Raw genomic sequence first — 72,089 nt, forward strand, 5'->3', positions numbered from 1 at the left:
ACATATAAATGAATAAATACAATAATATGTAACAAGTCTGAGCGTATAATAAAGGAGCACAAAGAAGGGGTGGTAATTATACCTTGGCAGCAACTAAGGAAGTAGTGATACTTGAATTATATTCTTTCGACTTGAAACTTCAACTGTCCCGTAGCATAGTAAAAGCTTTCATTTTATAGGTCAAAAAACAGGACCGGATGAAGTATATGGTGCTGAGAGCACTGAGACAAAAGCTATATAGTGTATTCCATGGCAGATTCCTCAGCCTTATGAATGTCACAGTGATCATTAATGGTATTACACAAAGAGAACACTCCTGTGAGCTGGTATAAAATTTCTTTTCAATGTTAGATCAATGAGAATAATCACTACCATTAACTTGCTGAACCTTATAATATTGAATAGTTTGTGGAATATATCATATATTTCAATATTTAGCATTTCTCAATTCTTTTTTCCTTTTCTGAATATTATTTCTCTTTACCTTAATCAGAAAGCAGCAAGTGAACCCACATGCTGAACCTGAAATGATCATCCCTCTTCTGTAATCCCTTAATCCTTTATCCAATTCTTCTGTCTGAATTCTATTCCTATTGTGAAATACCTCAGTATCTAGCACATAGTATACAATAAATATTCATTGAATAGTTTTGGGTTTAGTAAAAACTGAGTTGGTAATAAAAAGGAACAATTTGAGGAAGATTAAACAGATGTGTACAGATTTGAAATAAAAAGTAATAAGGGACCATGATGACAGGAACAATGAAATGAACAGAACATTTGAGAAAGAGGAGCCAGTAACCACCACCATAAAGGACGGGGTGTAGTAAAGCAGGAGAGAGAGGGGAGATGAGTAGCTTTGGCTGTATACCAGCATGGAAGTAATAAAAGCCAAGTAGAAATAGAAAAACTGAAAGAAAAATGAAATAAGTAATAAGAGACTGGATTTTAAAAGTAATGTGAAAATATTTTCTTAAGAGCTGGTGCCAGACTTCTTTCTCTGGGTTTTGTTGTTTTTGTTTGTTTTCAGAAAAGCAACTTCAAATGTGGGAATGTGAGAATCTGAAAGAAAGGCTTGGCAGGAGCAAAACAAAGATCACTCAAGTTCTTCCTAAAAAGTAAATGAGAAGACCTCCTCCAACATGGTTGACTGAACTTCCCTTTATATACTCAAAGACATACTGGATAAAATACAATTATTGTTATGTAAACCATATACCAAGCTCAATAGCAAAAATAAACAAACAACAAACTTGAAAATCTCAGTGCCAGAAACAAATTGAATGTTCAAAGAGCAGAAATTGATGCCATGTCAGCCCTCCAACACTTTATACATGGTTCTTAGGCTCAAGAGCCAGTAGCTGGGTTTTAATGCTCAAGCACAAGGTCTTGAGCTTCAGTGAGGCAGAGGAGCTGGAAGGAGGCCCTTTGGTAAAACATGGAGCCTTAAAGAATTGCCTGGGAAAGAGGCAAAGAAGTTTGTTCTTTCCCTGGGGCTTTGGATAGAAGGGAAAAAAAAAAAGGTACTTGTGAGAAATCAAAATCTGAGGCTTCCAACTGATATACATTTACAAGCTCTGCGTAATTCAGGAACCACAACAGAAATAATCATTTACCAAGGCTTCAGGATCTTTAAGAGCCAAAGAACTCTGACAGAAGCAAACACACAATTGTTCTGAAGGTACTCACAACTCAGGGCATAAGAGATTCCCATAAACAATCCCATCCCAGAACAGCACCATATGAGGAAATAAATCACTATGAGTAAGAATCAGCAAATGTTGTAAACAGAGTTAGGAACGCAAAAACTGGAAATAGAAGTTCCTGAAAAAGATAAAATATTTAACTTGATTAAAGAGGCAAAATAAAAGAAATAATGAAATGAGAGGATTTCAAAAAGAACCAAACAGAATATGTAGTATTGAAAACAATATAGTCATTGAAATGAAAACGAATAGGCCGAACCAGATCCCATAAGTGAATGAATACAATCACCTCCTTTTCTAATTCTCATTTTAAATTATGTTCAACTTCATTTCTTTCCAAGATTGCTAGACAGGTTATACCTGGTATATTCAAAATATGCTGTTACTCAGTACAATTTTATAATATGAATTTCACATCATTACCAATTCATCCCTTGGAACCCAAAATTAATCTTTCAGCAAAATGAATGAAACTTTCCTTATTGTTGAAGTCCTTTCATTTTTTTTGTTCTAAATTCTAGGGAGAGATTCATCCAGGTTCCTATAAAAGCTATGTTAGGACTCCAAAGATAGGAAAGTGCACCAGGAAGAGGCTCCCTCCCAACACCTTCTAAGAGCAGATGACCTAGTTCCCACTTTATGACCTTAATATCCCTGCTAGTGCTGCTGCCTTGCACATAAGGACTAAGACTCCACTTGGCTGCCAGAGTTGAAGCTTTCAAAAGCTTTTGATCCATGGTGATAAAACAAGAACAATGTTCTATTGATACTACATCTACCCTACAGTTTACTTTTATTTTCTCCCCAATTTAGGGAGCAGATATCAGTGGCTTTGTGCCTTGGTCTTCTCCGCTTCCCTGTGATCTTAGGAGACAGAACTGTAAGTCAGCCATTAATGATTTCTTCAAGTCTATCTGTACTAACAATTCCTTAGTGTTTCTGGCATGCACTAAAACTGATATAAATCTTTCCCTTTATAAGCAATTTTCATTTTAATTAGTACTTTTAGAGTAGTTAGATGTGTATATTCTAGTAACTACCCAGATGTCTTTATCCAGCAAAAGTACATTTGCATGTTTTCATCCATTTATCTTAAATATATCACCTAATTATTAATCTATTAATAAGTGCAAAGGCTAATGTGTATTAACACTTCTATTTTCACCCTAAAAAATTATTTCATAATTTAATAAAATCCACATTAGTTGGCAAATTAAAATTCTTTATTCGCAGTGATGAAAGGGACATAGCTGAAAATAAATGTATTGATTAAATAGAATCAATACAAGTAAACAGCTGTGGAATGTAGGGGATGCAGGAATTAAGGTAGACAAAGATAACTGCTTAACTAAATTAATGTCAGGCCTGTAATGACTGACATTATGGGATGGGGTAGGATATTAAGAATAAACAAATTTTTTTAAGAAACGACAACAAAAAATTTACGCTCTTAGGTAAAGAATTTCAAAACATTGGCACATTCCTTGTAAAGACTGGTATTGAATACTGCAGTCATTCCGGGGACAAGAAAGGAACTTTAAACATATGGTCTAAAATAGCATACCGCCCACACCGTCTTTCTATACATAACCTATGATAGGACCACACAGCACTCTGAAGCTAAGCTTTTCGTAATTCATTAGTATTAATGTGCTCAATAGAGTAAACTTGCCAGTTTTTTTTTTCTTTTTAAGGAAAGAACACACACTAATAAGTCACAAGATGTTATTAGTGGCACCGGATTCTGTACATGAACAGTACTACGAAATGAGAGTACGCGGCCTGGAGTTAGACTACTTAGGAACACATGCCAGCTTCTCCACTTACTACTTAGAATAAGCTGCTTAACTTTTGTGACTCAGTTTGCTCATGTATAAAATGAGCACAGTATCGCGAATTTCAAAGGGTTGCTTCAAAGATTTTAAAAAGCTCTTGAAACCCAACACTAGCGCAGAGCGCTCAAGAACGATTGGCTGTTGTGTCTCAAAAAAAAAAAAACTCTCTGAAACGTTAATTCTGCCATTGCCTATGACTACTTTTTCAGTTGAAGGAGGGGAACATTTATTTGTCCAAAACCTACTGCCCGCCCCACACAATTTTTCCTCTGGGCTCGGCGCAGCTCTTGGCCGCGAGCGTACGCGTCCGGCCCCAACGGGCCGCTAGGGATGAAAAAGCCTGCCAGGGTCCGTGGCCGGCGAGGGGCGGAGCCAGAACGCGACTGAGAATCCTCAGAAGGCCGGCGCTTCTTCAGCTCCAACGAGGCGCACCTTCCATTTCTGAGGAATCTGAGCCAATCTGGGGAGATTCTGAGACTTCCAGCATCCCTGCCTCCGTCACTCTGAGATAACAGCAACCTGCACCAGAGAGCTCCCTCCAAGCCCGCGAGAAGGCTGGGTCTCAGGGACGCGGCCCGCAGCCTGATGGGACCTGAGGTGGGGCGGGGACTGCGGAGCGCGAGGCCCCTGGGCTGAGGTGCGGGGCTGCCCGAGGTGTGCCGGATGTCAGTCTCAACATAGGCTACCTGTTCCTTTAGTCTTCAGGCCCAAAAAGTCGCATCCCCGGAGCTCCTATTGACGCGACCCACTTTCCTATCTCCCTGTCACTTTGATTGTTCTATAGAAGAGAAAAATGAAATCTTTAAGTCAGGCATCTCCTAGGCACCAATCAATGAACCAGGCAGTGAAGGTGGGGTCCTTTGCTCGCGCCGAAATTCAAAGGTATAAATATTTCCGGCCGTGATGCAGAACCCGGAGTGAGGGTTGTAGCCGCTATGGTGGGATTCGCCTCCTAGTGCCCGAAGCCGGGCAAGGTGAGCCGCTTTCCGACCAAGAGGAACTTTTGAGGCGCCTCAAGCCCAGGCAGCCGGACGCAGCGGTGAAGCGGGTGCATGCGCGCGACTGGTTGGGCCTAACCTGGCGTTCCTGGCGGGAGATAGGGGCAGTGGGGCGGAAGGGGTAGTAGCAAGAAGGGACCTCAGATGAAAATTAATCCTAAACAGTTTCTGGCAGAATGACTAGTTCCTATCAAGTCTTGGGCTGGGGCGAGGAAGTGTTGACGGGAAAGCGAGGGAACAGCCTGAGTGAAAGCCAGAGGCAGAAGGATATGAGATTCATGATTTAATGAATATTTACTAACACCAACCCCACCCTCGCACGCCCTCGAGTCAGGCAATGTTTGGGCACACAGCAATGGACGTAGGCGAAGATCCTTAAGTAACTTACATTATGATAGATTGGGTAGACAAATAAGTACTGTTCAGATTACTAAGTTCAATGAAGGAAAAAGTAAAGGGATGGGTAGAGGTGCTCATTTATATATGGTAGTCAGAAAGGACTACAGTAAGGTTACATTTGGGCAGAGACGTGAGTGTAGTAAAGGAGAGTGAACCGTGCCAGTATCTGGAGAAGTACGTTATGGATAAAAGGAATGGGTTGTGAAATAGTAAGTAGTCTGTTAGCTGGAGTATTATAACGATGGAAGAGAAGCTTGGAAAAATAAGTAGTTGACTTCCAGATTGAATTAATAGTTTAACTCCCAGGTACCGACTAACTTTTGCATGTTTTTAATTTGGAGGAAGACATCTTTACATCAGAGGAAGTAGCTTGGCTTGGCAGGTTTTATTTCTATTGAGCTGTCATTCCTGTGTTTTAGTTGTTTATATTCATTATGGTTCCAAGTTTACATTCCATTTATGTGTTATTATTTATGTTTTCTACAGAACTGTTTTGTGGCCTATTAGAGTCCTAGCAAAGGTTTACTTGTCCAGGTCATCAGTGAAAATGCATATTAAGTCAATCGTTCTTGAGGGATTCAAGTCCTATGCTCAGAGGACTGAAGTCAATGGTTTTGACCCCCTCTTCAATGCCATCACTGGTTTAAATGGCAGTGGGAAATCCAACATATTGGACTCCATTTGCTTTTTGCTGGGCATCTCCAACCTGTCTCAGGTAAAGTGTAAACTTTCTGATTCATGTGAATTTAAGTTTGGGAAACCTAAAGGGAATCCTGTTGAACTAGGAAACTTGCCAATATTTACATTTTTTACTTTATGTGAATTACCTTATACTTCACTGCAGTCCTTTAAAGGTAGGTATTATTACTCCATTTTTATGGTGAGAAAATAGAAACTTAGAATGGTTGCCTAAGGTTCATCTTATTTTGGAGCAGCACTCACACTCAGTCATTCTTACTTTAAGGCAGTCTCATTCCAGAGTCTATATTTACCTCTGCCTGTATTCTAACGCCTTTTCAGAATTTGTGAATGAGATTGGATAACAGTGAAATTCTTAGATACTGTCTACCCTTAACTCTTTTAAATAAACTTTTGTTAAAGGAGTAGAAAACAATTCAATTCAGGGTTGAAAAAGTCCTATGGAAAAAGGCATTTATTTCAGGTTGTTGCCCATTTTCCTTGCCTGTGAATGCAACTGCCTGTCTTTGGCTACTGGAAGGATAATATATGTGAGTGATTTTCCAACAAGAAACCTATTTTTTATGCCATTTTGTGCAGTATGGAGTTTTGTAATTAATGAGCTTTTTTTTTCTTTTAGGTTCGGGCTTCTAATTTACAAGATTTAGTTTATAAAAATGGTCAGGCTGGTATTACCAAAGCCTCAGTCTCAATCACCTTTGACAATTCTGACAAAAAGCAAAGTCCTTTAGGATTTGAGGTCCATGATGAAATTACAGTAACAAGGCAGGTGAGTGGCTACTAAATAGTTGGATACCTAAGAACTTGCATATCTGATATATTTTTTGGTGCTATGACTTTGCTGCAGAGAGAAAGTTTTTGAGCAAAATTAATGCATTAAATACTGACTAGATTCCTTAAGAATATCTGCCTTATGTTAAAATTTTGATCATGCAAATTTTACCATTTACCAAGAGCATTGAAAGGGATCTGAAAAGTCACCTATCAGTATAGGCACTCAACCATGCCTAAATCTTGAACCATACTTATCCTCTCTGTGTGGGGAACACCTACCAGTACTTGGGATCTTGCTATCTTCTGAGGTAATTCGTTTTGTTTTTGAATAGGTCTAATTAGAAAGTTTTTCCTATAAATTGAGCTAAAGTGCTGTCTGCACGTTTTACACATTAATCCTAGTTCTCTTGAAAGCACTAAGAGCAAATCTAATTCTATATTTCAATATTTAAATGTTCTTTAAATCTAAATGTTTTATAAGCCACATATTTCTGGGTCTCTCGATATTTAGTTGTTTCTAGTTCCCTCACTTGTCTGATCACATTGAATATGAATTCGTTCCAGTTCTTTATATCTTTTTTTTTTTTTAATAAACGGCAGCTAAAATTCCATGTACAAAAATTGATCTAGTTAGGTCAGGATTAAGCGGAATTGTCACTTCTTTCTACTTCATTTTTCTCAATATGACATTGGAGAGTTCATAATACTTTATGAATTCATATCTGATTTACTTAAAATTACATTTTTTTAAATGTGCGCTATTAGCCATTACTGCCATTTCTGTATGTAAGCAGGTTTTTGGAACTAATGCTTTTGTCCCTTAAAATCTTTTTTTTATAGTCAGTGTTTCCAGTTTGTCAAAGCTTTATTTTTAAAAATTCTAATTCCCATTTACTCTCTACCTTAGCATTATATAACTTACAGATTTCCTTATATTTTAATGAAAGCCTTAGTAAAAAAAAAAACAAAAAACATTGTCTAGATTGGGACAGAATTCTGTTCTTTGTCATTAAGCATCCATCAAATAACCACCCTTAAGGAATTTTCTGTAAGTCTGCTACTAATCTACCTGAAATCTCTGTCCTCATGTGGTCCTTATGCCTATGTCTTCACCAAAATTTTTTAACAAATACTTGGTTAAATTACTTATGGGTAAAATAGGTCTGCTCAAGTATATTGATAGATGATCTATCAGCCTAATAATCCTGTCAGGAAAAGAATTAACATTTCCTATTATTCAACATTATCGAGTGCTTGAAATATGCTGAGCATTCTTAAATGTCCTGGAAAATATAGATTGAAAGAATGAGAAACGATCTATCTTTAGGATCTCAAAGGGAGTGAGACAATTACATCCAATAAATGACAATATAAGTGCTATAGTAGAGTTTAAACAAGCTGTTGTCTAATATAAGTTGTCCTTAACCCATGCTGAAGATCCACAATTCCTCTTTTTCTTTCAAGTATTTGCACGTCATGAGTAAAAAGTGGAGGAAAAGGGGCTAACCTCTGAGTGTGGAAAAACTGTAGAAAGAGGGTGATGAAGGATAGAAAATATGTACCCATACTAGAAACTAAGCTAGAAGTGACCTTAGAGACTCAATCCAATTCAGGGACCTTAGGAGGCTTGTGTGCAATTATCTAACAAGTTAGTAAAAGTCTCTGGATTAGAAACCAGTTGTCCTGACTTAATCTTGTATTATTTTTCACCATGTCCCACGTCCTCTACTGTTTACTAAGATTGGCTTTACCATTATTTGGACAGAACAAACACATGTAAGATAATGTATTTTGGAATTTATCATCTTAGCTCAACATATATGTGTTTATATCTTTTAAAATATTTATCTTTTAAAATATTTACCTTTTTAGGTGGTTATTGGTGGCAGAAATAAATATTTAATCAATGGAGTAAATGCAAACAATACCAGAGTACAAGATCTATTTTGTTCTGTTGGCCTTAATGTTAACAACCCTCACTTTCTCATCATGCAGGTAATTTTGTTTTCTTTTTAGATTTTTCTTTTTTTATATACAGTTTTGCTGGTATTTGGGCACCTGTTAAGAAATGCAGGTTATTTGTACTGATGTATTCTAACATGTATATGTTTGAATTTTGTAGAACATCTAGAAGTAATTTTCATTTTACTCTGTTACTATAAGAACAATACACGCTAACTGTAAAAAAGTTTTTAAGTTATATCTTTTCAAAGTATTGTATTAAAGTATTTTATTATTTAAAATATGTATTAAATTTTTAATAATTTTCTTTTTTAGAGACTTATTCAAATGAAAAATAAGGGCTAATGTTATTTTGTCCTTATATTATCGCACTTGACCCATCCAGCTTTCCTTTGAGAAAGTCATAGCAAAGTCAATGGCAGGATCCTGATGAGACAAATAAAATTATTTTCACTACATCACAGCCTCAAAGCTGAAAATTTACTTCAAATGAAACTAAATCTGAAGTAATATGATTTTCTGAGAGTTGGATAGCAGGGTTTTGGGAGTTTTATTTGTCTTTTTTGGGGGTACTAATTTGATGATTTTCTGGCATTGAAAGAAAACATTTTCTATTCTATTTGAGACCTAGAAGTATGCATTCTATTTTTAGAAATTATCTTGGAGGGCTGTCATTCAAAAAAATCAAATGTTTAATATGCTACATTTATTGATATAACCTATCTTTTAGAATTGGAGACTTCTACATCATTAGTATTAACTTGCAGAAATATGGTTTGAGTTAACTTTGTATCATTTAATAACTCGTAATTTGTATCACTGTTAAGAAAGGGAATAGCAAAATTCTAGAATTATAAGATACCTTTAGTCTCAAATAAAAGAAACATCTTTTCATGTAAGTAGAAGAAAGAATTCCCAAAACATTGGTATATTAGTATATAATAGCTTCAGTGCAAATAAACATGTATGCTTTTAGGTTGTTCTCTGTAATTTGTTATCATTATAGTAAATTTGCCATTTCATTTTCAGGGCCGAATCACAAAAGTATTGAATATGAAACCTCCAGAGGTAAGAGTACTACTTATGAATAGTAAAAATAGTAATAATAGATACTGTTTTAATCTTCTAGATAATCAATTTTTTTAAACAATTTTTTTCATTAAAATTCTTGGAAACATTTAAGAATGATTAATAAAGAAAGTAGTTTTTTTAAAAAATGTTTGACACTGTGCCTAGTATTACATTATGATTATATTTTTTAGTTTTATAACATAACTCTTATGAGCCTTAGTTTTTTAATACATAAATCGAAATAAAAAATCTTAGCCTTAGGTTTGTTCTGAAGATTAAATGAGAATGTATATAGAAGAAAAGTGAAGGGATATTGTTAAGCAGATTTTTTAAAATTTTTTTTTAATTGAAATAAAATCGACATATTAATTTTAGGTATACAACATAACGATTCAATATATGTAAATGTTGCAAAATGATCACCACAATAAGTCTAGTTAACATCACCACACCGTTGCAGCTAAGAACTTTTAAGATTTACTCTTAGCAACTTTCAAATATACAATACAATATTATTAACTATAGTCACCATGCTGTACATTATATCCCCAGGGCTTATTTATTTTATAATTGGAAGTTTATACCTTGGACCACAGATTTTACCCACATCCAGTCCCCACCTCTGGCAACCATCAGTGTTCTCTTTATCTATGAATTTGCTCTTGTTTGCTTTTTGAGAAAAAATATGAGATTATGTGGTATTTTTCTTTCCCTGTCTGACTGACTTTGGCATAATGCCCTCAAGGTCCATCCATGTCATTGCAAACAGCAAGATTTCCTTTTTTTATGGCTGAATTATGTTCCATTGTATACATAGACAGGCATACCTTGGAAATATTGCAGATTTGGTTCCAGATCACCACAGTAAAGCTAATCATAATCTTTTTGCTGGCAAAGGGTCTTGCAGAATTTGTGAAAAACGCAACATCTGCAAAGCGCAATAAAGCAAAGTGCAATAAAACAAGGTGTATCTTTATACCACATTTTCTTTATCCATCAATTTAGGTTGTTTTCATGTTTCGGCTATTGTAAATAAGGCTGTGGTGAACATGAGGGTGCAGATACCTTTTCAAGTTAGTCTGTTTCTTTCAGATAAATACCCAGAAATACAATTGCTGTATCATATCATATTTCTATTTTCAATTTTTTGAGGAACCTCCAAACTGTGTTTTCTGTCGTGGGTGTACCAATTTACAATCCCACCATTAGTGCACAAGGGTTCCCCTTTTTCTACATCCTTGCCAATACTTATCTTGTCTTTTTGATAATAGCCATCCTAACAGGTGTGAGATTATATCTTATTATGATTAAGATTTACATTTTCCTGATGATTAGTGATGTTGAGCACCTTGTCATGTACCTGTTGGCCATCTGTATGTCTTCTGTGGGAAAATATCTGTTCACATCCTCTGCTCGTTTTTGAATTGAATTGTTTGTTTTCTGTTGAGTTTGTTATGTATTTGGATGTTAACACCATATCAGATACATGATTTACAAATATTTTCTCCCATTTCATAGGTTGTCTTTTCATTTTTGTTAATGGTTTCTTTTGCTGTGCAGAAGTTTTTTAGTTTGATGTAGTCCTACTTGTTTTTTGCTTTTGTTGCTTTTGGTGTCAAATCTAAAAAATCATCACTAAGACAGATGTCAAGGAGCTTACTGCCTATGTTTTCTAGGAGTTGTACGTGCCCAATATTAAAAGAAATTCTGACTGTACAAAGCAGCCTTTCTCAACTGTGTTTTCATTGTCAGAGTTAAATCCTATAGAAAAACCTACAGAAAAAGATTTGAGTGAAACTAATTCATGCATACAGTGGATTGCTTAGGGCATTTTCTCTTGGAGCCCCCTTGAGAAGAGTTGGTATGAAGCAATGAATACTTTATAGAAACACGGGCTCTTTAGTTATTTTTTTTCTATTGAGAAGAGCTAATAAGACTAATTGATAATATCGGTCCAGTTTGAATGTGGGGCATCCTTATTTTCTTTAACATCTTGAGGGAAAACTTCTAATTTGCAATCTGCCAAATACATAGAAATCAAAATGGTTTCCAGAGAAATCCTCTTGAGGTAGGGTTTGATGGTGAATAGGAATTCTAAAAAGGGATTGCTGGAAAAATTGCCTTTCTTATAAAATTATATTTGATTAATACTTGCCTCTTTCAGAGTGCCTTTCATATGAATTATTTTGTTTAATTCTCAACAGTGCTATGAGATATTATCAGTACTCTGGATGAAGAAGCTGAGGCACGGAGAAAATTAATAACGTACTTACCCAAGTTATTAGAGCATGTGCTGTGGTTGAGATGCAGATGTAATGCATGCTTCATCCTTGTAGTCTCAAAATGGCTGAAGTCTTACTTGGGACAATTTAAATTTCTAAAATGAAAGCTGGGTGATGTTAGCCTTTACTTTTTTAAAACTTGTATTTGAAGGAAAAGAGGAGTGAGGAATTACTGGCTTCAATTTTAAAAGAAATGTACTCTGGAACCTTAGTGTAGCATAAAGTTTGATGTTAGAATCGAAGTGAAGGCCAGAAATGTTTCTTGAATGTTAGGGTTATGGCTAACTATGCATTTTGCACACTTAACTTTTATGGTCCATTTGGGCCATTATTTTGGTAAGGTGCTTAGTGAGGCCAAGGCTTTAAATGATATACTTACTGTAAATTCCAATGAGACTCATTATCTCAGATTCTTAAAACGTTAATGCCATTGTCTTTCTAGATTTTGTCCATGATAGAAGAAGCAGCTGGAACCAGGATGTATGAATATAAAAAAATAGCTGCCCAGAAAACTATAGAAAAAAAGGAGGCTAAGCTGAAAGAAATTAAGACGGTAATTAAATTTATATAAGAAATTTTTAGAGCATAGTTTTGCATTTAAAGTTTCTCTGCTATAAAGAGGGAAATCCTGCCCCTCCCCTAGTTCTGTTTTCCAGTCGTGCTACTTTTCCTTTTTTAAATTTTTTAATGGTAATTTACAGACTGAAAATTTTTATTTTCCTTTATTTTCCAGATACTTGAAGAAGAGATTACTCCAACAATTCAAAAATTAAAAGAGGTATATCCTGTGTATGTGAGGACAGCAAGCTAGAATGTCTCTCACAATTGGTGATGTATCCAAGATCATGCACATAGGGATGAAATGTGTACCATTTATTAGAACTTATTTTCTGGGATGGGAAATGAGTTAGAGTTGGTACCCCATACTCAGCCTTCTGCTCGTAGAGGACATGCGCTTCATATCTATTAAGTCATAATTTTGGAGATTCCTCTTCATAATCTCAGATAATGATATGCCAGATTTTAATACTTTGTTGAAGAGAACAAGTCTAGATTTTTTTGGATAATTAGAATGGAAGAGAACAACATTTCTTAAAGATGCAGCAGTCTTAGTAACCCTTGTTGGTAGAGTGAATAACTTCTAAACTACTAGGGGCTATCACTACAATTACTGCTGTTAAGGCAATTGGTTAGTGAAAGGTGTTAAAAAAGATAATTAGGTTTTCTCTAATCTTTGCAGCTACCGACATCATAATGTTTCAGTGAAAGAACGCATTTATAGCACATTGTTTTCAAAGTTGTGCATTTAGGAATTTGTTAAATTCTCATTAAAATTTGATACTTCTCAAAGCTGTCTTCTGAATTAATATAGTAGCATAAGTGTTATGGATAAACTCAAAAATTGTAATCTTGAAGGTACTCCTTTTGTATGCATAGTTTAGTAGAAAACAGTAGTTCACAAGTTTAAACCTAGATCTCATACATAATTTTGCTAAATTCTTTCTAAATCTGACAACAGATTTAAGTCTTGTCATTTAGGAGAGGTCATTTAACTACTCTGAATTTCTTTATCTGCAAATTAAGAATTTTAATTGTTATTTTTGTTTGCCCTAGCAAGTCTTTATGGAAATCGAGTTTAGTTATGTGTGAGTAAATACTTGAATGAATGTTGGGTAGTCATTTTGGTAATACATATACTTTGTACTATGCCACTTTATATAAGGTACTTGAGCATCTGCAGACTTTGGTATCCACAGAGGGCCCTGGAACAGATCCCCCACAGAGGCAGAGGGATGACTGTACTATTAAAATACATTTAATAGTGTATCATTGGTGGTCATATAGGTCGTATTTATAGACCTCTTACTACCTTCAGTCTTTGAACCTTATATCCACATTTCTTTGGTAATCCTTATTGCCTGATTATATATTAGAAGAAATAGCCACATAAGATTCACTAGAGATGGTATAATGCTACCTTAATAATCCAGAGTTCTAATGTTAAAGTTTTCTAAAATTTATAATCCATGATCACTTAGTCCCAGACAAAATCTATCATGTAATGGGAAATTGTATACATGTTGCTGTAGTTCGATTCTTTCCAAATTTGTTTGAAGCCATGAGTTTTGAGCTATGCTTTATTGGTAATTTCTCTTTCAGGAAAGATCTTCCTACTTGGAGTACCAAAAAGTAATGAGAGAAATAGAACATTTGAGTCGTTTATATATCGCTTATCAGTTTTTGCTGGCTGAAGATACCAAAGAACGCTCAGCTGAGGAATTAAAAGAAATGCAGGATAAAATTGTAAAGCTTCAAGAGGAGTTGTGTGAGAATGATAAAAAAATAAAAGCACTTAGTCAAGAAATAGAAGAATTGGAAAAAAGAAAAGATAAGGTCAGACATACATGTTAGAATAGATAATATACTCTGTAAAAAATACTAAATTGTAAGCAACAGGATTCAATTGGGTATCGTCCTCCATATTGATTTGTTAATCTTAAAAGTATGACAGTAAAATAGCTTGTAAAAAATAATTCATACAAGAAAATGACAACATTAACAATTTAAATATGTTGATTCAATTGGGTATATCTGATTATAGGAAACTGGAGGTATACTTCGATCTTTAGAAGATGCTCTTGCAGAAGCTCAGCGAGTTAATACTAAATCTCAAAGTGCCTTTGATCTTAAGAAGAAAAATCTGACAAGTGAAGAGAATAAACGCAAAGAGCTGGAGAAAAATATGATTGAGGTAAGCAAATAATCTCACTAGTAGACATGTATCCAATTCCATTAATATTTATTGAGTGAGTGTCTGCTATCGACCGAGTGTAGTTGTTTGGGTATGTAGCCAAAGGACAAAATGACAAAAATGGACAAAATGCCTTGTGGGTCTTCATTCCATTGAGGGAAATGATTAAAAAAAAAAGTAATAATGATAAACGAAATATATAGCATCTTCTATAGTGGTACCTGATATAGAGAAAAAATAAAGCAGGAGATAGGATTAGGAGACAAATACAGTTTAGGCTTTTAAATTGGGTAGCCATTGAAGTTTTCATTGAGAGGGTGATATTCCATTAAAGGAGTTCAGAGAACCATGTAGCTAAATTGGGAGGCTGTGGGGGAAGATGGTCCAGGCAAAAGAACAGAAATTAATTGCCCCAGTGCTTAGAGTATTGGAAAAGCAAGGACATCAGTGCGATTGGTTAGCACTAAATAGTAGGAATACAGAATGATTATGGGATGTAAGATTGCATGTGATTTTACAAGACAACGTGAAGGACTTTGACCTTTATTCCCAGTACCATGGGAAGCCACTGGAGTTGGTTGAGCAGAAGCATGACATTTTTTTATATTTAATAGGACCATTTTTGTTGTTTTTTTTTTTAAATTTTTCAATTACAGTCGACATACAATATTATATTAGTTTTAGGTATATAGCTTAGTCATTAGACATTTATATAACTTACAAAGTATTCTACCTGGTAAGTCTAGTACTCATCTGGTATCATACGTAGTTATTATAATATTATTGACTATATTCCCTATGCTGTACTCTACATTCCTGTGACTTTTTATAACTGCCAATTTGTACTTCCTAACCCCTTCTCATTTTTCAGTCACCCTCCCAGCCACCCTCCCTTCTGGCAACCATCAAAATGTTCTCTGTATCTATGAATCTGTTTCTGTTTGCTTATTTTCTTTTTAGATTCCACATATAAGTGAAATCATATGGCATTTGTCTTTTTCTGCCTTATTTAATTTAGCATAACACCCTCTAGGTCCATCCATGTCACAAATGGCAAGATTTCATTCTTTTTTATGGCTGAGAAATATTCCATTGTATATATGTCCTACCTCTTCTTATCCAGTTGTCTATCAGTGCTTCCATATCTTGGCTATTGTAAATAATGCTGCCACGAATATAGGGATGCATATGTCTTTCCGAATTAGTGTTTTGGATTGCTTCGAATAAATACCTAGAAGTGGGATTTCTGGGTCATAGGGTAGTTCTATTTTTTATTTTTTTGAAGAACCTTCATACTGCTTTCTATTATTTCTATGATTTACTATTCTACCAACAGTGCACTAGGGTTGCCTTTTTTCCACATCTTCGCCAATATTTATTGTTGATAGCCATTCTTACAGGTGTGAGGCGATACCTCATTGTGGTTTTAATTTGCATTTCCCTGATTATTAGTGATGTTGAGCATCTTTTCATATCTCTATTGACCATCGGTATGTCCTCTTTGGAGAAATGTCTATTCTGGTCCTATGCCCATTTTTTAATTGAATTCTTTGGTTTTTTTGATGTTAAGTTGTTTGAGTTCCTTATATATTTTGAATGTTAATCTGTATTGGATGTATCATTGCCGAATATCTTCTCCTAGTCAGTAGGTTGTCTTTGTTTTGTTGATGGTTTCTTTTGCTGTGCCAAAATTTTTTAGTTCAATGTAGTCTCATTTGTTTTTTTCTTCTCTTTCTCTTGCTCAAGGAGACATATCCAAAAAAATATTTCAAAAAAAAAAGAAAAAAAAATAGTACTAAGAGTATACCGTCTGCTCTTTTCTAGGAGATTTATGGTCTGGGATCTTGTATTTTAAGTTTTTAATCCATTTTGAGTTTATTCCTGTATGTAGTGTAAGAAAGTGAACTAGTTTCATTTTTTGTATACATCTGTCACAGTTTTATTAACACCATTTATTGAAGAGACTGACTTTACCCCATTGTATATTCTTGCCTCATTTGCCATTGATTAATTGACCATATAAGCATGGGTTTATTTCTGGACTCTCTATTCTGTTTCATTAATTCTGTGTGTCTCTTTTTATACCAGTAACGTGCTGTTTAGATTTCTATAGCCTTGTAGTGTAGTTTGATATCAGGTTATATGATACCTCCAACTTTGTTCTTTCTCAAGATTGCATTGACTATTTGGTGTCTTTTCTGGTTCCATATAAATTTTAGGATTATTTGTTCTAGTTCTGTGAAAAATGCCAGTGGTATTTTGATAGGAATTGCCTTGAATCCGTAGATTGCATCTGAAGTATGGACATTTTAATGATATTAATTCTTCCTATCTGTGAACATGGCACATCCTTCCATTTATTTTATCTTCAGTTTCTTTCTTTATTTGTCATAGTTTTCTAAGTATAGGTCTTTTATCTTCTTGTTAAAAGTTAAATTTATTACTTTTTTTTGATGCAGTTGTAAATGGGACTGTGTTCTTAATTTCTCTTTCCGATAGTTCATTATTGGTGTATAAAAATGCAACCGATTTCTGAATATTAATTTTGGATCTTGCTACTTTACTGAATTTATCAGTTCTAATAGTTTTTTGAGGGAATCTTTAGGGTATGTCATCTGCAAATAATGACAGTTTTACTGGTTAGGACTTCCTATATTGTATAAAAGTGGTGAGAGTGAATGAACATCTTTGTCTTGTCACTGATCTTAGAAGAAAAATGTCAGCTGTGGGTTTGTCAAAGATATGACCTTTATTATGTTGAAGTTTGTTCTCTGTTGCCACTGTGCTGAGAGTTTTTATCATAAATGGATGTTGGATTATGTCAACTTCTTTTGCTGCATCTATTGATAATGATCATATAATTTTTATCCTTCATTTTATGTGGTGTATCATGTAATTGACTTGTGGACATTGAAATAGCCTTGTATCCAGGAATAAATCCCACTTGATCATGGTGTATCATCTTTTTAATATGTTGCTGAATTGAGTTTGCTCATGTTTTCTTGAGGATTTTTGCATGTATATTCATCAGGAATATTGGCCTATAATTTTTTTTTTTGGTAATGTCTTTAGTTTTGGTATCACTGATGCTGGCCTCATAAAATGAGTTTACAAGCCTGCCTTCCTCAGTTTTTTGAAATATGTATTCATTCTTCTTTGAATGTTTGGTAAAATTCACCTGTGAAGCCATCCGGTCTGGGACATTTGAGACGTTTTGATTATTGATTTGATTTCATTAGTAGTTATTAGTTTGTTCAGAACTGTTTCTTCCCAATCGAAACTTGAAAGATTATATTTCTAGGAATTTATCCATTTCTTGCAGGATGTCTCAGTTTGTTGGCAGATAATAGTTTGTAGTATTTTCTTATAATCCTTTGTATTTCTGTAGTATCACCTTCACTTCTCTTTCATTTCTAATTTTATTTGTTTGGGTCCTCTTTTTTTCTTAATTAGTCTGGCTAAAGGTTTATCAATTTTGTTTATCTTTTCAAAGAACTAGCTCTTGGTTTCATTGATCTTTTGTATTGTTTTTTAAGACTTTTTTATTTCCATTTTGATCTGTATTATTTTTTTCCTTCTACATTTTGGGCTTCGTTTGCTGTTCTTTTTCTAGTTCCTGTAGATGTAAGATAAGCTTGTTTATTTGACATTTTTCTTGTTTCTTGACGTAGGCCTGTATTGCTGTGAATTTCCCTCTTAGGACCACTTTCACTGTGTCCCATAGATTTTGGGTTGTTGTGTTTTTATTTTCGTTTGTCTCAAGGTATCTTTTGATTTCTTATTTGATCTCATTATTAACCTGTTTATTTCATAGCATGTGATTTAGCCTTCATGTGTTTTTCCGTTTTTTTCTTATAATTGATTTCTAGTTTCATACTATTATGATCTGAGAAGATGCTCGATAAGTCTTCAGTCTTCTTAAATTTATCAAGACTTGTTTTATGGCCTAACGTGGTTTATCCTAAAAAAGGTTCCATGTTCACTTGATTAGAATGTATAGTCTGCTACTCTTGGGTGAAATGCTCCAAAAATAATCAACTAAACACATCTGGTCTAATGCATCATTTAAGGCCACTGTTTCCTTGTTGATTTTCTACCTAGATGATCTATCCACTGATATCAGTGGGGTGTTAAAAGCCCTCTTCTATTACCATATTACTGCCAAACTCTTCCTTTACGTCTATCAATATTTGCTTTATATATTTAGGTGCTCCTCTGTTGAGTGCATAGAGTTATGTCCTCTTGTTGGATTGATTCCTTTATCATCATGAAATGCCCCTTTGTCTCTTGTAACAGCCTTTGTTTTAAATCCTGTTTTGTCTGATATCAGTATTGCTATCCCAATCATTTTTTTAATTTCTATTCACATGAAATCTTTTTCCATCCCTTTTAGTCTGTATGTGTCTTTCGATCCGAAATGGGTCTCTTGTGGGCAGCGTATAAATGGGTCTTTTTTTTAAAAATCCATTGCTACCTTATGCCTTTTGATTGAGCATTTAGTCCATTTACATTTAAAGTAATTGTTGATAGATATGTAGTTATTGCCATTGTATTATTCATATTTCTTATCTTTTATTTTTCTTCCTAAAGAAGTCCTTTTAACATTTCTTATAATATTGGTTTGGTGGTGATGAACTCCTTTAGCTTTTCCTTGTTGGGAAGCTCATTTTCTATTCTTCGATTCTAAATGATAGCCTTGCTGATTAGAATAATCTTCGTTGTAGGTCCTTGCTTTTCATCACTTTGAATATTTCCTGCCAGTTCCTTTTGGCCTGCAAACTTTCTGTTGAGAAATGAGTTCACAATCTTATGGAAGCTCCCTTGTAGGTTCTTTAACTTTTGGCATTTTACTTGTAATGTGTCTTGGTGTGGGCCTCTAGGGGTTCATCTTTTGGGGGACTCTCAGCACTTCCTGGATTTGTATGTCTATTTTCCTTCACCAGGTTAGGAATTTTTGTTATTATTTCTTCAGATAGTTTTTGAATCCCTTGCTCTCTCTCTTCTCCTGTATATGGATGCTAACGCAGAGGCCCCTTAAACCATCCTTATTTTTTAAAATACTTTTTTTTCTTTTCACTGTTCCAGTTGGGTGTTTTCCACTACCTTGTATTCCAGATTGCTGATTTCAGTCCTCTGCTTCATCTGATCAGCTGTTGATCCCTCTGATGTATTCTTCAATTAAATTATTATATTCTTCATTTCTGACTGATTCTTTATGTTTCGTATCTCTTTGTCGAAATTGTCACTGAATTTATTTATTCTTCCCATAAGTTCATTGACCATCCTTATAACCAGTGTTTTGAACTCAATCTGGTAGATTGCTTGTCTCAATTTTGTTTGTATTTTAGAGTTTTGTCCTGTTCTTTTATTTGGGACGTTTCTTTGTATCCTCATTGTGACCTCCTCCCTGTGTTTGTTTCTGTACATTAGGTAGATCTGCTATGTTTTCTGGTGTTGGCAAAGTGCTTTTCTGTAGTGGCTGTCCTGTAGGACCCAGTGGCGCAGTCTGTCTGGTCACCTGAGCTGTGTGTTCCAGGGATGTCCCTCCTGTTGTAGTTGAGCCTTGATTGCTGTTGGCACGTCAGTTGGGATTGACCCTCAGGCTGAAAGTGAGGACTGGCCATGACCTCGGGAAGAGCTGTTCTGCAGGGGCTGACTCCACAGAGCGGAAGTTAATTTAGTGGGGCTCTAATGCCAGCCAAGTGCATCCTTCAGGTATGTCATTTGTGGAGTTGGTTGGATGGTGCTCTGGTATGATCTGAAGCCGGCCCTCGGTGTGCTGGTTCTGGAGCCTCTTTGGAAGGGGCTCTGATGCTGGTCAAGGTCATCCACTGCTTGTGCCTGTCTTGGGCCATTTGGTAGGAGGTACAAAGTGATCTGCTGTTGGTTGCACCTTGTACTCGGTTTGGAGGCATTTAGGAGAGACTGTTCTGTATACTGGCTGGCCTCCACTAGTGTCTGGTTTGGTACCTTTTGGTGGGCACCATGATGTGCAGGGTTTGTGGCTGTTTAGTTGAGGCTACATGCCAAGCCAAGACTGGCGACTGCTTATGTCAGGCTTGGGGCTACCTGATAGGATTTACAATGCAAGTTGAGACTAGTTGCCGCTTCTGCCTGCAGGTTTGGGGTAGCTAAGCAAGAAGTACAGGGCACACTGAGGCTTGTTTGGGATTTGTGGATCTTCGAGAGATTTTAGAAAACTGCAGCACAAGTCAAGGCAGGCTGCTTGTGTGAGGAGCTGCTGGAAGGGGTTCTGCTGAGCGGGCGAGTTGGGTGGGGCAAATGTAGAACTTGGATTTGGCGCCCACCTACACTGGACCAACTGGGTTGGGGGAGGGCTCAACAAAGGAACAGTATCGCCTGCCAGCACTTCCATGTCAGAGAGAACTGTCCAGACGCGTGCCCTTCCAGCCTTGCCCTGAAGCTAGTCAATTTAGTTCCTCCTTATATGTCCCTGGTGATTTTCAAGCTACTGCCTCTGCGCTGGAGCCCAGAGCTAGTGAATTGGTGAGCGACTGCTTTAAGACCTGCAGCTCCTAGGTCTTCAGCACCCCCTCTATCTCACTAGGATGAAGTCCATGCTGATTTTAACATCCAGATGTTCTGGGAACTCTTTTTTTATGGCACTGGAACCCTGGGCTGGGGAGCGTGCTTGTGGGGCTTGGACCCCTTGCTTCTCAGGGAGGACCTGCACAACTAGAAATCCTTCTCTGTTCTTAATCACCACACCTTGGGTGTGGGACCTGCCTGTTCTGTGTCACTGCCCCTCCTACCAGTCTCAATGTGGCTGCTTCTTTATGTTAGTTATAAGACTTCTATTCAGCCAGTCTTCAGGTAGTTCTCAATGATGGTTGTTCTATAATTTAGTTGTAATTTTGATGTGGTCGTAGGAGGAGGTAAACACAGTGTTAACCTCTCTATCATCTTGACAAGAAGACTCCTATTCTTGTTTTGAGTATAAAGAAGGAAGAAGCTTGTCCAGGTGATAACCCTTGGATAAATGAGTAGAAGTGGGTATATTGAGAAAAGTTGTGGGATTTTATGTATATTTTAAAAGTCCAACAAGATAGACCTGGGAGATTGGTCATCTATAAAAGAAGAGACTGAAGGAAAACTCCAGATTTTTGTCTTTGACAGTTGAAGAAATGATTACCATAAGCTGAGCGGAGAATAGGAAGAAGTACACCATGAACTTAATGGGCTTGAGGTGCCTGTTAGACATCTAAATAGAGATGTTGATTAGACAGTTGAAATATTGAATCCCAGTTAGAAATAAAAATCAAAATACAAATGTAGGCACGCACCCAGGCTAGTGCTCAGACGTCTTCTATATACACTCATTTCATCTTAGGTGATCCTTTCCAGATTTAAATACCATCTGTGTGTTGACACCTTTCAAATCTAATTAGCCTCTCAATTCTAGACTCATTTATCTAGCTACTCGACATTTTTTCATGGATGACTAACAAAGTCTAAAACTTAACATATCCAAAGTAGATCTCTTAAATTTTCCCCACCTACCCAAACCTGCTACTAAATTACTAAATTTGTCTCTTATCAGTAAAGGGTACCAGTGTTAAACTATGTTCTGTCCAGAAGTCCTAGAATCCTGGATTTCCCTTTTTCTCTCAAATTCTGTATCTAACTCCATCAGCAAATTTGTTGACTTTAAAATATCTAGAATATAGCCACCTTTCATCACTTCCATCACAGTTAACCCGGTACAAACCATCACCTCTCATGAAGGATACTGCAAAAGTGTCTTTTTTGGTTACCCTGCTTTTACTCTTGATGCTGTATGGTCTGTTCTTCATAAAAGCAAAAATATCAATTGGATCACATCACTCTTGTGCTTAAAATTTTTCAGTGGTTTCAAAGTCACATGTAGAATTAAATCCAAAGTCTTTACCATGGCTTACATGACCCTACATGATGTGATTCCTGGCTCCTTCTTGCCACTTGTTCACTGGTCTATCCACTGTTCTTCAAACACCTAAGCATATTCCTTAGAGCCAAGTATACTGTCCCCCTGGTATTAGCATGGTCCTTTTATTTCATTTAGTTTTCTGCTCAAAATGTTATCACAAAAGGACCTTCTCTCATCATTCTTTTTTAAAGTAGTAGTCCCCATCATTTTCCATCCCTGTACTTTGCTTTATTCGTTTAATATGTTTTCCACTCTAAAGTGTAAGCTCCCTGAGGAGCCTGTGTCCTTAATATGCAGAACAACCCCGGGTACACAGTAAGCATCTAATAAATATTTAATGAAATGTGAATTAACCAAGTGGGCCAATATTTGTTCATGCTCATGTAAACAAAATAGCTAGATTGTGTGTGTGTGGGCGTGCGCGCGCGTGCGTGCTGGTACCTTGCATAGTGCTAGATATCTGGTTAATGTAACTTAAAAGATGTTAAGTAATGCTGTCTCTACAATTATTTACTTAAATTTTATAGCCCTTAATAGTTTATAAAAATATTTTCATCTACATGCTCCTAATCCTAAAACCTCTACTCTAGTTTATAAAAATATTTTCATCTACATGCTCCTAATCCTAAAACCTCTACTTTTAAGTTTGTTGTAGGATAGCTATTATTTCAAATTTTTAGATTTAGAAATTGATTTTCGGTTTCTTCAAGTGCTTTGTTTACATTTGCAATGATGTTTTAGCTCATTATCTCCCAGATTCGACTATAACATAAAATGAAAGCATTTCTGGTAGGATAGGAGGCATAATTTATCCTAAAAACAGAGCTAATTTCAAAATGGAAATAAAATATTTAAAGTTATAATGGTTATTTTTATTACCATGCCCACTTCAAATTGCTATCAAATTTGTTGACATACGTATATGTGTGTATAAGACATATGTATATATGTGTATAAGAAAATGGACGTTTTTCCTACAATATAATACTTTTCAATCTCAATCTCTTACTACCTAAAGGATACTAAAACTTTAGCAGCAAAGGAAAAAGAAGTTAAAAAGATAACAGATGGGCTGAACACCCTTCAAGAAGCAAGTAATAAAGATGCTGAAGCTTTAGCCACTGCACAGCAGCACTTCAATGCTGTCTCCGCTGGCCTGTCCAGTAATGAAGATGGAGCAGAAGCAACTCTTGCTGGTCAAATGATGGCCTGTAAAAATGACATAAGTAAAGCTCAGACAGAAGCCAAACAGGTAAATACAGACATTAAGCAGTATGTGATTGCCTTTTTTTTTTTTTGCTGTTTTTATTGACATTATAAAGTTCAAGTCCTAAGCTTTAACAGGAAAACAGAAGTCCTCTTCATTTCTCCCATGTACCCCCTCCATTCCAGTCTTTGGTTTCCTTAACCCTGATTTCATAATCTTCAAAAGCTTGTCAATCTGTTATAATGGTTTAGATAGTTGTTCAACTTAAAGTCCTGTGAATGCAAGAGTTTTGATGGTAGAAAGAAAAATATACACACACATTGTTTTAATGGAGGACTCGTTTTTAAAAATATATACAGATGTGTGTTTGTGTATTAATAATTCCAGTCAACGTTTTCATTACGTATTTGCAACTTTTTCATTCAAAGATGGTGGTCACAAAAACTTGTAAAAAATCAATAGCAAAAAAACTTTTAAGTCATCTCAGTTTTTCTGTAACCTCATGTTATATTGAGAAAAGTCCACTATTATTCAGTGTTGGAAGATACAGCCATATAGATCTTAGAATACTAGCTTATGGTTTTAAGGAACAGTACTCAATTATATAGCATTTAAATATCAGACCCTAGCATTTAAATTTCTCTGTCAATTTGTCTTCCTTTTTCTATATAATGTTATTTCTCATTGCTCAATACAGTTTCTCCACTGTTAGATTGTATTTGTATTTATTTGTGAGTGTTGTCTAAGTGGAAAGAAAGAGAACTAGAGTTGGGATTTCTAGTTTTTAATAGTGTTTTTAATTTAATGAGCTAATGACAATTATTCTTTGATACAGTTTTTGAGCTAATGTCATATTTTATAAATATTAAAAATATAGACTTCTGTTGCAAATTATCTAAACATGTTAGGCATATATTAGTTGATACTCTGAGTAGTTTTTTGAGGAGAAAATACTGGAAAATGTTACATTTTCAGGGCTGGTGTCTCTTAAACCAATCTGAATCTGTAGCCATTTAATCACTTGCACTGTCTGCCTCATATAGTCTATTTCTTTTTTCTATTACAGGCTCAGATGAAGTTGAAGCATGCCCAACAAGAATTAAAGACTAAACAAGCTGAAGTTAAGAAGATGGATAGTGGCTACAGGAGGGATCAAGAAGCTTTAGAGGCCGTGAAGAAGCTTAAAGAAAAACTTGAAGCGGAAATGAAAAAGCTAAATTATGAAGGTTTGCCTTTGAGGACATGATATTAAATCATTAGGAGGTAGCGATTGTTGGTAGAGACTAATTTAAATAAAGGAAATAGCAAATAAGAACAATTTTTACCCTGTTAATGGGCATTAGTATAAGAAATATTTCGTAAAAATAATAAAACATCACTTTGAATTTTTGAAAACTCACTACTGAGAATTTCCTGCTTCAGACACTCTGAAGTGCTACTTGAAAACTCAGAAATGTTATATGTATATTTTTACATTAGTAGGCATTCAATTCATGTGTGATTTCTTGAAATGAAAATTGTATTTGTCAGAAATAATGTCTTCTTGACACTTACTTGATAGGAATTTGAATGTTAAGCATGCTTTTTATTTAATACTTATCAGAAATTTATATTTTGCTTCCAGAAATGCTTTGGAAATAGAGGTTACTAATATTTTCCTTAAAACAATAGAACATTTCAATTTCTAAAACTTGGTTTCAACTTGGTTTCAATTTCTAAAACTTGGTTTCTTGATCTACTATTCAGAAAACAAGGAGGAAAGCCTTCTGGAAAAGCGAAGGCAGCTATCTCGAGATATCAGTAGATTGAAAGAAACATATGAAGCTCTCTTGGCCAGATTTCCCAACCTTCAATTTGCTTACAGGTAAGAGATTTAAATCTTGAATTTTAACATAGTAATAACCAAGATATATTTAATATAATCTGGAAGGCAATCTGAAAATTTCATGGATATTAAGATTTTTGTATGAAAATTATTGTAAACTGCTTTACCTTAAATACTATTTTTTCCTTAAATGTTTATTGAAATGTTTCAAATGTGGGTAGAGGAAACTCTTATGAAACTTAATGGCTGCTAATGCCCCTAATCTTAAATTAAGACCAAAATGAGGGGAATTTAATCTCAGTCCACAGTTTTTAAAAGTTATTCTATCATTAATGTTAAATATCTACATTAACATTTTATAGTGTTTTACTACATGGGTTTTTTCATTGACTACTTAAGGAAATACATGTATTACAAAGAGTAGAAAGTCAAAGTTCTTTTTGTTACATTGACAATAATATACTGAAAGATATGTTGATTGATTTACAAACAATAGCTGACTAGTCATCTGGGGCATTTTAAAATTTTTGTTTTGTCAAAACTATGATTCTTCTGCTTTCAGTAGAATGTGTTGTCAGAGCACTTGAGTAGTAACATACATCCAACTTTTTCTATTTTCTTATCTAAAATTAACTTTTGTCAACTTTTCCATTTTAGGGATCCAGAGAAGAACTGGAATAGAAATTGTGTGAAAGGACTTGTAGCTTCTCTGATTAGTGTGAAAGATACTTCTGCAACCACAGCTTTAGAATTGGTGGCTGGAGAACGACTCTACAATGTTGTAGTAGACACAGAGGTAAGTTGATTTTAATAAAGTAAATTTATAATTGCTGTCCAGCTGGAAAGTCATGTGCTGCTAGAAGAACTGGGTACTTTCTCAATGTTTTAAGCTTTTCCTAAGGTTACTTATCCTTAAAAGGTAAAACTATTCAGTTAATGATTTTTTTGCTGTATTATTGATTATATTATATTTGATTAGCTGTACTCCAGAAGAAGTCTCATGCTTACTCAGAAATTCAGAATGCATATTATCAATCTTCAACTTTTGATTGTTCAAGAGAGGAGGCACTAAACATTTTTTTATGGATTTCTAAATGTGCATACTCTCTCAATTCAAATATTTCTGTCATCATTAATAATATGTATGTATTTTTTTTATTTCAAATGCACAATGTTTTAGGTTACTGGAAAAAAGCTACTAGAAAAGGGGGAATTGAAGCGTCGATACACTATAATTCCACTCAATAAAATTTCAGCCTCACGTATTGCTCCAGAAACACTGAGGATTGCTCAGAACCTTGTAAGTCTTGTTTATATGTTTTAGTTGCATCTTACCTTTTTTTTTAATTAGAGGACATTAATTCGAGGGGACATAATCATATGCAAACCATAAAATTTTATTGTTATTGTGCTTTAAAAATTTAAGATTAAAAAAATAAGGTTGGTGTTTATGAAATTAGATGGAAATAGAATAGAAATGTTGGAAGGCTAAAACTGCCTTCGATATTTCAGAGCTGTGTTAGAATCTCTTTAATTAAGTCAAGTCACATGGCTATCCGGTAGTAATAAATACAATCACTCACCCCATAAAGACATTTCAGTTAATAAAGGACCATATATAAAGCCTTGTTGCTTTATTATAACGGAGCTGAAAAATTCTTATAGCCTAGTGAAGTCCTAGCCTTAGTAATGTCATAGCGCAATACTTACATACAAATAATTACCTCATGTTACAGTTTCCTATAGTATGTCATACAGTAACATGCAGTACAGGTTTGTGGCCTAGAAGTGGTAGGGAAACAATTTGTGACCCCAAAATATGTCTGTTTGGCATAAGAATTATTTTAGGCTGGTTAATTTTAAGAAACTGCAGACCTGAGAAGCTCTGCAAACCAAGTGGATGTTACCCTTCGTAAAAGACTTTTACAGTTGTAAGGTAAATCTCCATTTGTCAGGATGTCTTCATGGAAGAGGGATTTGACCTTATTTCTAGAAACTCATATCTGTGCAGAAGATAAGGACTTAAATTTGCATAGCAACCTTATTACTCTTGTTTATTGTGTTTCTGGTAACCTCTCATAACTGGCATTCCCCTTCCCCAACATTTTCTTTTGTCTTTCACTAAAGATGGTATTTAAGGTGATGGCTTCAGCAGTTTTGAGGAATTACTCAGTTTTCCTGGGTATCTCCCACATGTGCAGGAGGTATACATGTTATTAAACTTTGGTTTTCATCCTGTTAATCTCCCTTTTATTACATAGATATCTAAGCCAAGAACCAATAAGGGTAAAAAGGAAAATTATTTTTATCTCCCCTACAGATTAATAGGCTATACCATACAGCCTAGGTATATAGTAGGCTATCTACCATCTACATTTGTGTAAGTACACCCTATGATGTTCATATAACAACAAAATCACCTAATGATACATTTCTTAGAATATAATTGATGTCATTAAGCAGCTCTTAACAGTATTAAATTTCTGATTTCTGAATACTTAGAATTATAGTTTATAAATACCATAATTCTTCAGTTTTTTTCATACCAGGCACACTTAAACTGCCCCAAAGCAAGAACCGTTGTGGAAGGCATCCAGCACATCTGTAGAAATGCCTCTCTATTAAAGTTCTTCTAGATTGCCTTCCACCCTATGGACATACAAAGCAGGTGACTGATATATCCTCAGTCTGCTGCTAAGGTGGTTCTAAAGTGATATGGCTACTATTAAAAAAAAAAATGATGAGTACAAGGAAATTCATTTAAAAGGCTGTTATGGTTGTATAATATTGAGTAAAAACATGAAGCCAACATAATATTCAGCAGCAATACCAATTTGTTATTGAGCAGGCATTTCAAGTGCATGAGTTAAAAAGACAGTTCCAAGAAACCTAGCAATGTGTTTGTAATTAAGATACTAAGTAGATATTCAGTTTACTTGCTGAAATTGAGAAGCTTTCAAAGAAAATTATTTCGGAATATAGTTGTGGTGATTTGTATACTGTCACGTGGAAGCTGAGTGCACAGTAATTGAAAGTTGGTATTTTTGGTTAGTACTTACTTTACTTTGAAGGCTTTGGAAGTTATTTCAGTCCTATTGTTAGAAGTAAATTAGGATTTCAAGTAACATTAAAAATACTTTCACCCAGATCCCTGAGTCCAGCCCATTTAATTGTAGCTGCTGTGTCAGGGGACAGTGCTGAACATATGTTCCATAGAGCTGCTTTCGTTCTGACTTCTGCTGCTGCTGAGCTTTATAAAGGATGCTTAGTTCTAAAAAGATAGGGAGAGGTGGACACTATAAACAAATGCTGAGAAGAGACAGTTGGATCAAAAGAAAAGACTGAAGAATTTTTAATTATTTTTTTACTCTTGATTATTGTGTTTTTATTTCTGTGACTGGCAGGAGGCTGCCCTAGCATGTTTAATTTGAATGAAAAAGTATTCGATGTAGAACAAATTACTAATAATTGAAACAGAACATTTTATGTAATAATGTTGATCCAGCAATTGCTATACTTTAATTAAGAAAGTATATCCAAATAGTCCATTTTGGATTTGGAAATTTGGTAATGACTCCTGCTTAATAGAAACTCTCATAGTGCTTGGTACTTTAGCTAAATATTTTACTTAGCAGTAGATCTTCTAGCATTTAAACTTGAATTTTTTTTTTCTAAAATTCTTGAGTTGTCCATAGCATTTTAGAAAGTTCAAAAAGGAATCGTAGTGCTAGGTAAGTATTACCTAAATTTCTATTATAGCAGTTCTTATATTTTATAAACTGATTTTTGAAAGAGGAGGAGTATGTACTATGACGTATCTTATTTTCCCACAGGTCGGCCCTAACAATGTTCATGTGGCTCTTTCCTTGGTTGAATACAAACCAGAACTTCAGAAAGCAATGGAATTTGTCTTTGGAACAACATTTGTTTGTGACAATATGGATAATGCAAAAAAAGTGGCCTTTGATAAAAGGATAATGACTAGAACTGTAACTCTAGGAGGTGATATATTTGATCCTCATGGGACATTGAGTGGAGGTAGGTTTTATATTATGTTGTCCTCATATTTCTGTATGGTGAATAAGATGAGTGGTTTTTGACAGGAAATAGTAGCATTGGAATGGTTTAAGAGTTTTATTCCTGATCTAGAGATTGGGTTTTCTTCTGAATACCATATGATAGATACTTAGTAATATTGAGAGATTATACAGTGTCATTCCTCAAGGAGCTCTTAGTCTAGTAATCAGTCCATAGCTTTTGTTATTCACGTCAAGTAACTCTATTCCTTTTTCTCTTGCTTTTTGCCCTTTCAGGATATTCTAGTCACTGAGAAATGTACTCTGTACATTTTTAGCCTAATTACCCATTTTTCCTTCATGAAACATGTTAACCTCTAATTTGTGTACATGTCCCTGTTCCTATCAAAAATAAAACAAAAGGTTAAATCTGCCCCTGAGATGGTGCTTTAATGCCTTAAGAAAGGAATTCTTGGCGATCATATTCTTCTTCTAATATTTGCCACAGAGTTTCTAGATGTCTAGCAATCATATAATAACAAACTGTGTACCAGGCAGTGTTGGAAGATTGTGCTGTCTAAAACAGTAGCCATTAGCCACACGTGGCTCTTTACACTTAATTAAAACAATTAAAATTAAAAATAATTCCTCAGTTGCACTAGTCGCATTACCTTACAGCAAATATGAGGTAGGCATATTACTATCATCTCCAATATACACTTGTAGAAATTAAGGTGCAGAGTGGTTTAATAACTTGCTGGCAAGTGTCAAAACTCAGAATTTGAAGTCAGGTAGTCTAATTTCAGAGTTTGTGCTTTTAATCAAACCTAGAGGCTGTATTAAAGCCTCTTAGGATATCAAGTGGCTTAATTTCTTTTTAGGCCAAGAAAACAATAGTCAAAAAAATGAATTCCATGATCAAGTATAAAGTTCCCCAGCACACAATAAGATGACTGTTATCTGCAATTGGAAGGTAGACCAAATATTTTTAAATATCAAAAACAAAAGAAACTTTAGATTTCATTGATTTGCATGTTCTTGACGTTCCTATTTGAGAGATGGCAAATATGTAACCTCATATATTAACAATGTGTTCATAAAGCACAGCTAATTGACCTTCGTATTCTCCCATCAAACCTAGAGTTTTCTTGCCAATATACCACCTCAGCCTGTTATGCCAGATAAAATCATAATTGCTTATAAAATGAAACCAATTTACTCTTCCATATTAGAGCTCAGACAAGGTTATGAAGTGATAACAAACAGCTCCCAAATCTCAGTGGCTTATAACAAGTTTATTCCATAATTATACTACCTTAACTACAGGTCAGTTGTCGCTATTCCATGCAAATTTCATTCTGGGATCCAGGCTGAAGGAGAAATGGGTAACAGTGGCGGGTGAGGGTGAATTATGTGCTGCCTCAAAGTTTACTTTCAGAAGAGGCGCATTTCCCATTTCATTGACCAGAGCAAATTATATGACTAAGGCTGATGTTAGTGGGGAGGAAAATGGGCCTGAGGGAGACGGCCCAGCAGGCAGGGCCAGTGATTATTTTGAATAAATATTCCACTACATCAACTTAGAAACATTTCTAATCATACATGCGTGTCCTAAGATTCAAATTATGAAATGAATTCCATAGCTTCATAAACTCACTATAAAAGATTTGGTATTGAATCATTCCAAGTATAATTCTCTTAGGAAACTTTTTATTGTTCACTTAATGTCCAAGGCCTGTTTCAATTTGCTTCTATCAGGTGCTCGATCCCAGGCGGCTTCCATTTTAACCAAGTTTCAAGAACTCAAAGATGTTCAAGATGAGCTAAGAATCAAGGAGAATGAGCTACAGGCTCTAGAAGAGGAATTAGCAGGTCTTAAAAACACTGCTGAAAAGTAAGGCTTATGTTGGATTAAGCTGTATTTTTTAAGATTTGTGTGGTAGAAAATGAAAGAAAATTTACTTTTATTTAAAAAAATACAACTTCTGACTTTTTTCATAATATCCTTAGTTTTAGTTGAATAAATTGTGAGTTGATAACTTGTTTACCAGTTATTTATTCATTTTTTTCTGATAAAAATAATGTCTTTGTTATAAGAAACTGGAGAAAGCTAATTAAACAAAAGGAAGGAAAAAAATTAGCCAGCTATTCCCCTTGTTGGGATGTCTTGTGCTGGGATTGGTGGGGAAACCGATAGAAACTCTGGAGGTTGATACCAGAGGATAATTGAGTCCTTGATTTGAAATGATATGATACAGTATAGCAATGATCAGGTTTCTACTTTAGCAGCATTATGGCTGTTCTATAGATATTGAAGATCATTAGGTCACCAGTGGAGGAAGTGAACAAGTTCATGTCAGCAAGTCACTGTTAAAATTAAAGTCTTTCCTTACAGTGTTTTCTTCTGTGTGGGTGTAGATATAGGTATGTATATGTACCTTTAAACATTACTTCTGTGTGTGTATGATACAGGTATATGCATGGTTTTATATTTTCAAAATTGGGATCATGCTGTTTAATGTAACCTCTTTTTGTTGCTTAACATTATTCACTATTGAGTGCCCCACCCCCATATGTCAAATACTCTTCTAGGAGCTGGGAATACAGTAATGAATGAAACAGATAAATCTCTTTCTTCATCTTGTTTTCATATATATAGTTGGGGAAACACAATAAAGGAAGTTAAATTGGTAAGACATATGTTAGCTAATGCTAAGTTCTAAGAAGAAAACATTAAAACAGGAAAGGAAATATGAACTATCCAGGGCAAAGAGATATTGAAATTTCAGATTCGATGGCCAGGGAAAGCCTCACTAAGAAGATGGCTGTTGAATACCTGAATGATGCGAGTAAATACCTGGAGAAGAGTCCTTACTTGCTTTAAAAGCTTCAGGAGTTTAAATGCCCAAACTTATAAAATACATTATTTGAAAGTTTAATTTTAATTTTTTCCAGTCCATCTGCAGCTGGCAAATGGTAACAGATAAAATTAAATATTTTATTCAGAATTCACAATACCAAAGAAAGGTTTTTAAAAAAACTAAATAAACTTTGAAATTATTATTATTTTTTAAATTTTTATCATTCCTCTCAGAAATTATCAAAGTTTAGAATAGTACTAAGACTTTTTTAGGACACTATGTATGGAAGAAATTGTCATAATCAGTTAATGTGGTCGTGCCAAGATATAAATTGTATCAAAATGCCCACTTTCAAACATTATACACGTGTGAAGCCTGCATTTTACCTTCAGTAGCATAAATTAATCATAAAGTGAATGAATTTGTTCTTTGAGAAAAATGCAACAGAATTTCTCTGAGATATGTGGAAGATATGGCAAGGCAATGAGTTTGTGGTCACATTTGGCTTAGAACTGTGACTTTGTTCAGCAGTTTTGGGTCACTTATTTTGCAGAATTGTATAGTGGACTAATTGTGGCACTGAGATGAATGAAAGGAAATAGATTTCGAAAGATGTGGAAGGGTCAACAAAAGCCATTCTTCCATAGACCACATTAAGAACATAGCTTTTTTCCTCCCAAATTTCTACACTCTAAATTTTTTTAATGAATTGAAAATGACTTTAAGTTAAAATTACAGTTTTAATTGCTGTCAAGCAGTCTCAGGCAAGATACTCAAGGGAGTATTTGTTTTATACTTTTTCTCAAATCTCATGAATCTTAGTGACAACCTACCTTTTGAGTTTATATAACTTGAAATTTCACAGCAGCTAAACTAGCTAAATACCTTCCAAAGAAATAAGCAGCTAGAACTGAGGTAGAATTACAGGGCTTGTAAGAAAAATGCTTTGCAAATGTTTGTTCAGTACTGTGTCCTTTTAAACTATTGGTCTCATTAGAAAATGTAGGGAACACTATTTTTTGTAACATTTGAAAATGGAGATTAATAGATAACCAAATTTTTGAAATTTTGTGCAATCGCTTTATATTGTTAATCTGTTTTTCTGCTGGGGAGCTATTGCGAAGTTTTTCTTTTGGGTAAGGATCAGTAGGAGGGGTTATTTTTAAGGAACCCTATTCAGATATGATTTTTAGTGTTTTCTAAAATTAAGAGTATTTCTGTAAATAGTTATTATCAGTCTTGGTCATTTAGTTATTTACTCTCAGTGACCAAATCAGACGAATTTAATTGATGCTTCAGAAATGTGAGAGTCATCAAAACTATTCTTGTAACCACTGTCATGAGTTTTTTTTCCTTTTTAAGGTAAAAGTTTGTAGTTTCAATGTCTGTCTCAAACATCAGAAAAATTGTGCACATTTGTTATAAACTTCTCTTTTTCTAAGGTATCGCCGGCTGAAACAGCAGTGGGAGATGAAAACTGAGGAGGCAGATTTATTACAAACCAAGCTCCAGCAAAGCTCATATCACAAGCAACAAGAAGAATTAGATGCTCTTAAAAAAACCATTGGTAAGATAAAAACGTCCTGTACTTAATTTGTTTCTAATAACCTTACTTTAGGTATTTAGATATTTATTATATATTTATTTGAATTACCTTTAATACTTAATTAGTACATATTATTACATTGCCAAAGTTCCCATCTGTGGCAGTGTACAGTTCCACCAGTGTCGTATGAAGATTCTCATTTCTCTAAATCCATTCCTTTCCAGATTTTAAAAATTCTCCAGTTGGATTGTTGTGAACAAGTAATTCATTAGCATTTTAATTTGCATTTCCCTGATTGCTGGTGAAGTTTGAGATCTCTTTTGTTTGTTCCTTGGATCTCTAGGTTCCTATTTTGTGACTATTTTTCTTCCATTTTTCTGCTGGGTTGCTCAGTTTCTTTCTATTCTCATATTATTTCTTGGAAGTCATCTGCATTTTTACTATTCTTATGTGCTTGTCTTTATATTCAGTTTATAGTATTTTTATGTAGAAGTTTTTTTATGTTTAATGTAATTCAATTTATAGATATCTTTCCTTAATTTTAAGAATCTATCTTAGCATTTCAATTAGAATTTTTTATATATGGTAGTTTTAATTTTTCTCACTCCTTAGGACAAAATCCACACACCTGTTTCCTCACTAGCATCTTTATTCCTTTTTTCCCTCTTATACAATTAAAATTTCACTCATCTTGTTCACCCCTCTGCCCCTATCCCCTGCCTCTTATAACCACCATCTGTTCTGTGTGTCTATGAGCTTGGACTTTTTGTTGTTAAGATTCCACATAAGTGAGATCATATTGTATTTGTCTTTCTGACTTACTCACTTAACTGATGCCCACAAGGTTCATCCATGTTACAAATATCAAGATTTCCTTCTTTTTTATGGCTGAATAATAGCTGTGTGTATGTGTGTGTCTGTCTTAACATTTTCTTTATTCATTCATGCATTGGTGGACACTTAGGTTGTTTCCAAATATCTTGGCTAATATAAATAATGCAATTTTTTGGTGGGGGTTACATATATCTTTTGAGTTACTGTTTTGTTTTGTTTTTTTCAGTTTATTACCCAGAAGTGGAATTGTTGGATCACATAGTAGTGCTATTTTTAATTTTTTTGAGGATCCTCCATACTGTTTCCCATAGTGGCTACACCCGTTTACATTGCCAGCAACAGTGCCACATCGTTGCCAACACTTCTTATTTCTTGCCTTTCTCACGACAGCCATTCTGACAGGTGTGAGATGATATCTCATTGTGGTTTGATTTCAATTTCCCTGATGATTGATGATGTTGACTATCTTTGCATATACCTATTGGCCATCTGTACCTTCTATGGAAAAATGTCTATTCCGATCCTGTGCCTATTTTTTAAATTGGATTGTTTTGTTTTGTTTTTTTCTTTTGAGTTGAATGAGTTCTTTATGTATTTTAGATATTAAACCCCTATCAGATATATGTTTTGCAAATATTTTCTCTCAGTAGGTTTTTTCATTTTGTTAATGGTTTCCTTTGCTGCAGAAATTTATTTCATAGTCCCATTTCTTGATTTTTCTTTTCTTGCATATGTTTTTGGTGTCAAATCCAAAAAATAATCACCAAGACAGATGTCAAGGAACTTAACAACTTATGTTTTCTTCTAGGAGTTTTATGGTTTCAGATCTTAAGTTCAAGTCTTTAACCCATTTTGAGTTAATTTTTGTATATTTTGTAAAATAGTGGTCCAGTTTTATTCTTTTACATGTAGCAGTCCATTTTCCCAGCTCCATATTTTAAAGAGATCATCCATTCTCTATAGTATATTCTTGGCTCTTTTCTCATAAATTAATTGACCATTTTTGTATGGGTTAATTTCTCAGTTCTCTGTCCTGTTCCATTGATCTATATATCTGTTTTTATGCTAATACCATACGTACTGTTTTAATCATTATAGTTTTGTAGTGTTTAGAATTATTTGTTCCAGTTCTATAAAAAATGCCATTGCAATTTTGATAGAGGTTGCATTGAATCTGTCAGTTGCTTTGAGTAATATAGACATTTTAACAATATCAATTCTTCCAGTCCATGAACATGGAATATCTTTCCATTTATTTCTGTCTTCTTCAGTTTCTTTTATCGATGTCATATTTTCAGTGTACAAGTCTTTCCGCTCTCTCGTTAAATTTAGTCCTAGGTATTGTATTCTATTTGATGCATTCATAAATGAGATTATTCTCTTAATTTCTCTTTTATAGTTTGTTATTAGTGTGTAGAAATGAGATTTTAGCATTTATTTTGTATTCTGCAACTTTACCGAACTTATTTATTAGCTCTAACAATTTTTTGGTGGAGTCTTTAGGGTTTTCTATATATAATATTAAGTCATCTGCAAATAGAGACAATTTTACTTCTTTTCTAATTTGAATGCATTTTATTTTTCTTGCTTAATTGCTCTGGCTGACTTCCAATACTGTGTCGAATAAAAGTGGCGAGAGTGGGCACCCTTGCCCTGTACCTGATCTTAGAGGAAAAGCTTTCAGCTTTTTCACTGTTAAGTATGATGTTAGCTATGAGCTTGTCATATATGGCCTGTATTATGTTGTGGTACGTTCCTTCTATACCCACTTTGAGAGTTTTATCATAAATGTATGTTGAACTTTGTTTAATGCTTTTTCTGCACCTATTGAAATGTGAAATTTAGCCTTCGTTTTGTTAATGTGGTATATCACATTTATTTGCAGATATTGAACCCTCCTTGCATACTTGGAATAAATAAATGCTACTTGATCATGGTGTATAATCTTTTTACTGTACTGTTAAATTCAGTTTGCTAATACTTTATTGAGGATTTTTGCGTCTGTGTTCATCAAGGATATTGGCCTGTAATTTTCTTGTGGCATCCTTGTCTGGTTTTGGTATCAGGGTAATGCTGGCCTCATAAAATAAATTTGGAACAGTTTCCATCTCTTCTAATTGGTATTAATCTTGCTTTGAATGTTTGTTAGAATTCATCAATGAAGCCCTCTGATCCTGGACTTTTTGATTTGTGAGAGGTTTTTAATTACTGATTCCATCTTCTTACTAGTAATTGGTCTATTCAGGTTTTCTGTTGCTTCTTGATTTAGTCTTGGTAGGCTGTATGTTTCTAAGAATTTGCCCATTTCTTACAGATTGTCCAATTTGTTGGTGTCTAATTGTTTACAGTCTCTATGTAAACAATTCATAGTCCCTATGATCTTTCCTATTTCTTTGGTATCCTTTGTAACTTCTCTTTCCTTTATATTTGAGTCTTGGATTGTTTTTGGTTTTTTGGTGAGTCTAACTAAAAGAATGTCAATTTTATCTTTTCAAAGAACCAGCTCTTAGTTTCTTTGATATTTTCTTTTGTCTTTATTCTAATTTATTTCTACTCTGATCTTTGTTATTTCCTTCTTTCTTCTAACTTTGGACTTTGTTCTTTTTTCTAGTACCTCGAGATATAAATTTAGATTGAGATTTTTCATTAGTTTCAAGGTATTTATTTCTCTGATTTCTGGCAATAATATTCTGCAGTGAATAATAGTATAAAAAATTATCCAGTCATGGCATCCAAGGTTATTTTGTACCTAGGTTCTAACACAATGCATGTCAGTTACATGTTCATTTCATCATACCTTTTTATTTTTTTCTTCACAAATTTAGATAGTTTTACTATGCTTCATTCTAGACATGTTCTCACAATATTTCTCTTCTTTAATAAGAGGTTCCTTGAATAAAAATAAGTGAGCAAAGAGCACAAAGTAAGCTTGTTTATGAAATTAATAAGCTTTCTGGCAACTAAAATCAAGTAAAAAAATAACATAGTTCTCTCAGTTCTGGTATACAGGTATAATAAAAAGATGGTCTGTGATCTTTTTTAATAAGTTGTTTCAAAACCTTGTTTAAAGTAGGTAAGTTGTAGGTAAAGTTTATATTATTCAATTTTAAATGATTAGAAGTAATTTCATCACAGATCTTCAGATAATTCAAGTGTAGCTCTTATACAGGACGTTTTTCAACATACTATTTCTAAAATAAGGTTAGAACAGTTAATTTTTTTAACTCTAGCCTCTAACTTTGCAGACCATTTCTTTCATTAAAAATTTAATTTGTAAGCATTATAACTGTTAATAGTTGGAGGACCTCATTAGCTATATTTGTCTACTACTTTATTGATACAGAGGAAAGTGAGGAGACCTTAAAAAACACCAAAGAAATTCAAAAAAAAGCAGAAGAAAAATATGAAGTATTGGAGAATAAAATGAAAAACGCAGAAGCTGAAAGAGAGAAAGAACTAAAGGATGCTCAGAAAAAGCTTGATTGTGCCAAAACAAAAGCAGATGCTTCCAGCAAGAAAATGAAAGAAAAACAACAGGTAATAACCTTTCTTTTAACATCAACATAGAGCTGAAGGTGGTAAAGTATCATTGGTTGGCCTCATTCATCAGTATTCATCACAAAATCTAAAAGTGGGATATGCTTTTTTAGGAAATAAGTTTCACATCTTATAAATCAAATTAAAATACAGCCGTGCAATTGAGTGTCAAATAATTGTGTGAGTTGCATTGGCTTGCTAATTTTAGAGAAGGAGCAAAGTTGCCTTTTGGTAAATGCTTCATTCTAGAGTGGACCCAAACTTAATGTGGTAGAACTATGTCATATCAGAGATTCAGTGTTGACATGTATTTGGTGATTATCGATGTGAATGTATACTATGAAAGAACGATGTAGGGCAAAGCATGTTATTTTATGAAGTGCTATTCAGTTATAAACTAGTGATATCTGATTATATCTTTTGGATAGTACCAAAGCTAGATATTGAAGCTAGGCTTTTTCTGTCCAATGGCTATGCTCCGAATCACTCTTCTATACAATTTCACTTAACTCTACTTTTCTTCATAGTTGTTTTCTTTAACCCATCTTATGATTCTGTCATTAAATAGCTGCTCAAAGTATTTTCTAATGAACTAAAGGCTAAAATAGGAAAGAAGAAAACTGGAAAACTAATTTTTTGACATTGAATAATTATATTTAGAAAAGGCTTTACCTCTGCTTAGTTAGTTTATCTGTTATATAGAATTGTTTTTCTCTATAGGAACCAAAGAATAAGTTATGCAAAGTACTTTGATCCCATAAATATTGCACGTACTTTTGTCATTTTTTAAGTATCGGAAAATAATTTCCTTTTCCCTCCCTTCTGGAGAGGTAGCTGACGTGTTTTGGGTAGTTGAATAACTAAGCTGTGGGTCTTACTTTCATGGGATTCTTACTAATTTTATTGATACATAAATATTTATGTTTTAGTAGTTAATAACCTGTTGAGCACCCAGATACTATTTTTTATAGGAGGTTGAAGCTATCACTCTGGAGCTAGAAGAGCTCAAGAGAGAACATGCATCCTGTGAACAACAGCTTGAAGCTGTAAATGAAGCTATCAGATCCTATGAGGGTCAGATTGAAGTAATGGCAGCTGAGGTGGCTAAAAGTAAGGTAAGATTTACTTACTATAGTGGAGAAGTTGCAAATGTTAATCTACTTATGAAACGTTGGCTTGAAGATGTTTGACTTTAGAAGTCTCAGTCTCTTCACTCTTTTCATGATGAGAAATAAAAATGATGACTACTGATCCAGAAGGAGTTCTGAAATATTAATTATATTATTTTAAGTCTTTCAGACATAAAAACTGTCCAGTAATTTGTACAAGTAAGTGTTAAATAAAAACTTATTAACATAATAGGAGTTTGGGATTGATCACTAAGGGGTAAAGAGAACTCTAAAAATGTAGGAATAGCAGATTCGGGAAATAGCCATGACCTATGCACCCATGGAAGGAACATCTGGAAGAGAGCCCCATTCCACCTGCAGATCTGAGAACTGGATCTAGTTGGAGAAGACAAAGCTGTGGCCCACTGGTGTCAAAGTTTGGAGTGCCAGGGGGAGCCATCCATAGTATAGTGCCACACAGGCAGCACTTGCTGGGAAATAGCTTTCTTGGATGCCGGTGGGCCATGGAGAGGTGCCCAGCCTGTGAACATGCCTAGAAATCCCTTCACTGGTATGTCATGGGAAGCCATGCAAGCTGCTAACCCTTGCACATGACAAGCTTGCCCTTGAGAAAAGCACACCACAACCAGGGAGTAAAGCCCCTTCTGCACTGTCCCTATAGCATCCTTTACTGATGAGGCTTAATGTTGTATCTGGCAAGGTAGAAATGTTGCAATATCAGAAGCAAGGCAATGAAGGGTGAATTTGAGACCAAAGGGGTTTCAAATGTTATAAAGACATCCTGTTATCTGCAAATTAATGTTAGATTATGTCTGTTGAGATTGTCCCTCATTAATATTTAATACTGCTTGTCCCTTTTTGGGATTTTGACTTGAAATTCTCTTTTGCTTCATGTTATTTCTGCTCCTTTTAAATTAAGGTATAATTGACACATGTTAATTTCAGGTGTATAACGTAATGATTTGATATTTGTATTTATTGTGAACTGATCACCACAGTAAGTCTAGTTAACGTCTATCGCCATACATATTTAAAATTTTTTTCTTGTGAGGAAAACTTGTAAGATTACTCTTACCAACTTTTAAATATACAATACAGTATTATTAATTATAGTAAACATGTACAATGTACATACTTTCATTTTGTGGTATAACTTCATTTTTTAAGTTTTCTGTCCTGTTGCTATTAGTATATATAAGTAGTATATGTCGTTGATTTTCATGTTAACAAAACGTGTATAGCTTCAACAGGGGAGTTCCATTCATTTCCTACATTGTAGTAAAGTGTTTTTGCCTCGCTTTTTGTCATCTACTTCTACATTTTCTATTATGTTTTCCCCTTGAAATGATTGTTTTAATCATTGTAGCTGCTAGTATCTGGTGTTTTAGAAAGTAGGTCTTTCCTCTTGATTCTATTTGTGGTTAAATTCCTTCTTCATATTTGGTTAAATTCAAGTTTTCTTTTCTTGACACGTTTATCAATCAATAGCAGAAGTTTTTAAACTATTTTTTTAAGGTAAGATAGTGATGATTCTCAGCTTTGTTTTGCTAAGTATTCTACAGTTTAGTTCCTGTTTTGCTTCCAAAATAAATTTTAGTTTTAGAAATATTTTGTTTCCTTCTGATTTGTTGTCTTTTTAATTTTGTATATTTTTCAATTCCATATTTTCTACTGTCTTTCATGAACATCATAGTGTAAAATTTTTAAAAACTAGATCTTGTGTTTCTAAAGAGAAGTATGGAAATAAGCCACTTTTTCCTTGATCTAAATAAAATCAGAACATATACCTATTTCTATGGAGAGGGTAACCATTTCTCTTTATGGAAAACTGAAATGCATTACTTAGTTTTTAAAGCTTGTTTTTTCAGACTCTACATTCTAAATTGTTTCCTTTTGCTGATAAGAGTTGGTAAGGACACTCCTAGGGAGCTAAGAAAAGAAACTGCCTACTAATTAGCTTCAAATAAAACTAAAATTTTGTTGCTGCTCCATCTTAAGTGACAGATTTCCTGTTTTTTCCTACCATTATAAAAAAGATTTTTAAAAAGATGAAAACAGTCACACCTGCAATGCAACCTTTAACATCTAAGTATGAGAGAATCCTCATAAACATGCTTTTTTCAGATACAGTGTTAATAAACCTGTGTCTATTTTCCTTTGGTTTATGTCACCAGAATATTTTTCACTGTCTTGTTTTTCTAACATTTTAAAAAACTAAAATATCTTTAGGTCTTTTAGATGAATGCTGCGATTTATCCTCCTTCTGCAAAAGCCCTCTAATGACACAAATTAAACATCTTAAGGAAATTATAGTACTTTGGGCACATTCAGTAACCTAACCATAATGTCAGGTACTCTATATTGCTTAAAATTATCTTGTTTCCTAATGACTATGCCAAAAAAAATTCCTAAATTTTTACTGGTGTTTTTAATCACTTATGGAGAACTATTCTTTTCAGAGCCTTTTAGCTTCTTTGTTTTCTGCCATCTAAATACAAGTTGAACTAGTTTTTGTTTGTTTTTAGGCATTTGTGTGAGTTCTTTCAAGATCTAGGATGAAGCAAAGGGTTTTTGTTTTGGGGGGAGTGGCATTAGTGGTAGACAAATTCCAGTTGTAATGACCACTTTGGAGGTTGAGTAGCTTTAACCTTGGGAGAGAGGGATAGGAAGTCAGAACAACAAGTTTTTCTTTGTGCCACAGATCTTTTTTCAAAAAGTTTTTCTTTTCCTTCCATTTCTCTGTGTTGACCCCTGTTGCTAGACCTTCTGTTGTCCGTGGTAAAGTCTACATGGCTAATATCTACAGAAGGGAAAATCTCAGCCTACTGTATTTTACCTATGTTTTTTGCCCCTCCTGATAAATGTCATTTGAGGGTCTGTCAGATTATCTATCCAGTAGTGTTAACTACTGGAAATGCCACTTTTCTGAGAGGCCTCACAGGTCACTCCTCGCTCCAGTTAATCCCAACTACATTGTATTCAGCAAAAACTTTGCTGCTCCCAACATGAACACTATATCCCATCCTTTTTCTAGTGGTAATCCAGGTTTTCTCATGTATAAATTCATTAGTCATTTTAATGGGGATATAAAATATAAAGGGTTAGGTGGCCATCTGCCTGTAATCACATTGCCATCTTGCCCAAAAGTCTGTTAGATGTTTTAGTAAATGAAAAATATCTCATTACCTTGCTATATGTTGTCTTCTAATGATTTGTTCAGGAGTCATTACATAAAGCTCAAGAAGAGATGACAAAGCAAAAAGAAGTGATAACTGCCCAGGACAATGTAATTAAAACTAAATATGCAGAAGTGGCAAAGCATAAGGAACGAAACAATGATTCTCAGCTTAAAATTAAGGAACTGGACCACAACATCAGCAAACATAAACGGGAAGCTGAAGATGCTGCCGCAAAGGTATGTTTGGGTTCATTTTTACCCTTAATCAGATTTTTGCTTCTGGATTTTTGAAATAGTCCAGTAAACTGCTGGATGAAGAACTCAGTATAAATCGCAGACTACTGTGTAACATAATTTTGAGGCTTTACAGCTATGTTAACTGCTTCTCAGCAATGCTCATTTTCACCAAATGGCAAATATTTTGTTTTTACGTTTAATTTCAGGTATTCATTCCATCTACAAGATGTTTTTACCAAATATTTAGTGGTCTCTCATGAAAATGAATTTTTTCTCCCCAGTGTTCATAGGATTATTACTAATGTAACAGTAGTAATGTTTTCTTTACCTTATTTTAAATTGAATTTAAAGACTCAAAGAAATATATATACAGGTAACCTCTAAACTTAATTGGCTTCTGGATGTCCTTATAAGGATTTGTATAGTCAGTTTTTTCATCCTCATCTGAAATCTGATGTTTTACCAAGCAGGTATCTTTTTGATGTTATCTCACAGTTTTTTGGTCACTCTTATTTAAAGTTTCATCCTTTTGCGTATCACAGTGTCTTAAGTACATTAAAGAAAAGACATGCTTTTGCAGAAAATCATTGCTTGGTTAAGGGGCTGCATCCATTTTGCTTAATAATTTACCCATTATGTTTTCTTACGGGTAGCAGTTTGGTGCCTTTTAAATCTTTTTTAGCGTCATAAAAGTACAAGAGTTTTAACTTCAAAAAGATCAGAGCATACAAAACAGCCTCTCTACCCTCTGAAAGAGCCATGTTTAGGTTCATTACTTGGTTTAAAGAACATTTTTTATGATCACATCATAATATCCTAATATTTTGTTTGTATTGATTTCCCATTAGCCTAGTATTAGTGGATTCACTGAAATATTACCAAGGCTAATACTGCTGTTAATAGTTTTTTGGTAATTGAAAATGCTAGTATTGGCGATTGCTAGGGGATTTTATTTACAATTAAGAAAGGGACTTGGCAAGTGGAAATGGAACAGCTAAAAAATATTCAAAGATTCTTTGAAATACATGGTTTATCAAATGTTTATTGCATATCAGATACCATGTCAGGCACTAAACATATAAGGACGAGGAACATTTGTAAAGATGCCTTCATAGAGCTTATGGATCAGCAGGGAAGATAGACTAGAAATGATCATTTTACTTTTGAGCCTAATGGTGAGACCATACCCAGGAATTAATAAGGATAAACAAACTGACAAGGATTGGTTCTACCAGCCAGAACCAACCTTAAACAATTCTAATAAAAGTGTTCTTTAAGCCCCATAATTTAAATTTTTTAATTAGTTAGATAAAGAAGTATTTTACTGTGCCTTGTCAAAAAAGGGTGACAGGGGCATGTAATCAACATTTAGGAGAGTTTTTTTACTTAGATTGTAGTTGAGAAGAATTATTAGATATCAGTCAGGGTTAGGTTTCCACGCTTTTACCAAATCTATGACTTAAATATTTCTATAAGAATTTTAATTTTCGCAAGTTGTTTTTTGAAGCTATAGATTGAATTTGGTAAAATTCAAAGGAGCCTCATTTGATTTACATTTCATTGTGATGAAGGTGTTTTACATACACGTTGTAAAAATCTGAGTTGGCTTTCTTCTAATGCTTAATAGGAGAATTTTTTTCTGTATAATCTCTTGGTTCTGGAGCCTATCCTCCAGGTGAAAATATTCATACTTATTATAGATTCACTGTCAATAGAGAACCTCATTTTTTAAAGAGTCATTGTGGGGTTTTTCTCCAAAGTGTTTCATTTAAAATTAATAAATATTTAAGGAACTTGTTTTTAAATGTAGGTTTTAAGCAATGACATCCTTCTATTACTGTATGTCACTAGGTATCCAAAATGTTGAAAGATTATGACTGGATTAATGCAGAGAAACACCTCTTTGGGCTACCCAATAGCGCCTATGATTTCAAAACTAACAACCCAAAAGAAGCTGGTCAGAGACTGCAGAAGTTGCAAGAAATGAAGGAAAAACTAGGAAGAAATGTCAACATGAGAGCTATGAATGTACTAACAGAAGCTGAAGAGCGGGTAAGTCGTTTTTCTATGACTGTCTGACCCCAGTGGAACATGAGTAGCATGAATAAATCTGCATGGTCCCTGAGGCGATTATTAGGGTCAACATTTTGCTTGATGTCCTTGATTACTTGCTTTTGTTTTCCTTTTTCTCTTTTCAGTTCTGTTTTCCTTTTTTTTTTTTTTTTTTTGCATCATCAGTCTATTATACCTTGAATGACTTTTCTGCTGGCTTTTCCCTTTGTCATAAACATGTTCTGCTCTTTATTCTTGGTATAAATAAAAACAATTTTTGATCATGCTAACTCCTTACATCGCTATCGTTTCTTTAACTTATGTTGAGAGTCTCTGAAAAATAAGGTATACTGCTCCCTCTTCCTCTTAACTCTAGTATAACTGGAAACATTATATAAGTAATGACTAAAATTGTAATATACCTAACCACTGTTTTACTATTCTGTAAAACCAGCAGCATCTCTATTTTAACGCTCTTGGTTACTTTGTTATCCATCTTCCCTGACAAAACTTTTATAGTCTGCCATGTCACTAGAAAAATCCAGAGGGAAAAGCAGTCCCTATTCTTGACAGCCCCATAGGAATCTGTAGTCTGAGTAATTTTATATTGTGCCCTATACCTTCTTTAATTCTGCAAAATTTTGTTTTAATTTGCATAATAGAGTTAATGAGAGTTTCTAAACGATAACACTTATGAGTTCAATTACTTTTAAGAAATTTTGCTCTAATGGGTTTTTTTTAAAGTGTTACTGACATTAGTATCTACAAAGAATTTATATTATGTTAGTACCAAAGAGGCTAATAATGTATGTGTTGTGATCTCTAAAATGTTCTTGCTAATTTTCATTTTTTCATTAAAGCTTTGCAGTGTATAGCATATTTGTGGAAGGAAATCATTGGTCTGAATTTAAGCTGCATAACATCATGAAGCTTGTTCACTTTTACTCATTTGCTTTTGTTAATGATAACTGGATCTAATATATTTTTTAAAAGAATATAGCAACTCCCATCTCTGTACCAAAGAGGAAAGCTCTGTTATTGACAAACATATAGCCTTTTGCAATAAGATAAGAATGTGGAAAAGAGGTCTTAAGAGTTTGGCCATAAAGGAGAGGTAGAGCAAGGAAGCTAGCAGGACTGGCTGGAGTTTTTAAGGAGAATTTGAGGCCTCCTTGAAATGTGAGGCTTTAAAAAAATTGAGTTAAGAGAATTTTTTAGGAAGTACTGCTACTCAAAAGTTTTTTTCAGTAAATTTCCACATTAACCAGGGAAGACCACTCTGCAGATGTGATGTTTGAGCTCAAACTTGAGACACCATCTAGGTCACACATAGAGAAAGAATGTTTGGGAAGAAAGAACAATGCAGGGGCCATAACGCTATGACGAACTTATTATGTTCAAGGAACTGAAAATAAGACTATATGGCTGGAGCCTGGGGAAAAGTATGATGCCAAAAAGTCAGATAAATAAGGACCAGGTTATGTAGGATCATGGAGAAGAATTGAAATTTTGTGTCGCTGCTAAGATCTTAAAAAGAAGCATGCAGGGTTACTTTTGAGTTTATATATGACATTTTCTTTTGTGCCTTAGCTGCTAGGAATTTAAGGGAATATTAGTGGAATCAATATATTTTAGGAGCTTGTCTTATAAATTCTCAGTTATAATTGAATTTTACATATAGATGATGAATTTACTTCATAATTGGTTTCCTTTATAGCTGTTAATGTAAAAGATACAGTATATCTTTTTGGTAAATAGGAATATATATATTATATATAAAAATAATAAAAGTTCTATATTCCTGACTGAATTCTAGAATATAAGAAAATCTTATATTTTCTCAATTAAGTATGCTTTTTATCTTACTAGTATAATGACTTGATGAAAAAGAAGAGAATTGTAGAAAATGACAAATCCAAAATACTAGCAACTATAGAAGACCTTGACCAGAAGAAAAACCAAGCCCTAAATATTGCTTGGCAAAAGGTATTTGAACCAAAAATATTATCATTTATTCTATATTAGGCAAAGATGAAGAATATTGTCCTTAGGTTTATATTCTAAGATGAATTGGAAATGGCTAATTTGTGTTCAAAGGAGGCACTTGCTCACACATTAATTAAAACCTCACACTTTTAAATACATTTTGTCCCGTTTGGTCTTGACTAAACCTTTTTGCAAAGGGAAGTTTGTGACGCTCCATCATACTCTCATACTCTACTTCTCTGGTTCCTAGGTTATATTAAATTCCTAATCTGGGTTTCTCCAGTTTTCATTCTTCCCTTGTTTGCTAGGTCTGTGTCACCTTTAAAGGGGACACTGTTTGTCCTCTTTTCCTCCCACGAGATCACAGGCTCTTATATTTGGAAGAAGCCTTGGACACTGCCTAGTATCTGTTGTATCCCACTCCCCTTCTTCTTGAAACTGGAAGCTTTGATTGTTGGAAAACCTCTCCCAAGGACCCCTTCTGTTCTAACTTCAGTTTCTCAGAGGTCAAATATTAGTTCTAAGACTGTTTCTACGGCAAGATTGGTGTATTCCTTACCTGTTACAGATTACTCATTGCATTTCAGATTTCATAAGTATTTTTCTGTAGGTTTTTTAAAAGTATTTTGTACACATTAGATTGATAATTAGTTAATATATTAAGCAGTGACTCTTCTTATAGATGAAGAAACTAAAGGTTAGAATGATGAAGTAGTCTCTAAGATCATATAGCCAAAAACTAGAAAAACTGGGATTCTCTTTTCCTAAATTAGAACCAAAGTTAAAATTACCTTTTGTTGCTAACTGCTGTTACCCTTGTTTTTTAAGAAATGGACAATAAAATGAGGAAGTTTAGTATTCTTTTTTACTGGACTGTTATTTAAAAAAATCCCAGCTACCATTTTGTGTTTCATGGTAACTTCGGCAGATTTCAGGGTTCTTTACTATTATTTCTGTTTCCCTGGCTATATAGATTTGTCTCCTTTAGGATAATTCCTTAGCCTCTTGTATATTATCTATATGTAGATATCTGATATAGGATATATTTTCCTATATCTCCCATAACAAAAGACACTTTCTCAAAAATTCTGGACATAATTACAGTGCTGTTTGGTACTTTAACAATTCTGTGCCTCTGAGATTTAACTTGATACCTTGTTGTTGTTGTTGTTGTTGTTGTTTAATTTTATAGGAACTTTATTTGCAGTAATGGCAGCACAATTAATCCCTCTCAGTCACCTTGTTTTTTCTGCTATGCAACTAATTTTCAGTGTTCCATCTCCTAGTAGTTGTCTGTATTTTTTTAAAAGCATGCTAAAAGTTGACCCCGTTATTTAACACTGGATCTGAGAGGTTTTGTTTCTTGTTTTGCCCATGGTTCCTGAATTTAGTGCTAGTACAAATTTATCCTTTAAACTGATTTTTCCCCAATTTCCAGGGTTCTCCCAAAGCAAGTAAACTTATATGTCATGCACTATTCGCATATTAATTTTCTCATTTAATTCTCACAGTAACATGATGAGTTAGGTATTATTATTATCAACATTATTTTTAGTAGCATTCCACTGTTGTCTTAGTTCTGAGCTGCCTCTCTTGCCTGGCCAAAAAATTCGAAAAGAAAAATGAATGTAGGGTGTTTATAAATACTATGCTATCTTCCATTTTTCCCAGAAGAAACAGTGATCCTCTCTCTCTCCATTGATATGAACTCTTGTCGAGCTCTGGAAATCTGTCCCATATATAAAACTAGAACCTGTGGGAAACTAGCATGTGTGCATGTGTGCATGTGTGCAGTGCTCTTAAAATATGTATTCCTTAGTAAATCTACATTCAGGAACACTGCTTATGTCTAGGAGATTTGTATGCTGAACTCTAAGATTATTAGTCATGTCTCAGAACAGGTGGCTGAATTCTCAAATCACTGATTAAGTGTGTGTGCACAAAAATTACCCAATTACAAGCTAGAATATTGGTCCTAAATCTCTGTAATCTCCTATTGCAGCTTGATGGGAATAGGCCAAACATCTTCTTTAGTCTTTTTCTCTTGGAGTCCAATCCTACTCCTGTCCCTTGACACCTTAACTTCTTCAGCTATGAGAAGAAGCATTTAAAAAGAACAGTTCAACACTCTGAGCAGATCTGGTTGTTTGATTTCATTCCTCTTATTCTCCTAGAGTCGCCCTGATCATCTTAGGTTTTCTAAGGTCAGCTGATAACCATAGGCCCATGTTACCATACCAGTCACTAGAAAAGTTTTATAAGACAACATTTTATGGCAAAAAGTTTTGTTTTTGCTTTTCCAATGAAAGTTCCATCTCCCATATTGTGTAGTTGTATGTCTCTGAGGATTTCTGCAATATGGCCTGCAAAACTATCAAAACTTCAGGGTAGAGTTTGAGGTATAGCCTCTAGTTCCCTCTGGAAGTTAGAATAGGGCTCCGTAAACTATTTCTGTAAAGGGACAGATAATTATTTTTGGTTTTGTGAGCCATATAGTCTCTGTTGCAACTATAAGACTATTGGTGTAGGGCTAGCAGCCAGAGACAATACATAAATGAATGGATATGACCAGATTTGTCATATTGACCATAATTAGCCAAATCCTGAATTAGAGTAACAGCAAAACACACTGCTGGTATATACACATATTACCATTTGACTTTTTGGAAAACCTATATTTTAATATCATTTTTTTTTTACTCAGGTGAACAAGGATTTTGGGTCTATTTTTTCTACTCTTTTGCCTGGTGCTAATGCTATGCTTGCACCACCAGAGGGGCAAACTGTATTAGATGGTCTGGAGTTCAAGGTCGCCTTAGGAAATACTTGGAAAGAAAACCTAACAGAACTTAGTGGTGGTCAGAGGTGAGTAATCCCTTAGCTATAATCACTCTCCTCTTATTTTATTATAATCCATCATTTCATTGCCTCCCAATTTTATTTCAGTTTTGCTTTGCTTAGCTCTCTTTGCATTTAGAATTTAAGGAGCTTAACATGTAGGACAACACATTTTAGTTAGAACGTTTGATTAAAATAGTAGGCAACAAAGGATATAAGGATAAGTAAAGAGAAAATTAGACAAGATATAGAAAAAACAGTTGTTTTCAAACTTTGGAAAATGAGTAGCCTAGGATTATGCACCTGAGAGAAAGGAAAAAAAATAGTGCTGTGAGCCAGTATTGACCTCAGCTTTCTCCCTAGGCACAGTTTCTGGACTGTAGACGCAGGAAGAGAAACCCACACAAAACCCAGTAGTCTCACTAAATTAAGGAAACATTAGAATTTTGGCCCCAGTGAGCTATGCTATGGCATTAGCTCTGTACTATCCCTGAAGTGAAGGCTACTCTAGATGCCTTAGCAATGTTAATTGTAGGCCTTGAAGAGATCATGCTAATCTGAATGTAACTTATTTCTCAGAGCAAAGCCCAACACTTAAAGTTAACAAAATTGAGACTCTGAACAACATAATAAGCATCTAGCATCTGAAAAAAATTACTAGACAGAAATTAAGAAAATGTGACCTATAACCTAAAGAAAAATCTGTCAATGGAAACAGACCTAGAAATGACAGGTGATAAAACCAGCAGATAAGAAAGGTAAAGAGTTACATTAACTATTGCCAAGAATTATAAGAAAAATATGATGAGAGAAACAAATATTTTAAATAGGTATCAAGTGGAACTTCTAGAGATAATATACCTAAAAGGGAAGTTCACTGCATGAGATTAACAGATTAGACAATATGAAAGAAACATGAATGTATTTGAAGACGTATCACTAGGACCTATTCAAGCTGAACTGAGAAACATAAAAGTATAAATATAAAGCTTCACTGCCCTGTGGGACAATATCAAGCAGCCTAACATACATGTATTTGGAGTTCCAAAAGGAAAGAGGCAAAACAAAAATACTTGAAGAATGGCCCTACATTTTCCAGATTTGATGAGTTCTATAAACCTACAGACTTGATTTCTATGAACCCCAGGTAGGATAAACACATACACCAGACTTGCACACACATATAATAACACAGCAAGGCATGTCATATAAAATTGCTGTGATTTTATATGCCAGTAATTATAAGAAAAATCTTAAAAGCAGCCAGAGGTTAAAAGGCATATTACAATGTCAAGGAACAAAAGTAAGAATGACTTTAGACTTCAAAAACTATGCAAGCCTGGAACAAAATCTATAAAATGTTAAAAGAAAAACCTGCAAACTTAGAATTCTAATAGAAATAGTCTTCAAATTGAAGGCAATGTATTTTTTCAGAAAAACAAAAGTTGGAAGAATTTGATCCCAGCAGAACTGTACAAGTTCAGGAAGTTTTCAAGTGAGAGGAAAGTGGTACCAGACAGAAAGTTAGATCCACTTAAAGAAACAAATGAGTGTCGGAAATAGCATGCTCGAGGTAGGCTTCAGGGAACTGCCTCCCAGCCTTCCACAGTGACTCAGTCAGCATACTGAGAGAAACTTAGAAGGCCATGTGGTCTAATTCCTTACCTGCAGAGAGCCAAGTAATTAAAACCTCCTAAGAGAAAATTATGAATATTTACATAATTGAAGATGGTTATTAATTTTTTTCCCCTGCAGGCTGTACAATCCACAGTCCTTGAATTGTTCACATGCGCTATAATGCCATCTTGTAACTATTCTCTTATGTACATAGAAAATACTAAGACCTGTTAATTTCCCTTATGAAATCTTTTGTCGTTTTTGAGAATAGCAGTCTACTCTGTTTTTCTTTATCGATAAAATTCCCAAATATTTGGAGTCTAAAAAACACCTGCTGTCTCTTAACCAAATTTGAATTCCACAGTTTAGTTCCCAGTATCTTTACTATTTTTGCCAAAGTCCTAGAAAATGTTTTGGGGAAAATAGAAATGTATGCTTATTTTCTTATTGGGACCTAAAAATTATTTCCATAATTAAGATGGTATAAAATTATTTGTATATATACCACTATGCAGCAAAGTAGTTTAACTCCTGGCAATTTTTTTTTTTATCTGAACGAGGAAGTTTAAAGCCCAATGCCTTAAACATTTCTCACAGAGAAAGCCAATGAAAAATAATTTTAGGTTGTTTGAATGACCTCAGCTACCCTCTATAGAGGTAAATGTTACTGTTATTTGTTTTTATTGTACTGTTTTATTTTCTTTGCTAGAAATTTTGGGTTAATTTTCCTAGACCCCCTCCACTTTGTAGGCGTTTTTTCCCCACTTACATATTTCTTAATAAATACCCTATTGGAATGCAATAAGCAGTAGGTTAAGTGCTGCATACCAGGAGATATTTGAACTTACAGAATAAGTGTTACAAATATTTTTGTAATTTTTATTTTAGTGTTAAGTAATTAGATATTTTGTATTCAAATAAACAAAGCTTTTTTATAAACTGTTTAAGAAAAAATGTTATAAGAATTAGGATTCTTCATACCAAGATAGAACAAAAACAGCTAAAGTTAGCTAGAAGAGAAGTGAAAAAGAGCCACAGAATCTAAGAGTCGGTGTAACAACAAATTTTAAATAAGGTATATTAGGGTTCTCCAGATAAAAAGAACCAATAGGATATACATATATGAAGAGATTTATTACAAGGAATTGGCTCATTTTATTTTGGAGGCTGAGAAGTCCTACACTGCTGTCAGCAAACTAGAGACCCAGGAAAGCCAGTGGCGTAATTCAGTGTGAGTACCAAGAGCAATGAGGGCAGAATCTCCATATCTCAAGTAATCAGGCAAGAAGGGATTAAATTTTTCCTTTACTTTTTTTTTTTTTACTATTCAGGACCTTAGCAGACTGAATGCTGTCCACCCACGTAGGGGAAGGCAAACTGCTTTATTGAGTCTTCCCATTCAAGTCCTAATTTCATTCAGAAACACCCTCACAAACACACCCAGAAATAATATTTAGCCACATGTCTGGGTACCCCATGGTTCAGTCATGTTGACCCAATATTAACCATCACATAAGGACTGCTTAAACTTATCACACTGAAGTATTAAGAGTAATGGGCCAAAATCCATTGAACTTAAATGGTGCCAATAAAAAGTGGATAATGTGTGCACACAATGTGGATGCGTGCATAGTAACAGTTTGAAGGAGGGCACCTAAACCAGTTATACTATTACCAATATGTTACATTAAGTATATAGTTCTCACTCACCTGCTACATAGGTATCCAATAAGCAATTGGGGAAGGAAAGAGAAAACTGTTACTGCTAACATGACCTTTTCTTAAGACAGGTGCCAAGTATAATATCCGATTATTTGACTGGAAAGAACATAAACCTGTTCTGTCAAAATAAAACTCATTGAAGAGAGGATAAATGGAAAGCTAAAAGAAACATTTTAATACAAGTATTGAAGTTTGAGACTTAAAATTCTTTTTCTTATGATTATCTTTTAGCTAAATCTGTACTATTTATAACAGAATAGCAGATTTGCTTCAATATTTTGGTAAAAAGTGGTAAAATCAAGTTTTGATGGCTTTCTTCCAACCTTTTCTTAGGTCGTTAGTGGCTTTGTCATTAATATTGTCCATGCTTCTCTTCAAACCTGCTCCAATTTACATCCTGGATGAGGTAGATGCAGCCTTGGATCTCTCTCATACCCAGAATATTGGGCAGATGCTGCGTACTCATTTCACACATTCTCAGGTAGGAACCAGAAAGAGTGTCTTTATTTAAAAACAAAAGTTTTAAAATTATTTCAGTAATAGTATTTGTTCTTCTAAACTATTCTTTAGTAGTGTAGTGGTCATTATTAATCAGATATTTAAGACTGAGGAATACTAAAGCATTTTATATTTCCTTAAATATATACTTATATTCAAATGAGTTTAGAATGAAAAAGGGTTTAGTCTCCTATTAAAGAAAAGGGCATTAGAATTGTTGGTTGTAGAATAAGGAAGAAGCTAATTGTTTTCATAATTTGGAATTAATTTAGGGTTAAATGTATTTATTTCTCGAGCTTGCTGCCAGAAGATGCACAGTCTAAACAGGAAGGTTTCAGGAATATACTTATGCATGAGAACATCATGTGGCACTTGGTGGGGTACTCTGTTTCTCCTGCCTGGAAAGTAGAGAAAACCTCTTTAAGCCAAGAACAGTTTGTTTTTATATTTAATATGGCAGGTTTTTTTAGCAGATAACAGTGAAGTGGTACCTGTTTTAATTATATAAATATAAATGTTCCGTTTAAGGTAGTGGTAATGCTATAGGAACTTGGAAGCCTTTTTGATATTAAATTATCAGAGAAAAATATCTCAGTGGGGCATTTGGGACTAGTAACAAAGCAGTAGTGACAGCTGCTGAAGACAGCAACAAGCAGTCATCTAGCAGGAAATAGTAAACTTGGGTGATGAGATTCCTAAAACCGAATGTGGAAAGATAGAATCCACTCAGGTGTCTAATATTATAACTCTTTGTTACCTGCATTTGAGGACATGAATTTGCTTGGAGCCACACATTTAAAGAAATAACAAAATCAAAATATATCTGAAAAATTCTTTAACCTCAGTGTAAAAAGAAAGGAATGATTTTCTTTAAGGATTTTACAAACAGTATTTTTTATAATTTTTTTCTTTTTTCCCTTAAGTTCATTGTGGTGTCCCTAAAGGAAGGTATGTTCAACAATGCAAACGTCCTTTTCAAAACCAAGTTCGTGGATGGTGTTTCTACAGTTGCGAGATTTACTCAATGTCAGAATGGAAAGGTTCCAAAGGAAACCAAATCCAAGGCAAAAGGACCCAAATGATCATCTCATGAGGAAGTGAAAAGTACAGATTTATTCTTTCACCTTGACCTGTTTTTTAAGCAAACTTTTTAAGAACTTGGGATTTATCTAATTTGTTTATATAAAAATTTAGTGTTATTTTGTTACTTAATCCATATTTTTTCTTCCTTTAATCCCTTATAAATGAGCATAGATTCCTCTTTTCTTAATTAGTGTAACTATGGCCTAATTACTGTGACTGTGATTTTATGTATGTCATCAATTATTTTTCTTACACATCTTTTATATATTAGGGAGCCTGAGATACCTGGTTGGTGGTAAATGCTGTTTGTAAAAGCAAAAATACAAAGAAATAGATGAAATTAAATTATAGAATAAATATAGCTGATAATCAGCTTTTAATTTCTATGGTAATATTAATGTGTTTTCTGTTGCTAATAAAGTCATTCAGCTAAGGAAGAATTATAAAGCAAGTAGCTGGACCAACAAAGGGAACAAAAAGAAAGCTGTTAGGCAAGAACTGAGCTATTTTGTGGGTAGTTCCTTGAGGACACAAAATCCCTGATTGAGATTCAGATGACAAATCTTTCAAGGTCTTTCCCATTTTATGAAGTTTGAATATCATGTTTCTATGTGCTTACTCACTGGTCTTTGCAATCTTAAGTTTTTAAAAAATATATTTCAATAGAAGCTTTGGAGAAGATGTGTTGTATGCTTTCTGCAAGTTTATCTGACATCTCCCAATATTTTCATATAATTTTGTCAGCTTTTTCATAATCCAATCAATAATGATCTCTTGGTGAATAAGAATGTAGGAGCCAGCGGACCAAACCAAATTTATCTTTTTCCTTCAATCAGATATATATGTAAGTAAATTAGCTCTATCTGTTCTACCAAAGGGACTCAAATTTTGATGATTATTGTGTTTCTTAGTATCTTCTGTTTTCCAGTTAAAAAGGTTGAAGTTCCGTTAATAACTCAAAAGATAATGCTACTAAACACGATTATGTCTAGCTCTTGATATCTCTAGGTATATCACCAGAATAGTGTCTCAAACTGAGTCTTGAAAGGTCTGACATGATCTAATCTGATCTAGGGTATGTTATTTTAATCCCACATCCCTCCTTCATAATTGTCTTAGTTCCTTTGTGTTATCCTGTCCCTAATGAATGCTCATACTTCTTGGCCCTGTATTTAACATTTCTCATTCTTCATCCTCATACATATGTGAGGATGTCAGATAACACCCAGGTAACTAATATTATGGGATACGTTGGAAAGGATGGAATCTTAAAAACACCTCTGTCTACTGTGGAAGGCAAGGGAGATAAGGCTATAAATGCTGTTACAGCAAGCCCAGTATCACATGTAACAGACTTAAGTTTTTTATTTTCTTTCAGGTGTATTGCAGATTGTTTGCCAAAACAGTTATAGCAGTTTACACTGTCACTAATCTATAGTGTACCTATCACAACCTAGTCAGCACTGGCTGTTAATTTTAATACTTCTGATTTACTACTTATAAAATGGTACTTCATTACTGTTTTAACTAGCATTTTATAAATAACTTGTGGGGTTGAATATTTTGCCATATATACTAAATTTCTTTCCCCTATTACAAATTTTGTTTGTTTGCTTTCCTAATTTTTGTCATATAATTTTGCTCTTTGATGAAAATCTTCAAACATTAAATTTTTGTGAGTAATGTTGTCATTCTTTGATTAGAGGGGAATGAGGGTATTTATTTTACACATCTGCAATAATGAGTAGCTGTGCGCTTTCCATGTATCAGACACCATTCTCACTTGCACATATTTTCACATTTAATCCAATAATATTCCATTGAGGTAAGTACTATTGTTAACAGCATTTTAGGTATGCTAATAGCAAATGCAAAAACATAAACTTGAGAATCCCTCTTCTAATATGGTGGAGTAACCTAACAGGCCAACATTCCCACAGTCATGTCATCTTCAATCAGGGCAATTTTGTTTCTCTTTGATCTGTATACCTTTTATTTCCTGACCTTATTGCACTGGCTTGGACTTCCTGCACTATGTTGTATAAGAGTGATAAGAACTGGCATATTTGCCTTTTCCCAAAGTTAAGAGGAAAGCATTCACTCTTTCACCACTAAGTATAATGTTAACTATAGGCTTTGGATATTCTTTATCAAGTTAAATAAGTTCTATTTCTACTTTTAATCACTGTTTTATCATGGATGTGTGTTGAATTTTGTCAAGTGCTTTTTCAGCATTGATTGATATGATCATGTAACTTTAGCCTGTTAGTACTATGAATTACATTGCTTATTTTTTGAATATTAAACTCTGGAATAAATCCTGCTTGGCATGGTGTATAATTCTTTTTATGTATTGCTGGATTCTGTTTGCTAATAGTTGGGTCCTGATTTTTGTGTATATTCATGAGGGACATTGGCCTATAGATCTCCCCATACCACCACCACTGCCTTTATTTGGTCTCAGGGTAATACTAGCTTTATAAAATGAATTGGGAAATGTTTTCTATTTGGGGGGAAGCATTTCTTAATTCTCAAATACATGGGAATTTTCTAAGTAGCTTTCTCTTACTGATTTCTAGTTTAATTTAGTTAGTTATGGTCAAGGATCATACTTTGTGTCATTTCAGTTTTTAAAAAATTGTTAGAATGATAGATTTAAATGCTTCTATGAGAAAACAAAAAGGTGATCTCAGGTTCTACCCTAAGCTGTATTCTAGATAAATAAGATCAAAGTAAACCCAAATTAAAGAAAGGGTAGAAAATCAATAATACGTAAGACAAAAGCAACGGAGAAAAATCAGTGAAACCAACATCTAATTCTCAAAAGATCAACAAAATTGGAATATCTCTAATTAGACAGATAAACCAGAGAAATTATAAATTACTAATATCAGGAATAAAAGAAGAGTTGCCACTAGGGACCTTACCTAAATTAAAAGGATACAAAATTATGACCGTTTTTATGCCAATTTAACAGATGAAATAGAAAAATTAGAAAAGTAAAACTTACCAAAACTGATAAAAAACTTGAATAATGCCTCACATCTGTTAATGCAGTTGAAATTATTAAGTATCTTCCCACAAAGAAAACTTCGATTCCGTATGGTTTCACTTATACATTTTGCCATTCAAGGAGGAAATAACACCAGTCTTAACATAGTCTTCCAGAAAATAGAGGAGGAACGCTCAACTTATTTTGAGGCCACTGTTCTAATATTGAAACCTGACAGACATAGCCAACCAAGACATTACAGAACTGTAGTCCTCATAAACAGGAACAAAAATATTAGCAAATTGAATCTAACAACATCTATAGAAGAAGCCATTCTCAATTTTTTTTCAACACATGGTGCCAACAGCTAAATATTTATATAGAAAAACGAATATTAACCCTTTATATGTACACAAAAAATAATTTAAAATGAGTCAGACCTAAAAGTAATAGTTACAACACTTCTAGACAAAAATGAGAAAATCTTTGTGACCTTAGATTAGGCAAAGATTATCTAGGATACAACAAACTATAAAATCAAACATGGATAAATGGAACATAAAAGAAAAAAGTCTCGACACTAAGAAAATGCAAGGACACCACACCACAATAGGAAAAATTATTTGCAATATACACAGCTGACTGTGTGCAAAACGTATAAAACTTGTAAACACACATGTTTACATAGGCATGAATGGTGCAAAAGCAGTGGCAGGTAAAACTGCCGTCACCCACCACAAATCAAGACAGTAGTGCAACACACTTGGTAGTACTGATTGATTGCATTGGGCATGGCCATGTATTTGAATTTTTTTTTTTAATGGCAGTTTCTCTTAAGAGGTTCTATGATGAAACTGTAAAATATATTTTATATCAACCTGCTGAGTACATATCTTTAATAACTGGAGTGATAAAATGGGAATTATGTATAAAGCACTTCTGCTATATACCAAATCATGATGAGTATTTTGCAGAAATGCAGTTATTTCATTTGGGGTCTGAAGTATCTGCTGTTTTGTTGTTTTTCATGGAATACCATTCTTACTTGATCATAGGCTAAGACATGGTTATTAAGTCTAGACATTTCTCAAAAATAAAGTGAGCCTGTCATATGGATCTCACATATTTGTTGCAAATAACCAGCTTTCAAATGAAAATCAGAATTTTGGCAAAACATTCATCTTTGCGAGTGTGACATCTCAGTACTCAAAGACTTCTAATAACATGGTAATATTAACATGGGATTTTTTTTTATATATTATTAAATGTGTTAACGTTTTGAAGATCTGCATAGTCCATGAATGGAAATTTCCAGTGACCAATGTGTAATGTTACAAAATCCTGCATGGGTCCTAAGTACAGGACAGACCTATGGATTTTAGTGTTACGGAGAATGAGAATTTTATTGATACAGTTTCAGATTCCAGGCTGCAAATAACTTTTAAGAAGCTATCATGTCTCATTTTATTGTTAGTATCAAGAAAGAATATCTACATTGCCTAATATTCTTCCCTTTTTGAACTACACATTTATTCTCAATTCTAGGTAGGAAACTAGAATAATTTGTCCAGAGTTTTGCAGCTAGGAAGGGGAGGGGAACAGGATTTAAACTCCTGTTAAATGGCTGAACAGCTCATATTCTCTTAGCCATTAAAATAATATAACAAACTATGAGTTAGGTATAATCTTGGGTTTGTGCCTGGAGCTGAGAAAACATTCACATTCTGCCTTGCATAGATCCCTAGTCATGCATGGGTAGGAGCAAAAGATATTTAAATTCACTGGAGAGATATAATTTAAATGCATTGTAGAGAAAAAGGTCGTGGTTCAGTTCTAAGGCTCATGCTAGTGGATCATTTCATACCAATCTAGTGAGAGGCAGAATGGTAGGCATAAGCCCTCCTTCTTCTTCCAGTTAAGGAGGAGAGTTTTCTTCAATGGATTGAGGCTTTACATGTTATCCTTTACAAGACAACTTCTTTAATGTGGTTTGTGAGATGAGCTTTGTTACTTGATGGTCATTAAGCATTTTCTAAAGTTCTCTTGCTCCATTCCATATATTGGTCCTAGTGCACATCACTACCTATTTAAACAGTTTGGCATTCTAAGCCCTCTAATCTCCGGCCTATCTTAAAACTGCCTTTATGAACCCTACATTCTACCCAGTCTGCAGCACTTGCCACTCCTGCACACACTTTGTCCCTATACTTTTGCTCATGCTCTTCTCAGTGTGGAGAAGTGTACCCATCCTTCAAGGTTATAGTTCTAGTAGACTATAAATTGCTGAGTGCGTCTCTATAGCCTATAGCCTCTTAATTAATGCCTTATCTCAAAGATTATTTGCTTAATGAAAAAACAGACTCATAAAAGTTAAAGAGAGACTAGACCATGGTATTTAGTCCAGATACCACACTTGTATGCATTAGCGAACTGACTAGAATGAGATTTTTGGCCCATATTCACTCTGATGTTACTGTTAGGATTTTGTCATATAACCATGCTTGTAATGAAGTCTCTCAGTAAAATGTTAAAAGCAAAGATTTCATGCTAGAGACTTCTTAAGAATTAAAAGAATTGATGTCAGCCCTTTTATATATTATATCTAATACTTAGTAGTTTTTATAGGTGTGAAAAATATATAAATTGTCTAAACAATTGTGTTCCAAAGTGAAAGGTTTTTATTTCACATCTATTGACTTTAATCAGATAAAATTTTAAATCCCTTAGTAATTTAGGGATAGAAGTTTGCTTTACTGCTAATTACTAAGGATTAAAAATTCAAAGCAGATGTTAATTTGAAGAAAAAAAAATCTAAAAAGTATTTTTATCCTGAGATTGCTTCCAGCACAGCATAAGGAAGCAGGTGTTAAACACATCCTGATTACCTCTGCTTTTGGGGACCAGAAAGACCATGAGTAATTTACCTTTATAAATAATTCCAGTACTTTAAGCCGTATCTTCCACTCCCTCTCTCACATAATTTCCATCGAGGACTTAATGGACCAAAAGTGCACTGCGCTGCTAATCCATCGCCCATGCTACTCCCTGGTGAACTGCTGCTGAAAAATTTAGATAGCAAAATGTGGATTCAAGAGAAAAAAAGAAGAAAACAAGCATACATTGATTGTACATAATTTCATTTCTTTCCTGGTTTTCGGAACAGAGTTGCTATTGCCACTCTCATAGATGAGAACACATAGGCTCAGAGAAGTTAATTTACTTCCTCAGTTAAGGTGCAAGAGAATCAGAATTTAAATATGTCTATTTTCAAGATTCACAATCTTTCAACTACACAGTTGTTTCTAAAACATTATTTAACATAAAAACTAAGGGGAAAATGCTTTCCACACAATATATGTATGAGCGTAAACTTTGAAATGAACTCCTTTTGCCTTCCATTCTCATAAAACTATTTTAAAAAATATAAAATAAGTACAATCAACCACAAAACAAAGTTTAGCGTAATAATATTTGTCTAATTATGCCGATAAAGGGTGAAATAAAGTTGCCTAGGGAGAGACGGTGATACCCGCTGCAGGCAGCTTCTTTTGATTTGAGGGTGTTAGTGGGAACTGCATAATGAATCCGCCCCACACACATGCCTCAGTGTACTCCAATCTGAAACCTTGCACAGCGCGGTATGTCATTTGGTCTATGATCATTCTACTAGGAACACACCACGTACATAATAAGGACACCTCTATTTTACGTCATGGCCCATTGTGTTAAAATACCTCTATGTCAGGTTAAAAAGATTGTTAGACAAGTATAAATGCTGGCACTGAAATCACCATGCAGGGCTTGGGGGTGCAAGTTGTTGACATGAGCCCTCAAATATGTAGGTATTCATTTTTAAACTTATCAAAATAAAAGTGAAAAATTTAAAATATTGAGAAGACATGACAGACCCTTAAAAATGTATCCTAAGATTCCTCCCGAGATCCTCAAATGGCAGTTTGAAAAAGACTGCACTAACTACATCAAAATAAAGAGTATTATTCAGCCATTTGAAAAAAGAAAAAATGAAATCCTACCATTTGCAATGACATGGATGGACCTAGAAGGTATGCTGAGTGAAATAAATCAGAGAGAGATAAATATATGATTTCACCTATATGTGGAATCAAAGGAACAAAAAGAACAAACTAACGAAAAACAGACTCACAAATATAGAGGACAATCTGAGGATGGCCAGAGGGGAGGGGGGTTGGGGGCTGGGGAAAAGAGGTGAAGGGTTAAAGAAGTACAAATTAGTAGTTAATGGTCACCGGAATGGGGAGCACAGCATAGGGAATGAAGTTAGCATTAACGTAATGGCTATGTGGAGAGCCAGAGGAAAGAAAGGAATTAGGGGGATCATTTTATAAACTATATAAATGTCTAACCAATGTACCGTCTACTTGAAACTAATAAAATTAAATTAAAAAAAAAACTCTGGACACTGAAGTTTGAGTGAGCTTTGCTGTGTGGCAATACTCTTTATACTGTCATGCATTCACGTACTGGGATGGTGATATATCCTGACTTTACAGGGAGAGGACAAGAAAGCTTCGTGTTTGGAACTCTCCCAGATCTCAACTCATGGGTCCCTTCTTTTGGCTTATTCTAACTTGTGTATATATATATATATATATATGTATATATTAAAACTGCAGACATTAAAAAAAAAAGTTTTGGCATAGCAAAGGAAATCAACAAAAAGAAAACCTACCAAATTGGAGAAGATATTCAACAATGATTTATCCAATAAGGGGCTAATATCTAAAACATATAAAGAACTTAGACAACTTAACACCAAAAGAACAATCTGATTAAAAATGGTCAGAGGACCTAAACAGACATGTCTCCAAAGAGGACACACAGATGGCCAATAGACATATGAAAAGATGTTCAATGTCACTAATCAGAGAAATGCAATTAAAACCACAATGAGATATCACCTCGCATCTGTCAGAATGGCTATCATCAATAATACAACAAATGTCGATGAGGATGTGGAGAAAAGAGAAGCTCGTGCACTGCTGGTGGAAAAACAGTATGGAATTTCTTCAAAAAATTAAAAATAGAACCATCTTATGACCCAGCGATTCCACCTCTGGGTACTTATCCAAAGAAATCTGAATCACTAAGTGTAAAAGATATATTTGGTCTTCTTCTCCAAACCTGGCACAGAGCTCCTAGAACCCCTGGGATTTGCTAAGTAATTAGAATGGTGTGTTAATGAGGACCTGAAGCCCCCAGGTAATCTAAAGATGGGAGCTGGTTGCCAGGGGAACCAACCCTGTGTTTAGACTAGGAACTTGCAGTCCCATCCGTGACCTCTGGGGAGGGGCGGGGCTGAAGATTGAGTTCCATAACCAAGGGCCAATGATTTAATCAATTATGCCTACCTGTCGAAGCCTCCATTAAAAAAAAAAAAAAAAAAAAATGGGCTTGAGAGAGCTTCCAGGTTGGTGAACACTTGGAGGTGCTGGGAGAGGGGCATGTAAGCTCCATGTGCCTTTCCTCCTGTCTTCATAAGGCTGTATTCTTCACTATTTTTTGTAATAAATCAGCAATTTAGTAAACAAATTGGTTTCCTGTGAGTTGCTCTAGCAAATTAATAGAACCCAAGGAGAGGGTAGTGGGAACCTCTGATTTATAGCCAGTTGGTCAGAAGTGCAGGTATCAATCTGAACTTGAAACTGGCATTTAAAGTGGGGTCAGTCTTGTAGGATGAGCCGTTAACCTGTGGAATCTGACACTATCTCCTGGTAGATGGTATCAGAATTGAGTTAAATTTGTGGAACTTTAGATCAGTGTCCACAGAATTGAGTTAATTGCTTGGTGGTTTTGAAAAAAAAATATGCACTGAAGTGGTCCCAGGGGCTGGGTTTAAAGGCTGCCTGGGTCACAGTTCAGACAGGCACCCTAGTGAGGTTTATGCTCCACAGTTAAGTGAGGCTTCTGGCTTGGCTCTTGGCTAGCAAGGCCGTGGGACAGACTCCATGTCTGCCTGGGGGCTCTGAGCAGGCTTTCTATTTGGGCAGGGTGGAGGCATGCTGGGCATTTCAGAACACTTTTAAATACGTGATATATTTTACTGTACATTCTTATTCAAACTCAATTATTTCCCACTATCCCCTTAGACAACAGGCTTAACTCTATTTGTATTTATTCCGGGAGAGCCTTTAGAGATGAGAACTCAGCCATACAGATTGAAATGAGGAGTGGGAGAGAGAGCAGATGGGGCTAGGATTTACGGTACATCACTGAAACACACCTAGGGAACCATCATTAAGCAGAGCGACTTGAGCAAATCTTCCGCAGAAGTGTGTCTCTCCCTGCATGCCATGTGACTTCGTGGGATGCTGGGACGACATCTGCTTCCAAGGCAGATAGGATCATGAATGCCGTCTTGGTTACAGGTCAGGCCTCTGACTCTCACTGTTTTAATGAGAATGTAACAAAAAATTTGTGATTCTTGCTCAGTGTAATGATAGTGTGTTGTTATGACAAGGTTTTTACATTAAGAGACAATGAGAGGCACTGAAGAAAAGACAGACTGTGCAGACACCGCTTAATGGGATGTTCTTCACATCTGATGACAAGCCCTGGTATTTCGTTAGAAGGATGGTTTTCAAATTGTGTTCCATAGGTTTCCATAGACAGACTGCCATGGGGTTGAGAGGGGCCAAGTAGCTTTGAGTTCCTGCCCTGATTCGAAGCAGCTTAACGTTTTACTATTATATTTTATTCTGTAGAATGGGTGTGACCCTAAAATATATGAATAGATTTTAAAAAGTAGAATACTACTTTATAATAGGATCGTACAGCTTTTAACCCTATTATGTGTCTGCTTCCTCTCTTAGAGTGCAAAGAAGGAAATAGAAATGGGAAAGGAAAGATTTCTATTGTTATTCCTTCCCTGTCATATGGTTGGATGGGAGTCTGTGAGGACTTTGGTCTCTCAATTTAGAAAAGAAGTGCTCAAGGTTGTCTTAAAAGTGATGTTACCTAGAAACAAAAATTAGCCAGGCAAGCTCAAAAATTTAACTTATTGCTGCTTTACATATTTTAGAAAGTATGCTAAATGCTGAGAGCATTTAAATCAATGAAACAAATTTCCTATCCTATAAGGGCTTACAATTTAGTTCAGGGATTTCTCACTTTCCCGCGAATCTGGGGATAGGCTCACTTTTTTCTGCATTTTGATTTCCAGATCTTAGCCCAGTTCTTGGCAAATAGTTGGAGCTCAGGAAATATATGCTGGATGTATGATTCTCTTGCACATCAGAAAATAATTCATTGTCCCTTTGGCTCATTTTGGCCTTGTAATATCATCAGTACAAAGCGTGTCGTTATAAATGTTCTGAAAACAATTGGCCACGAGAAACTGACACGGCGGGCCAGCACCAAACATTTTAAAGCGAGAACACACAAGGATTCTATTAAAAAGAGCATTTAGATGATGGGCTCACGGGGGCCATACATTTGGCCCAGCGCTGACACCGAGAGTAGTACAAACGTCATCTGTTGACAGTGTGTGAATTTGATAATGAGACGTTATGATAGTCGTTTGGAGAAACAATAATACGTTACAACCATTAGTAACTACAAATTACATTTCTGTTCATTTTACAGACATTTTATCCTCATTTAGTCCTGGCAACAATCATGTCAAATAGTGGGTGCTATTCCAATTTAATAGCAGAAAAGTTACAGAACAAACAGATGAAATAACTTGCTTAAAATGATTGCTAGTAAGAGGTAGAATAGAGAAAGTTTTTTTTTTAATTTAAATTTCATCTTCAAGACTAAAATATTTATGGGAATTTGAAAAGTTAGGAATTTATAGGCAGCATGGCAATTATTAAAGTTAAATTGTTCGTTTTTATTATGAAAATTATTTAATCTAGTACATCATCAAGGGGTAGTATGGCCAATGTTCTAGCTTGTTATAATTCATTTAAAAATTTTTAGGTTGTGCATAGAACATGTAAATGCTATTTAATAATTTATTATGATATATAGAATGTGAAACCATTTTTGCTATAAAGAAATTCTCAAAAATTATAAAATCCTAAACATTTAAGGAGTCATTTCACTTAGGAAGAAAAATAATGCTGAAAAACTAAGATCTTTACTCTTTGTGGTAGAGATGTCAAACAATTGAATGTATTCATAAATAGGTTAAATGAGCCATTTGTGAAACAAAACACTTAAAGTGGTGAAATCATTTAATGCATGAGAAGAACTGAAACTGCAGGATAATTCAAAAACCAACCATGTAAAAATAGACTAATAAGAAAAACTATTGAATGTTCCTTAGTGTTATTTTTTTAAGTTTCTTAAATGTCATTACCCAAAATTATCAGAACAGTAATGACTTAGTAATATTTAACATTCTTTTGTGAAGTTCACAATAATTTATTTCTAAGTTTTTCAAACTTTGATTTTTGGGGTTCGAACTCCAGTTGACAGAGTAAACACACTCCACCTCTCCAACTTATCAAAACTAAAAACCCTGGACAAAATACATAGAGGTACTGAGAACTCTGAAAAATAAGTAATAGCAAGCAGATTTGGGAGGGAAATAAAAACTCGAAGAATAACCAAAACGGCCTTGAGTCTCCTGTTTGGTTTTTCTTCTGTGACTCCCACATCCTAAATCTGCAGGTATGGAAAGAAAATTTGCCAAGAAATTCTCTCCTTTTCTGGCCAGAAGATGAGGAGAGAGGGCCCGTAGAGTAGTTGTAGAACAAAGTTCAGTTTTAATAAAAGTCGCCCAGCCCTGTGCAAGGCCCAGTCATGAAGCTGTATTTTCATAGCAAGGACAGTAGGAGTGGCCACTCAAGAACCTAGAACTGTGAGATAAAATCCTTCTTTCTGACCAGAAAGACTCAGAAAAGAAGTCCCTGTGGTCCAAAGAGTGTGGGGACAATTCAGATTATTTTTCTCTTTTATCTCTCATCACTTTGCAGCTTGGGTAGACTCAATCACAGGAAGAGTATGACAGCACAGGACACTAGAACTTCAGCTTCACATCCAGAGGATCAGCAAAAAAGATGTCTTGAAGACAGAACGTGTGGGGAAAAGCAGAGAGAGGAGGGATCTGTAGTAAGAGATGCCTGAATCTGTGTGTCAGGTCCCATGCTCACTCTCTGAATCACACAAGCATGGAATTGATCTGACGTATGTGGTCACACTATAGTTTAAATCACTAACGAGTTCCCATACTAGCACAAAGAGCACTCACTGCATAAACTTTGAAAACTAAATTGACTTCTAAGCTACAGTCCACAAAAGGTTAAGACTTGCTTCTGAACCTAATGAGACTGGTTGCTGCTAAAACAAGATGCCAATGTCTCTGAGGATTGCAACAATCTTAGTCAAAAAGTTCTGGATACAGTTGATATGTAAAGAACCAGTAAAAATAAAGAATTTTCTCAATAATGCTAGAAAATTCACAGATGCTAACCCTGAGATGCCAGAAGTATCAAACAATTTAGAGCAGAAATTATAACCACGCTCCGTGAAGGGCAAATATTCTTTTAATAAGTGGAAAGATAGAAGTTCTCAGCAAGAACTAGCAGCTATAAAAAGGAAAAAAAAAAATTAGAACTGAAAGATATAATGAATTTTTAAAAATCACTTAAATGGCTCACCTACCAAAAAATCAATTAACTTGAAGACAGATCAATTAAAAATTTCCAGTAGAAAAAATAGAGAAGTAAAAATTGGTAAAAAATGAATAAAGCCTTAAGGACCTTATGGGACAATATTAAAAAATTAATATTTATCTGTGGAATCTCAGAAGGAAAGAAGAGAAAAATCAATGCCAAAAATTTATTTTAAGAAACTATGTTGTTTTTCAAAATTTGGTGCAAGACAATTGAACAGATACAAGATATTTGGTGAGATCTAACCAGGATAAGTACAAAGAAAACTACATTCTGATACATCATAATCAAACTACTGAAAACTAAAGAAAAAAAATCTTGCAATCAACCAGAGGAAAGCAACACATTACATATAGGGGAATGCCAATTTGAACGAGCTCAGATTTTTCATCAGAAACCACGAGTGGCAGAAAATAATGGGAAAATATTTTTGAAATACTGAGAAAAAAATTGTCTACCCAGAATTCTCTATCCAGGAAAAAACAAACAAACAAACAAAACAAAACAAAACGCTCCTTCAGATATAAAGGAGAAATAGAACATCCTACGATAAAATAAAACGAAGAGAATCTGTCTCCACCAGACCTTCTCTAAAGAAGGAAGGTGTATAGTTAGAAGGATATCAGAAGAAACCTTCAGAATGAAGAAAGAAACACAGAAACAGTAAATAGATATATTAAATAAACTTTTTTCCTTTAGTTCTTTAAAATATATGACTGTTGAAAACAAAAATTATAAAATTGTCAGATGGGATTTTCAGTGAGTCTTCCCGATCTTAAATATACATATCTTCTCCAAAGCACCACGCCCACTCCACCTTGTCAGCCTCAAAGCCTTTCTTCGCCATGACTAAAATTACAAAAGAGACGCATGATAAATGAAATAAGGAGCATGTTTAGTGGGGATACTGTTCCATTTGGTGGCCCCAGCCATTTCACCAGTCTGGCCTCTGCAAAAACCAGGTTGCTCCTACAAAATGTCATAGACTATGGCAAACTCAACCAAGAAGTAGTCCTAGTTATAGCCACCATGCCAGGTGGGATATCTTTGCTTGAGCAGATTAAAACAGAACTGGTACGTGGAATATAGCCACTGATTTATCAAATGTATTCTTTTCCATCACTATGTATAACATCAGAAATAGTTTGAATTCAGAGAACAGGCAACAGGATGTACTTAGAGGGCAGCTCCAGGATTATGTTAATTTTTCCTTCTGCTATCATAATATAATATGAAGAAGCCCGGACAATCTAAACATCTTGCAAAATACCATGTAGATCCACTCTATCAAGGACATCATGCTAATTGGGCTAGATGAGCAAGAAGCAGCTAGCATGTTAGAGACCTTGTTAAGATACCCGTGCTCCGGAGGATGGGAGAGCAAGCCTATGACAACACAGGCATATGCCACATAAATAAACATTTTAGTGCTCTGGTGGTCACAGGCCTTCCAGGATATCCCACACAAAGTAAAGGATAAATCACTGCCTCCTGCACCTCCCAGTGTAAGGACGCGCAGTGACTGGTAGGCCTCCTCAGATTCTGAAGGCAGTATATTCAACAGCTGGGAATACTGTGTTGACCCTTACACCAAGTGACATGGAAGCTTTGAGTGGTGCCCTAAACAGGAAAAGCTCGATTGCAAGGCCAGGCTGTGGTGGAAGCCACTTTGTCACTTAGAACATATGACCTGGCAGACCCTGTGGTATTTCCATGTAGAATTCACAAAGCCCCAGTGAAATATTCACAGCCCAGACCCATAAGGCAAGGCCGCATCCTGAGCAGCAGAGACTTCAATATCTTCTGAAAAACAGCTCTTGGTGTGCTACTGAACCCTTGTAGAGATGGAGCATCAGTGACCCTACAGCACAAGTGGACCCAGCAACAATCCATTTTAAGATAAAAACACTACATTAAGAATCAAGCACAAGTCCCTCATCAGCTCAACCAAGACCCCCACGTAATCTACCACTGTTACACAGTGCCTCTCCCTCCCTCCCTCCACCACATTCGGTCAACCTCAGGAGCCATGTCAAAGTGACCCCACAACAAAATCCCTGACCCAGCGGTAAGAGTCTCTGGGGCCCAACAAGGATGAGGGACCAAGCATCGGACACCTGGTTGGGGCAGAATTTTCACACGCAAGTATCAGGAGTCTATCACCTTCAGGAAGCTCAGGATCCCCCCTGGGGCGGTGGGCGGAGCAGGGGAGGAGGGTGGTGCATAGAGGCCGCAGGATACTGGCTCAGGCTCAGGGTTCCAGGCTTACCTCCGGCAAGGTCAAAGGCCGCAGCAGCAGGAAGGCGCAGTTACATTAGGCCAGTTTTTCCTTTCAGCAGCTGTGAGCTGTCTTGAATTCATCCCAGGATATTATCGCTGCCCACTTCTCAAGCCTTCCCTGAAGAACAGCCTCAGATCATTTCTCTCGCTTTTGACCCAGCCCAACGGCCAGCATCCTGCGATAGGGGAGCTGGCCTCTTCACCCAAGCCTCTCCATCAGCAAATGTCCTCCTCTTTTGAGCACCATGAGTGACACGGAGGGCCAGGGCCTGATTGGGGGTGGGGAATAGAGTGTAGGATTCCGAGGTAAGCAAATAGGAGCCCGCAGGGACTGCTAAGTGGCTTGGGGTGTATGGGGGAGTAAGTGCAGGTCCTGATGGAGGGGCAGGGAGAAGATGGGCTCAGAGGAGGACCAGAGAATGGCTGAACCAGGCCCAAGATGCCGCTGATCACTCTTCCCAGAGGAAGCCCAATCTTGCAGGATCTCAGGAGATATAGGGAGGAGGGGTGGGTGGCACCAGGAGTCCTGGGATGAGGATCACCTGGGCACCAGCAACCCCTCCGTCCCAGACTTCTCCTTAAAGAGTCTGGCTCATGCTACCTGACACAATACATACGTTGTGAAAAGGGGTCTACGCATATGCCAAATAGTATGAATTTTCACTTACCATTGCTGCTTGAGCTAATATTGCTACCAAGGGGCATCAAGAATTGGAGACTGCTGGTCCACTGGTGGAGGGAGACAATGAGTGTCAGCTGTGGCATTGAGACCAGCTGCAGTGGCTGCAGTTCGTCCACTAACTTTCCTTCTCTATATAAAGTACATTCAAGAAGAGAAATCTACTAGAGTCCTATAGAAGTTGCTCCCAAGTTGTATATGAAGAAGTAGATTCAGTTTGCACAAATGGTGGATGTCACAGACACTATATCACCCAGATCTCCCCTCAATGATGGGCTTATTGCCCCTACTGTTGGGAATGTGGCTGAGGCACCTTTAGATGTCAGCTGTTTCAGGATCTACCTCAACTGAGGGAGTCACTTCGCCCAACGTTGCACCTCTTTGTAGGTTGTCCACATCTAATGAATAACTGATGAAAGTGAATAAAAGCCTGGCCATCTAGACCCAACTCAGGACAACGCCTAAGGGGCAGAACAGCTTTTGGAGTGGGCCGAGGCTGTTGGTCCTGCCATAAGGCTTGACTTCTCTGCTTCGTCCTATTTCCTTTTCCTCCCTTCTACAGAGATTGTCCTTAAGGGAGCTCCTAAATAAGGATTCAGCAACTAAACTTGGTCTCCGAGTCAACTTCTGGAGAGGCCCAACCTGTGACAATACTTCACACTTGGTTTCCCTGTTTTGTATTTGTTAGTTTCTATCATTTTCTTTAAAAATTATTCTTGGTTGATTTCTTGCCTGTGTCTTCTTATTCTTTAGAACAGAAAAGTTTAGGACTGAAAGAAACATTACTGACCATCTACCTAGTTTTCTTCTTGAATACAATACTTTTCCCCGCTAGAGTATTCGCAACCTCAACCTATGTTTGTATGTTTTCAATGGTATCCAGATTAGACAGTAATACACAGCTCTAATGTTTGCAAAGTCTCTTCCTCTGATGAGTAGAAATCTGCCTCCTTGTGTCTTCTACTCATTCCCCTTTGTTTTGTTTATTAATCCACTTCATGTGACAATTTCAAGTAAATGAAAGCATCTAGCATGTCCTCTATTGAATCTTCTCAAGGCTAAACATCCAGTTTTCTCACCATTTGTATCAAGATCCCTCACCGTTACAGTTCTACCTCTCCTGTAAACTTTGTAAATTACTACTCATCCTTTGGTATAGAGACAACTCGATTTTTTAATCTGTTCTGTCATTTCCCTTATCAAAAGCATCTTGTCCAGGCCAGGTATTAAAACAAACAAACAAACAAACAAACGAAACAATGTAGATTGACTGGAAAGATAATACTTGTTATTTAATCCTTTCCAAGTACTAATATACTTAAAGAAGTATCCAAACCTTTTGATTTAATCCTCTTCTTTCTCAACTATAATGATGTGGCCATAAATGTCATGGTGGGAATTCTGGTGGCTTTGTAGGACTAATATGATTTATTAATGGTACCATCACTCTGTGAAATGATTTGACAAATCAGAGGTAATTCAATTTTTCCTTCTTTCAGTTAAAAGTGGGTAACTGATTCTTATTCTGACTGGCATCACTAATGACAGTGTGGGATTCAGCATTCTGCGCTCTGCCTCAAGGACAGCAAAAGGGTGAACTAGCTGCCAATTTGACTGACATTTTATGCAAATGACATGAACCAATATATCTCTTGTATATGGCTCATTGAAAATTATAATTGTGCATTTAAAAATGTATACAAGCCATATTTCACATTGGCAGAGTGCGTTTGTGGAGCAGGTAACCCATGACAAGAGACTAACATCCTTAAGTTGCTAAGGAAATGAGGCTACTGGCTACATTAACACACTTTTTTTTTTTTTTTTTTGAGAATAAAAGTGTCCACTTTAATGTGAAACCCTAATTATTAAATTCCATTTTTAACTCTGAGTTCCACAGAGGG

At 35.1% G+C, this 72,089-nt stretch overlaps 1 protein-coding gene across 2 annotated transcripts; it reads left to right on the top strand.

Moving 5' to 3' along the window:
* The first annotated feature begins 5,424 nt into the window (after nucleotides 1-5,424).
* SMC2 (structural maintenance of chromosomes 2) lies at nucleotides 5,425-56,895 on the top strand. Of its 2 annotated transcripts, XM_039870595.1 has the most exons (24): nucleotides 5,425-5,653; nucleotides 6,257-6,406; nucleotides 8,284-8,406; nucleotides 9,403-9,441; nucleotides 12,169-12,279; nucleotides 12,460-12,504; nucleotides 13,887-14,120; nucleotides 14,329-14,478; nucleotides 23,424-23,657; nucleotides 24,679-24,838; nucleotides 25,359-25,476; nucleotides 26,095-26,233; nucleotides 26,618-26,737; nucleotides 29,271-29,475; nucleotides 31,212-31,347; nucleotides 33,757-33,881; nucleotides 38,038-38,231; nucleotides 39,203-39,346; nucleotides 42,582-42,776; nucleotides 44,628-44,828; nucleotides 46,698-46,814; nucleotides 49,519-49,679; nucleotides 53,325-53,472; nucleotides 54,413-56,895. In XM_039870595.1, exons 1-24 carry the CDS (start codon nucleotides 5,486-5,488, stop codon nucleotides 54,569-54,571), a joined length of 3,576 nt encoding a protein of 1,191 aa, XP_039726529.1. In that variant the 5' UTR covers nucleotides 5,425-5,485; the 3' UTR covers nucleotides 54,572-56,895. The 2 variants fall into 2 exon arrangements, with proteins under 2 accessions (XP_039726529.1, XP_039726530.1); XM_039870596.1 differs by lacking the exons at nucleotides 6,257-6,406; nucleotides 8,284-8,406.
* The last annotated feature ends 15,194 nt before the right edge of the window (nucleotides 56,896-72,089 follow it).

This window comes from Pteropus medius, unplaced genomic scaffold (assembly GCF_902729225.1).
Source record: "Pteropus medius unplaced genomic scaffold, Ma_sr-lr_union100, whole genome shotgun sequence".
Classification (NCBI taxonomy): Eukaryota; Metazoa; Chordata; class Mammalia; order Chiroptera; family Pteropodidae; genus Pteropus; species Pteropus medius.

Excerpts from the sequence above, each read along its gene's own strand:
- SMC2 (XM_039870595.1), top strand. The coding sequence starts at position 5,486 with ATGCATATTAAGTCAATCGTTCTTGAGGGATTCAAGTCCTATGCTCAG. Across the intron at positions 9,442-12,168 it reads TGAATATGAAACCTCCAGAG|ATTTTGTCCATGATAGAAGA; the intron begins GTAAGAGTACTA and ends TTGTCTTTCTAG. Across the intron at positions 39,347-42,581 it reads CTGAGGTGGCTAAAAGTAAG|GAGTCATTACATAAAGCTCA; the intron begins GTAAGATTTACT and ends TGATTTGTTCAG.